Source organism: Solanum verrucosum, unplaced genomic scaffold, assembly GCF_900185275.1.
Source record: "Solanum verrucosum unplaced genomic scaffold, falcon-dt-bn FXZP01000278.1, whole genome shotgun sequence".
Taxonomy (NCBI): Eukaryota; Viridiplantae; Streptophyta; class Magnoliopsida; order Solanales; family Solanaceae; genus Solanum; species Solanum verrucosum.
The window spans coordinates 3653149-3724759 of record NW_026020332.1 but is presented as its reverse complement, the minus strand read 5'-3'; the positions used below and the strand labels follow the sequence as shown (position 1 = coordinate 3724759).

The window sequence follows — 71611 nt, the reverse complement described above, 5'->3', positions numbered from 1 at the left end:
AAACCTAATTGACCAGAACGTGGTCTCTCTTCAGACAGTCGTGCCCAATGTCAATAGCAATCCTTTACCAAATCATGGAGGCGCTACTATCAATATGATAAAGACAGATGATGACTGGTGTGTGGCGAAGACAATAGTTTCGATTGCTCCTGATGAACTGGAAAGGGCTGTAGCTTTGTTGATCATCAGACAGAAGAAAGAGTTTGTGATTCTGACACCCGAGAAGGCTGTAGCCTTGGTACCACGGAAAACTCTTACCCAACCAAAGTTTGTGATTTAAACGGCTGCCACCCAAGGTATGACCAGATCCGGCAGGTGCTACACACCTGAAGAATTAGCTCAAGGGGGGCAGAAGAAGGATCAGACTAAAGGCCGATTAGTGAAGCTGAAGCTGAAGAGTTCTCAAAGAAGATGCAGCCGAAAGATTATTCAATTGTGAAGTATTTAGAGAAGACACCAGCTCAGATTTCTGTGTGGGTTTATTGATGAGTTCACAGTTGCATAGACAGGCTTTGATGAGAGCTTTGGATGACACTTATGTGCCTGTGGGTACTAACAGCGACAATCTAGCAGCCATGATACACCAGGTCATTCGGAGACATCGAATCAGCTTTTGTGACAAAGAGCTGCCCTTTGAAGGGAGGATGTACAACAAAGCTCTGCATGTCACCATCAAGTGCCGGGAAAAAGTTATAAATCCTGTTTTGATCAACGATGGGTCCGGTCTCAACATATGTCCACTTTCGACTCTCAAGCAGCTGAAATTCGACTTGGGAAAGGTTCAACAAATCCAGGTCAATGTGAGAGCTTTTGATGGAGTGCAAAGAGACACGATAGGGGCAGTAAATTTGGATGTTCAGATGGGCCTGCAGAATTCAATTTGGAGTTTCAGGTGTTGGACATCAATACCAGCTACAATTTACTTCTGGGAAGACCGTTAATCCACATGGCTGGGGCTGTGCCTTCTACCCTTCACCAATTGATGAAATTTGTTTCGAAGGATAGGAATTGGTTATTCATGGTGAGGGGAGTCATTCCGATGGGTATGCGCCGGTCGTTCACGAGGTTTTTCGAGGTTGTGATTTCTACACGGCGGAGCTGGTAAATGCCACCGGTGATGATTTGGCTCCACAACCTCCTATCCCTCCGTGTACAAGATGATTGCTACCGTCATGCTCCAGAATGGTTTCGAACCAGGTTTTGGATTGAGGAAGTACTTTCAAGGAATCGTCGAGCCTATCCAAATTCCCTCCAAAGGAGCAAAGTTTGGTTTGGGGTATGTCCCCATAGAGGCTGATGAAGCAGAGATGAAGACTAGGAGTGTTGATCAAGCATTGGCCAGGCCAATTCCTCATCTATACCAGTCATTTCCGGTACAAGAAAATGTCAAAGATGGTGGTCTCGGGGAAGGAATCTGGGGCTATTTGAGGAGATTGATACGGTCATCGAGGAAAAGGCTGGAACATCAAGCATCTGTGACGCAGAACCTGATGAGCAATTGCAGAACTGGACCGCCACACCACTCCTGATTTCCCGCACATCTGGGTAGAAAGGACATGTGTTTTTGTTTATTTTTAAAACGGTGGTAGTCCGGAAGAGGCCCGAGACCCACCCATTATGCAATTGTTATTTGTTTGAAACTTTTAAATTCTCTTGTGATGTTTTAAAAAAAAGGCAAAATGGCTCTCGGCCATGGCCAAAGTTTGTGCTTGTCTTTCAATCTAAATGAAAAGCTCTTTTATTGAAAATGTGTTTATTTATCTGTTTATATTTTACTTTCCTAGCTTTGTTTATTTATGATTTCAGTAATATTAATTTAAAACCTGCCAATGTCATGTCATGTCATGAATCGAGTGAACGAAATGAAGTAGGTGATGACAAATGTAAGAATACGAAGAAGAAAATGAGGTACCCGAACATGTTGCCGAAGAATTTCGACAATTCGTGAATCAACACAAGCCAAATCTTGAAGAAACTGAAACTATGAATCTCGGAGATGAGGAATGCGTTAAAGAAGTCAAAATCAGTGTCCATCTGACTGAATCCCAAAGAAGAGACCTGGTTCATTTGCTCAGGGAATACATTGATGTATTTGCCTGGTCTTATAGAGATATGTCAGGATTGAGTACGAATATGGTGTCCCATAAGTTGCCAATCAATCCAGATTTCAGTCCAGTAAAATAAAAGACTCGGAAGTTTAAACCTGAGTTGAGTTAAAGATCAAAAAGGAGATTACAAAGCAGATCGAGTCCCAAGTAGTGGAAGTGACGCAGTATCCGACTTGGTTAGCTAATGTTGTTCCAGTTGCCAAGAAAGGCGGAAAAATCAGAATTTGTGTTGACTACAGAGATCTCAACAAAGCTAGCCCGAAAGATAATTTTCCATTGCCAAACATTCACATCCTCATTGATAACTGTGCTAAGCATGAGATGTAATCGTTTGTGGATTGTTATGCGGGTTATCACCAGATCCTGATGGATGAAGAAGATGCAGAAAAGACAGCTTTCATCACGCCCTGGGGTGTATATCATTATCGAGGGATGCCTTTTGGTCTCAAGAATACTGGTGCTACTTACATGAGGGCTATGACGACCATCTTTCACGACATGATTCACAATGAGATCGAGGTGTATGTAGATGATGTCATAATCAAGTCCCGCGAGAGTTCGGATCACTTGACTCACTTAAGAAAATTGTTTGATCGTCTGCGTCGATACAATTTGAAGTTCAATCCCGCTAAATGTGCTTTTGGGGTGCCAGCTGGCAAGTTGTTGGGATTTATAATCAATAGAAGGGGCATTGAGCTTGACCCTTCCAAGATCAAGGCGATCCAAGAATTACCTCCTCCGAAGACCAAGAAAGAGGTGATGAGTTTCTTAGGAAAGTTGAACTACATCAGCCGGTTCATAGCTCAATCCACCGTGGTGTGTGAGCCCATCTTTAAGTTATTGAAAAAAGATGCCTCAACCAAGTGGACCTGAGAATGTCAAACTGCTTTCGATGCCATCAAGGACTATTTGTCCAATCCACCGGTGTTGGTTCCTCCACGAGAAAGGAGTCCATTATTGTTATATTTGTCGATCTCGGATAATGCATTGGGATGCGTGCTTGGTCAACATGATGAGACTAGGAAGAAGGAGCGAGCCATTTATTACTTGAGTAAAAAGTTCACTCCATATGAGGCTCGTTACACTCTTTTGGAGAGAACATGTTGTGTTTTAACTTGGATCGCTCAAAAGTTGAGACATTATTTGTTTTTTTATACCACGTACCTTATCTCCAGGATGGATCCGTTGAAGTATTTTCCAGAAAGCAATGTCGACCGGGAAGTTGGCTAAATGGCAAATGCTTTTGAGTGAGTTTGACATTGTGTATGTGACTCAGAAGGCGAAAAAGGCACAAACCTTGGCTGATAATCTATCAGAGAATTCGGTTGATGAAGAGTATGAACCGCTCAAGACTTATTTCCCGATGAAGAAATAGCATTTGTGGGTGAGGATATTTCTGGAGCGTACCCTGGTTGGAGAGTGTTCTTTGATGGAGCGGCGAATCATCAAGAGAAAGGAATCGGAGCGGTCTTAGTGTCAGAAACCGGTCAACATTATCATATGGCGGCTAAACTCCGATTTGAATACACGAACAACATGGCTGAATATGAAGCTTGCATCATCGGTCTGAAGATGACAATTGATATGAATGTTCATGAGTTGTTGGTTATTGGTGATTCAAATTTGCTGATTCATCAGGTTCAAGGGGAATGGGCCGTGAAAAACCCAAAGATCACACCGTATGTGCGGTATATACAGAAGTTGTGCAAGAGATTTCGCAAGATTGAGTTCATACATACTCTCAGGACACAGAATGAGTTGGCTGATGCTCTTGCCACCATCGCATCAATGATTAAGCATCAGGATACAAGTTATATTAATCCAGTGGATATAGAGGTGAAAGAACAGCATGTTCATTGTTCACACGTCGAAGCAGAACCTGATGGTTTGCCTTGGTATTTTGACATCAAGAAGAATTTAGAGGACGGGACTTATCCTGAGAATGCAACGTTCAACCAGAAGAATTCGATACGCCGTATGGCCCTCAGTTTCTTTGCAAGTGAGGAAATCATTTATATGAGCACTCCAGATTTAGGTCTTCTCAGATGTGTCGATGCTAGTGAAGCTGCAAAGCTTCTGAAACAAATACATGTTGGAACTTGTGGTACTCACATGAATGGACTCACTTTGGCAAGGAAGATCCTCCGAGCCGGATATTTTTGGATGATTATGGAACACGATTGTTGCAAGTTTGTGCAAAAATGTCATAAATGTCAGGTACATGGTGATTTGATTCGAGTTCCGCCTCACGAACTTAATGATATGAGTTCACCCTGGCCATTCGTAGCTTAGGGCATGGATATCATTGGTCCAATAGAGCCAGCTGCCTCTAACGGACACAGATTCATTTTGGTTGCCACTGACTACTTCACCAAGTGGGTGGAAGCAGCTTCGTACAAGTCGGTAACCAAGAAGGTTGTAGCTAATTTTGTTCGCAACAACTTGATATGTAGGTTTGGAGTACCAGAATCCATTATTACTGATAACGGAGCGAATCTTAACAGTCACTTGATGAGAGAGATATGTGAACAATTCAAGATTACTCACCGGAATTCCACCGCCTATCATTCCCAAATGAACGGAGCTGTAGAAGCCGCCAACAAGAACATAAAGAAGATTTTGAGGAAGATGATTGAAAATCGCAGAGGTTGGCACGAGATGTTGTCATATGCTTTGTTGGGTTACCGAACAACTGTCAGAACATCAGTTGGAGCTACTCCATATTTGCTAGTATATGGAACAGAGACAGTTATACCTGCAGAAGTTGAAATACCTTCATTGAGAATCATCCAAGAAGCTTAATTGAATGATGCTGAATGGGTTCGCAAGCGGATTGACCAGTTAACCTTGATCGATGAGAAGAGAATGGTTGCGGTTTGTCATGGTCGACTTTATCGACAGAGGATGATCTGTGCTTTCCACAAGAAAGTAAGATCCAGAACATTCGAAATTGGTCAGTTAGTCCTTAAACGCATTTTCCCTCATCAGGATGAGTACAAAGGGAAATTTGCACCAAATTGGCAAGGACTCTACATGGTTCGCAAAGTGTTACCTGGAGGTGCCCTAGTCCTGTCGGAGATGGATGACACTGAATGACCGAAACCGATCAACTCAGATGCTGTCAAGAGATACTATGTGTGAAGTTTTAGTTTGTATTTTCTGTCATTCCCTTGTAATTGTTCCATTTGCTTGTAATCGTTTCGTTCAAAATATTTCCTTTTGTAAGGAACTACGTTTGACCTGAATTCTCAAGAATGAGATACGTAGGCGGCTTATGTCGGCCTCGGTCACCCCCTTTTACCTCTTTTAATATTTCCTTGTATTTGAACTACGTTCGACTTGAATTCTCAAGAATGAGATACGTAGGCGGCCTATGTTGGCCTCGGTCGGTTTCTTTGTAAATTTCCTATTTTTGTTAGTTCTCGAGGGGAAACTACGTTTGACCTGATTCCTGCCTCAACGTGATACGTAGGCGCCACAAGGGTTCGGTCATATTTCTCGTAAGATTTCTATTTCTTTTTACAATAGAAACTGGGACAGAATTTTTGAGAGGGACTCAAAAAATTCTCGAGAAGAAGATCTTTCCAACAAAGTCAAGACTGAAGTTACTTTATGATTTGCAACTGGGACATAATTTTTGAGAAGATCTCAAAAATTCCGTGATGGCTCACCGACGGTTAAAGATAAGGCAAGACAGTTAACTAGGATAGAAATTTTTGAGGATGACCTCAAAAATTTCAATAATGTTAAGCGAGAGTTTAGAGAAACTTTGAATACTTCCCAACATGTGATCAGACAGATCTCAAAACACCAACTCTGAATGACGTTCATTAAACTTGACGTGACATGACACACTTGGCAGTGACTTTTTCCAAACATTACTTTAAAAACCTATTTTCCTTAAAAACTTTTCCTTTATGTTTCAATTATATTTGCATAAAAAAAATGTTTTGTCTTATCTATTAAGAAACGGGAGATCAGAGAAATCAACCGAAGATAGCAAGAAAAGAAGCAGACAATCGAAGAGATCGACACAGATCAATTCATTTTTTTTAAACTAACGTTTTTTCTGTGGACGCAGGTCTATAAGCTTTCCTCAAGATCGACATATTCCACCATTCAATGAATATGGAGAAGTCAAAGGGGCAAAGAGCTCCCCAAAATTGACAATTTTACTGTGGATGCATGAAATATTTTATGTTGTTTATATCAAAGATTTTGGAATATGAATAGCATTATTTCATTCAATTCCCAACAAGGCGAAGTCCATAATGAACGTGCAACTATGTTCAGAGATGGGACAAATGAAAATCACAAAGAGAGCAATATTATTATTTCCCAGCAATTAGAGATACCTGGAAAACATTTATCTGTGTTATATTATCAGATATGATAATATTCCTACCTTGAAGGTTATTTATATCGTATTGTCGAATGAGACGATACTACTACCCGAAGAGTCATTTATATCGTATTGTCAAATGAGATGATACCACTACTCCGATGGTCATTTTTATTTATATTGTCGAATGAGACGATACCACTACCCGGAGAGTCATTTATATCATATTGTCAAATGAGATGATACCACTACTCCGAGGGTCATGTTTATTGTATTGTCGATTTAGACGATACCGCCATCTAAAAGATACCCAGAAGATCACATATGTTGCTCGGTGAAACATTATCTTCATTTGGTATCAGGGAGGCATCATCAGAAGAAATCATGCATCGCGAGAAAAGGTTCATGCATAGCAAGAGAAAGAAATAATGTATCGCGGAAAAGTCATGCATCGCGAAGAAATCATGCATTGCAAAAGAAAGAAGTCCTGCATTAGAAAGAAGTCATACATTGCAAGAGAAAGAAATCATGCATCGCGAAGAAGTCATGCATTGCAAAAGAAAGAAGTCATGCATCGCGGAGAAGTTATGCATAACAAGAGAAAAAAATCATGCATCGCGAAGAAGTCATGCATTGCCAGAGGAGAAGTCATGCATAGCAAGAAAAGAGATTCATGTATTACAAGAGAAGAAAAGAGATTCATGTATTACAAGATAAAGAAACCATGCATTGCAAGAGAAAGAAGTCATGCATAGCAAGAGAAAGAAGTCATGCATCGCGGAGAAGCCATGCATATCAAGAGAAGACTCATGCATCGCGGAAAAATGATTCATGCATTGCAATAGAAGATTCATGCATCGCGAAAAGAGATTCACATCGCGGGAAAAAGATTCACTAAGATTCGCCTATCAAAAGAAAATTGACATAGGATGCATCATTTTTCTTTGCAACAACGACATCAAAAGAACTATCAACATATTACATCAGCCTATTTTTATTACTTTTGCATCAAAGGAAGGGTACATTGAAGATTATATTGCAAATATAAGACACAAATTTTATTTGTTTCACGTCAAACTCGATAGAGTTGACGTCAAATGTTCAAGGAGAACAATTAAGTGTCAATCTGGTAAAAGACACTGTCTCCAATTTGAATTGCATTTTTTATGCTACTGAGTTTTATCTCAATCTTTGTCGAGAGCATCCGAAATGATGAATTCCCCAAAACAAACCACAGATGTGGACGACATCAAAAAGGATGCAACACAACATGGAACTTTTCCTTAGCAGCGAACTGAGACATAGTCCAAAGAGGAGTGTCAAACTCTCAGGATGCGACCAGAGGAGCGACTTTCACCACAATCAAACCACACCCTTATCAGAAGGCATGTAGGTTTTATTTAGATTTGTCAGTTCCTATTTTGGCATCCGAAAATTTTTGGGTTCACCGGAAGCAATTTTCCAATCTGAGTGACAATGCACCAAGAGCTTTGGAAATTATATCCGTGTAAGTTCTTATTTATGGATGTGAAGCATGCCACATTCATGGCTAAGAGGTTGCAAGCCTCATTTTCATACTCGACTTACCTTGTCGCTTTTTCAGAACCAAATGTGATCTAACATAATGGATTTCTTTTTCAACCGATTGAGTCGAACTACAAGCAGTCTGATTCCCCAAGTTGAGGGATATGTAGGCAAGCTCAATGTCGAAAACTCGGCTGTATTCCAACATTCGCTCTTACATCCTATTCTCGAGCATCCCGATCTCTTCATAATCCGATACCAAGATGACTTCTAAATTCTTTCATAATCGTGCGTTAAATCAAACGTATTGAACTACAAATGCCCTGAATTCTCATATAGCCTGAGATATGTAGGAAACCTGATACCGGGGTCCGGCCGTAATTCTTAAAGTCCGTACCAAAATCTCTTGTCTAATAGATGAAGATGTGGTCGGTCAAAATTGGATTCGTCAATTTCATTTGCCTCGAATTTCTTTCATCAATCCAAGTCAAACGAGGGACAGTTGTTAACACCCAATTTTGACCCTCCACAATATAAATTAATCATTTCGAGCTTCTCCAATTTCAAACGATTTAAAATTATTAGTTTTATAAAATTTCTAAAAAAATAAAATAATAATGAAAATAAATAAATAATAATATAGTTTGCAAGATTTTTAAATAGTTTGACACTTTTCATAAATCTTAGATGATATATATGTTTTAAATAATTAAGTATATAATTAGTATATTTTATGATTATTCGAAAATTGTCTAAAAAAAAAAAAGATTTTATATTTTAAATATTAGGGATGGTTATAATTTTGAATTAATGAGTTTATGAAATTCAAAATACTTTCAAGCAATGTTTAAAGTAATTTTATCATTTTTTAAATAAATATGTATATTTTTGCAATCACGTTATTTTATAAATATTTGAAAATCATCACAAAAGATTTTACATTTTAGTTAAATATTTTATTAATTTACTTTAAGTTATGGTTATAATTTTGAGTTAATTAGTTTTGTAATTGAATTAATTAGTTTATAATTAAGTTAATTATTTTTTATTTCGTTAAGATTAAGAAGCTCATCAATTAATTCATTTTGTCTAAGTCTTAACCAATTCATCGATTAAATTCGATTCGATTACAATCTAGATTTAGTTGAACTTTATTTCCTAAACAATTTTCAGCCAATTAAAAGGCCAAATTTTGGGCCTCTGTTTTTTTTTTCTTTTTCAATTCGCAGCCTAGTACTCGAACTGGCCCAATTCCTTCAGCAAAAGAAACCCAGTACCAAAATCCTCATCAGCAACCCATTCCAATTTACATCAGCCCATTCCCTTACATTTCAGTACCAAAAAGATCTGATCCAACAATTCCATCAACATACATCAGCATATACATACACATACCAAACCGACCCAACTTCTTCTTCTCCCCTACGCAAGAACCAAAAGTCAAGAGCTGCAAATCCAAAAAACAGCAGGTGTCTGCCGCGCCCATACTCTTCGTCGTCCCCTTTCCCCCCTTTTCACAGAAATCAGCTTTTGCCCATCCCCTTTACTGTGGTTTCGAAAATAGCAGAGGGGATTGAAATTGTTGTTTGAATTCTAATGGATTTTCCCCTCCAAAATATTTTTTTCTTCTTCTATATATTCTCTCTTTCAATCAGTGTTTGGGGGGAGATTATTTTTTTGGCAAGAACTCAAGAGAAATACACCTTAAATATATATACGCTCTTCCCTTGTTTGTGAACTGGTAGTATTCATAGGAGTTTTCGGAAGTTCGAAGTCAGTGGTCAAGTTGTTACTCCTTGTTCACCCTTTCCCTGTTCGCTGCCCACAACAAGGTAAACAACTCTTGACCTTTTCCCTTCTTCTTTCCGATTCCGATGAGTGTTAAATCAAGAAATATTTGTAGTTGGGTTATGAGCTGATCTTATATAGTTTGAGCCTAAGTTTTTTCTTCTTCGTAGTCTTTCCGAAACTATTATGTGTATTTTGTATTCAAAATGATTTTATCGCCTGTTTGATCTGCTTTTCTTTGTTTATGGCTCTTCTCTAGTTTTTCTTAGCTGAGTTGTGCTCATTACGATTTCTGTTTGTTTATTCGTTAATCATCTTAATACTACTCCGTCCATACTTGTCGAAATAGAGTCCGTGTTTGCTTGTCATGTGTTTGGAGGATGCAAATAAACTAAGCGGTTATGTTTAGCTATTCTCGAAAATGAATTATCCGAGTTGCGAGTAGTAGTTTTGAATAGGATTGATTCATCATGCTTGGTCCATGCTCGTTCTTAGTTTCTTTTGTAGCGTCAATATTTATGCGATACTTGTTGGAGTCGTTCGAATGCATCTGATAGCAATTGTTTAGGTCTCTGTTTACAACTTGCCTTGTTCCAAGTTTTCTTGTGCTTAACATTACTTCAAAGGATTGTTTAAATGTTGTGTTTAAATTTCAAATGTGTCCTTAGTCTCTAATTTTTCAAAATTACTACAAAAGGAATCCTAATGCTTCATGTTTATTAAAATTTGTTCAACTAATGCATTTTTCTTTATGGGAACGGTGGAAATATATGTTTTTTGATAAAAGTTTGTGTTGAATATTATAAGAATATTATACTTGTCCTTTTCAAGATCATTGTGGCCATGGCTTAAGCATTTATCTAAAGTGATTTTGTTTATTGATGAAGTGTCGGTTGTAGTTAGAATTTGCGTGATAAGTCGCTCTTTTTTTAGTTTTCTTTGTCAATCTCTTGTAGTCTTTTTCTTCTTGAAGGCTATATTGGAATAAGTGTTAAAGTTCTTCATCTTTTTTTTAATTTTTATTTTTAAATTTGGATTGTTGGTCTAATATTCTATAAAGGACATAGTGCAAGAACATATTTTCCTTTACTTCCCCACTTGTCTCAAGAATGAGCATTAGCAGTAACGTACGACTACTTTTGCTAATTTTTTTATCCTCTTTAATTTATTGTCGCTCATGAGCAATCACTTCCATATCATTCAAGACAAGAATAGCTTTTCATGTGTCCTTTAATTTAAGATATGGATTAGTGTAGTATATGTATTATTGCTATATCTTTTAATATGCATGATAATGAATAACTTTGTCTTTTTTTTGTGTCCTTTTCTCTCTATCTTGCCATCTATAGGCATGCATAGCAGACACATTAATTCCTTAGGCTTAAGTGGCTATTGTGTTCTCCTATTATATATTTTTTATTTTATTATTCTTCAAATTTGTTGGTGTCCAGTATGCCTCTATGTGATTCCCTTTGGTAGGATTGTTTGTTAGTATACATCTTTCTTGAGTCAAAATATGCATTTTGCATTAAATTAGTGTGTTCTTAGCTTCTTGCATTTTTGTTAATTGGATTATATATTAACTCCTTTCCTTTACCTTATTGCATGTGAAATATGTCCGAGTCCTCCTAGGCTTCAATCCTCCCGTTGCATTTCGATGATTGGGCCATAGGGGCCCAGTTTTTCTTTTCTTTAAGTCAGCCGGGTCATCCGAATAGGGCAGTACAGGGGCTGGAAATTGAAAACAAGTCTCAGAAAGCTGAAAAAGGCTAAGATACAGGCTATATACATTGATATATATTGGTGTACACTCATATAACAGGTCAAAAAGTGTGAAAATACAGAGCTGAGGCGAAATACAGGTGTTTGGAAGCAAGAAATACATAAAAAAAAGGGCTGATATACATGCCGATATACACTGATATACATCAGTTGTATACCAAAAATGGGAATTGAATTAAAGCTTAAAAATATAGCAAATTGGCCCAAGAAGAGGCCCAATTTCATTATCTCTCTTACTCTTCTAATGATTTGATTATGTGTTGACTAATCTTGTTTAACTCTAACTTTAAATAACTTAATTAGATTCCCCGAAAGATGAGTTATTTTTGTTATGTTGGTTTACTTTTAATACCTTTTTTTTTTGTGTGTTCATTTATTTTACTAATAAAGATCTTATATCATTAATTGAATTAAAACTCTTTGTTATTAAAAAGAACGTTATTTAATGTTTTTTTTTAACAAACTTTTAGTTCATTTAAAATTGTTTCAAGTTAAGGTCTCTCCCAAATAAACTTTTAAAAAGCCTTTTCAATTAATTAAAATAAAATACTTACTTGGTCATTTTTTCAAAAAGGGTCAGTCAATTAATTTAAAACGATGTTCATGCTTTAATTTATTAAATTGGTTTAAATTGTTATTTCAAAATGAATTAAATAAATTCTAATTAATCTAGTTTTATTAATATTCTAATCATTTGTATTTCAAGTCAAATGTCTCATTTTTTGGGTCCCTTCTCTAAAAAATAAAATAAAATAAAAATAAAAAATGTGTCATTTATTTAGTTATTTTCTCAAAGTTAATCAAATATATTGTAAGTTATTATTTTTACGCTAAATCATAATTTTCCTAAAAATTAGTCAAAACATGTTTTGGTCAAGTCACAGGTCAACCGTAAGTTAGCGGGCACTTCGAATGCTTAAACCCTTCTCGAAGTGTAAATTGAACCCCGAACCCTCTTTAGTATTTTCAAATGATTTTTTCTGTTTAAATCTTTGAAAATTATAAGTTTTCTTAATTTCTTTAAAAAATTAAGTGGCGACTCTTTCTAAGTATTTCTCAAATTGTTTTATACTTAGAACATTTCAAAAAGTGATTTTTCTAAATACAGTAAAACTACGACACGACATGACCTTCTGAAGGAATTTGATGTATTGAATTACAAAAATGCTACATCTCCTCTTGATTGTACTGAGAAGTTGACAGCCACAGATGGCAAACTCTTATCTGATCCCACTCAATATAGAAAGTTGATTGGCAAGTTGAACTTTCTAACTAATACTAGAATGGACATAGCTTATAGTGTGCAACACTTGAGCCGATTCATGCAATCCCCCAGAGAACCACATTTGAAAGCAGCCTACCATGTACTCAGATATTTGAAACAGGATCCTACATTGGGGATTTTCATCTCAAACAAGCCTGATTTTGTCATCAGTGCTTATTGTGATTATGATTGGGCTGCTTGCCCTGACTCCAGGAAGTCTGTTAATGGATATTTGGAGCTTATGGGTGATAGCCCTATTAGTTGGAAGTCTAAGAAACAAGCCACAGTGTCCCTATCGTCTGCTGAAGCTGAATATAGAGCTGTGAGACAAGTTATGGGAGAATTAGTGTGGCTTGAGAGATTGCTTGGTGAACTGACAGTCCAATGCTCCTTGCCTATACATATACATTGTGACAGTCAAGCAGCAGTCCATATTGCCAAGAATCCAGTTTTCCATGAGAGAACAAAACACATAGAGATTGATTGCCATTTTGTTAGGAGTAAGGAGTAAGCTTCAACAAGGCTTGATCACACTCCATCATATCTCCACTGATTCACAGTTGGCAAACATTTTCACCAAAGCACTCACTGGGGTCAAACATACTACTCTATTGCACAAGTTGTCTGTAATTACCTCACCTCCAACTTGAGGGGGGGTGTTGAGAATGTAAAGTATACAGTAAAGTTAGTTAGCAATGTACAGTAAAGTTAGTTATGAACAGTAGAGTTAGTTAAAAGGATCAGTTAGTTAGAATTAGTTAGGGGCCAAGTTGTTGATTAGTTAATTCATACAATATTAGTTGCTTAGCGATTGTGTATATATACAGATACATTGTAATACTCACTTCTTCAATTCACATTCAATGAAAGATAGTTTTCACGTTACTCTTCTAGATTCTTTTTCTTCCTTCTCTCATCTTCTCTCATGTGAGTTGGAGCTCTATCAATGGAGGAGCTTGATTGATCAGTAACAAGTTGTGATGATTTCATCACATATATATAATTTGTTTTTATTTGGCAAATATTTTTGGAAAATAACCCAAATTTCCAAATACTAGAAAAAACTAGTATTTGGGTCAAATCTCATTATTTGGGACCTTTTAAAAATTTAAACTCTACACCAAACTTTTATCTTTTACAAAAATACCCTCTATAGTGGTTGTTTGTGTTATATTACATAATTTTTTACGTGAACACTAAAGTAATGATGAAATGTTCAACAAATATGAAAGTGATGATATGGTTGTTGATGAAAATGATGAACTATCGGCTCAGGGTAACAAAGTCATGTGCATTGTCTACTTCATGTTGTATGGAACGATGCTTGTTGCACTCACTCCAAACTACCACATTGCTCCATTGTCATGAATACTACTTGGTATTTGTTGCAACGAAGATTCAATTAACTTGTAATACAAACTTATGGTAGTTTTGATAGTTTTAAAAACTTATGGTTATGAATCATATTTTTCTAAAAAAGTGAAATATGTTTCCCAAATACTATGGCCAAACACATGGTGTAATTTAGCCCAAATTTTCACTCAATTAATATTTGCCAAAAATATTTGAAAATCTATGGTCAAACGCTAGCTAAGTTTCAGCGCTTGATTCATCTTAATTTCATTATGTGAAAGCGGTATCTGAAATCATAAATATTTGAATTTCAAAATATCAAGAAATATAATAGATTCACATATTTTGCATGAATTTTAAACAACTTTTGATTTGGGGAAAGCTAGAAGCCGTTGTGGAGTAAGGAAAATAAATTTGGCAACAAAATTTTTCCTTTCTTCTTGTGATATTTCATTATTGGTTATGCATTTTACTATTGTGTTTCCACGTACTTTAATAAATAACTAATTTTCTATCACGGATTTTAATGAAAAATTGTGGAATGAGTTTTTGTTACGTTTTTATATATATAGCCGTTGAATTTTTTAACTTGTTCAACTACGTTCAGTTGATTTGCATGGTCATCATATAATGTGTTGATATAACGTCACTCCTAGGTAAATGAGAGAATCCCTATTGTAGATTTAAAAGTGGCTTTAGATATAACAAAGTTTTGATATGGTCATAATGAGTGGCGACGTATTATTACTAGCTAGAATAATTCAAGAGAATACGTCCAGTAAATTATGATCATGATTGATCAAAAGATAATTACAATAAATCAAGTACTCATGATCCGTAAAATATAAATTGGTGAGAGTATAATTATTGTAGCAAGAAAAAAATGGATGATTAGAAAAGTTATAACTCTAGCTCTCCTCAATCTTATAATATAATTGAGAAAATGCAATTGTGTCACACTCACTCTAACAAGCTAATTTGGGGAGTCATTTTTCACTAATAATGAACAAGTTGTGGCAAATCAGAACAATTCTATATAAATCATTCATCATAAATACATCAAACATAATTGTTCCAAGATACTCCTCTAACCGTCCCATATTATGTAAAAATGTTAGTACTATTTTGTGAACCAAACTAGCTATTTTTTCTTTGATAATTTTTTCCAAACTTCATTTTAATGTTTTGAATCATTCACTGTATTAGCTTGTAATGATTTTCGTATATATAGTATAGCCAGCTATCATAAAGTTATAAATTTATTTGTTTTAGCTGATATAGAAGAGAAGAGTGTACGCAAAATTCAGAAGAGAAGTGGGAGGAAAGTCATAGTTTCATTTATAACGTGAGCAATACAAATTAAAATACAAAGTTACAAACACAAATCTATTTAAGAAACACTCCAAAATACATGAACAAAATAAGACTTTTAACAATTAAGATTTCCCTATTTTAAACTCTGATTTACGGAATGACAAGGATCCACGTGTTTCTATCTTACGAGTATTGTTCTTTCACTTGGCTAAATTAGCTTCTAGGTCTCTGTCAAGTTTACAAAATGAATTTTTAGGCCTCCTTTCCATTTTTTGTTCCAAACTTCATACAATCCAAAATAAATCTTATCAGTATTGTTCCCCTTAATTCCCTTTTGTTTTCGTAATAGCTTTTGATATCATCTTTTTACCGTTAATATCAGTTGTCAAATTCACCTTTCTCCATTGAGTATTATCTCCCCATTTAGCCATAAGATAAATTGGTGAATCACTCCAACCGAACGCATCAATCATCAATGACATTGTAAATTCAATGTTGTATGATGTTTTCTTCGCTATATTAATAATTTAATATTGTCAATGCAACCAGTTACCTCCATCCAATTTACTTGCGTAAGTTCTGCACCATCCTTTCTGTAATTCAAATATATTTAATAAAAACGTTAGGAAGCTGAAAATTCAAATTATAAGGTAGTATGTAGCAACACATTTAATTTCTATTGCTCAGTTTTAGTGCGCCAATAATTTGTATATACAACAAGAGATTAATATAATTAAATTGATCTCAAGATGATTTATGTACTCCAATATTGTCTTTTTCTTTATGCAAAATGTAGTCCTTATAGAAAATTTTATGTTCAACTTCTTTATGAAATCCAAATATATCTCAAAGTTCAGCTATAACTTACAAATACGTAACATATAATGATATAATATATAGTTGGCAAAAATAAAATAAAAAAGTTGTGCTCCTACTCGTATTTGGGTAACTTTCAATAACGATTATCATTTCCCCAAACAATATTAAGAGATTTCGGATAAACTATATAACCCTGCAAACAACGAAAAATAACATAAACTCAACGGATATAGCATAAGTAATAATGCAAGAAGGAAAGTAATGGGAGAAACAAGAATTGCAATATTGGAAGAAATTAATGCATGAAATTTCTTGCACCTTTTCTGTTTTAGAGAATGTGTGATTTCCTTGATAGTGAAAAGATTTTCAAGCCATTTTGCTATATGAGTCAAAAAATTACAAAGAATTATATGGAGATTTGAGTATGCCTAATAATAATTTTGGCTTCAATAATCAGATATATATAGAGATAAAAATGGAATAAAGTCACACGTAGTAAGAGGCATTTAACATAGAATATCATGAACCAACGAAATGGAATAACACATCAATCTTATGTTCTAAAAAATATGTTTATTGTTGGCACGCATTTTTGTAGAAGTTTTTTTTTTAAGGAAACGTTTTAATTATTCTTTATGAGCTCACTCGGTGCAAATCTGAACAAAAAAAAGTGTCACTGGAAGAGTTAGTAGTCCGGATACGAATTCAATAACTTTTACTCAATTAGTGTATCTCTATTAAAAAATAATCGTTCAAATATTAAATTTAGAATTTTGTTACTATTAATTAAAATCATCATTTTAAAATTCATAATCTATAAAATTGAAATTATTGTTCCGTACATAAATTAGACCAATTAATTTCAAATGCGGGAAATATCGGACCGATAAGAAAGTTAAAAATATGCTCCTTACTATAATTAATTGTCAAAATTGAATGTATGAATCTAGAGATTGAGGCCCCAAATTGATAAATCTTGAATAATATGTCAACAACAAAGTTGCTTTGTACTAGCGTGTGCATTCAGTTTTTCGATTTGGTTATATACTATTCGGTTTGGGTTTTTGGTTTTTGGTTTTGAAGAAGTGTAATCCAATCCAAACCAAAATAAATTTGATTTGGTTTGATTTTTCTTTTTTTGGTTTGGGTTTTTACGATTCGGTTAATCGGTTATGTCAATAATTAGAAACATAACAAAGTTATATTTGCAATTTGAAAAAAATAATATAATATATATATACACTTTTTAATATAAATCACAAGTAAAACGTAAAACACAATACTTAAAAGTATATCAATTATAGATGTCCAAACATAAAAGGTAACAAAAAAGGGACAAAAGTGGTTAACTTCAACTAAATTCTCTCTTTCTCTCTATATATATATAATTCGGTTTTTTCAGTTTTTATTTTTCTAAATCCGAAACCAAACAAAGTAAATTATAAATCCAAAACCAAACCAAAAATCCAATAAACCAATCCAAATTAAAATTCGATTTGATTTTTCGATTTAATCCAAATAGTGCACACCCCTAACTACGAGTTTGTACTATAAATATTCTCACACGGTGAGAAAATTACAGTACTATATATTAGTTCACATCTTCCACGTTTAGACCTTTTATTCATTACTTTTTAAAAAGAAAAAAAAGTTTGATATATCTTTCAACTTTGTCATTTAGAGCTAATATATTCCTCGTTATGAAAGTGGTTCATATATATTCCTACTGTTATACAAATGGCTCACATATATCATTTTTCTCTAACGGAAGTGAAAATTAATTTATTTTTTTAATTATTTTAAAATATATATATATATAATTCATATGGGTATATGTAATCCTTCTCACACATATTTTTTTGACTTTTTTTTTATTTCAATGACTAATTTAAATTTATTATTTTAATGGTCAAATTTATTTGTATTTCACTAATTTTCTCGTAGAATTTATTATAGATGGCAAGATTATTATTTTTTCAAATACAAAAACTATATTACTATATAGCCGAAAAAATAGTTTTAAATTATAATTAACCACAGAAAAAAATCAGTTTTAATTTTTTCTTTACATGAAAGAATGAAAGAAAAAAATAAAGTAAAAAAAAGTAACTCAAAGAAGTCAAAAAACAATTTATGTATGAAAAAGATTAAAATATATCTTGAATTTTGCTAGAAGGATCATATATACTCTTACATGAATTTTTATAAAATTAAAAGTCAAAAATATAAATTTAAAACTAATTTTTCACTTCCGTTAAATGAAGGGTATATGTGAGCTCATTTGTAATGATAGGGGTATATGTAAGCCTTTTGTGTAACGGTAAAAGTATATATAAGTCACTTTTATAACGAGGGGCATATCAGCTTCAAATAACAAAATTGAGAGGTATATCATATATTTTTTTATCAACGTAACTATCACTTGATTCTAGTCAGCCCAAATTACCTTTAAGAATTAAAAATTACATAGTTTAATTTGACTTTTCTACATAATCTTGTAATGGTTTTCAAAATTCACTTTTTTTTTGTTGCTTTAATTAAGTTTACTATGCAACCTTTCACATGAAAGATTATGTATAATTAATATAAGATATTTGGAGATAAGGAGGAAAATAATCAATTTATGCCTAAACCGACAGAAAACATAATAAGTGATTGTTCAATGAATACAAGATCAGTACAGTAGGTCTAGCTTTGTCTTAATTTCATTATTTGAAAATCATAAATATTTGAATTTCGAAATACCAAGAACTTCAATTGACTTAAATCATAATTTTGTAAAGAGTAATGGTCAAATCAAATATCAATCGAAATAAGTTCGAGTGTTGAAAAATCGATACTTAGAGAAGTTATAACTCTAGCTCTCCTTAAGCTTATAGTATAATTGAGAAAATGCAATTGTGTCACACTCTAACAAGCTAATTTGGGGAGTCATATTTCACTAATAATTAAGGGGTGTATAAAATCGAACCGAAAATCGAATCAAACTGTAAATTGAGTCAAATCCAAAAAGATATGACTAGTGATTTGGTTTGACTTGGTTTGATATTGGGAAAACAACTCGACTATACTTGGGTTGGTTTGGTTTTCACTAAAAAAAGCCAAATCGAGACCAAACCAACCCGACATTATATTCATAATTTTTAAAATTTATTTTATATATAAAAGTATTTACTTTGATGTAATTTCTAAATATTACTTATATGTTTTCATAATTTTTATCTTTTAACATATTTTTTTCAAGTTTTTTGAGACTTAGATTTTGAATGGTCCAATAAAGGTTATAGTCCATAGATATTAGCAACGCTAGTAAAGCTCAATCTGAAATTAAATCAATACTAATGCTGACAAAATATATTAATTCAACACTAAAAATGACAACAATGTTGAATATTTGTTCTTTAGTTTTACATTGGTTTAGACATTTAAAATACATAATCTAATTTTATTTTTTCTTTAATATTTAATCATGTAATTAATACTTATCAGACTTATTTTAGCATTATTTAGTACTTTTAAATTATGATCATTTTCATTATGACTTATCAATTTGCAATATTTATTTATATGAGTTCATTATAATTTTTTAGTGAATATTTTAGTGTCATCACTCATCTCATATTTTGTGTTATTTATTTAAGAAACAACTTAGATAATTGTATTTTGGTTGGACTTATAAAGAAATATTTTGAGAACAAGTTAATTATATGTTGTATGAATACTTTACTGAAAAAATCCAAAAACCTGAAAAAAAACTGAAGTTTATTAGTTTGGTTTGATTTAAAAATTAAAAAAATTGACACAAATGATTTGGTTTGGTATTTGAAAAACCCGAACCAACCCGAGGTTGTAAAACTCGAAAAAAAAACCCCAATTTTATTAGTTTAATTTGGTTTATAAATTTAAAAACTTTACACAAATGGTTTGGTTTGATATTTGAAAAACGCAAACCAACCCGGTCATATACACCCCTACCCCTGCTAATAGTAAACAAGTTGTGGCAACTCAGAAGAATTCTATATAAATCAGTCATCGTAACTACATCAAACATAATTGTTCCACAATACTCCTCTAACCGTCCCATATTATGTGAAAATGTGTTGTACTATGTTGTGAACCAAACTATCTTTTCTTTAATTATAATTTTTTCCAAACTTCATTTTAATGTTTTGAATCATTCACTGTATTAGCTTGTAATGATTTTCGTATATATAGTATATCCAGCTATCATAAAGTTATAAATTTATTTGTTTTAGCTGATACAGAAGAGAAAAGTGTATGCAAAGTTCAGGAGAGAAGTGGAAGGAAAATCATAGTTTCATTCATAACGTGAGCAATACAAATTAAAATACAAAGTTACAAACCCAAATTTATTTACGAAAACACTCCAAAATACATGAACAAAAATAAGACTTGTAACAATTGAGCATTCCCTATTCTATATTCTGATTTACGGGATCGACGTGTTTCTATCTTACAAGTATTGTTCTTTTACTTGGCTAAACTACCTTCTAGGTCTCTGTTAAGTTTACACAATGAATTTTGAGACCTCCTTTCCACTTTTTGTTCCAAACTTCATACAATCCAAAATAAATTTTATCAGTATTGTTTCCCTTCCCTTTTGTTATCATAATAGCCTTTGATATCATCTTCTTACCATTAATCGCAGTTGTCAAATTCACCTTTTTACATTGAGTGTTATCTCCCCATTTACCCATAAGATAAACTGGCGAACCACTCCAACCGAACGCATCAGTCATCAATGACATTGTAAATTCAATGTTGTATGATGTTTTCTTCCCTATATTAATATTGTCAATGCAACCCGTTACCTCCAACCAATTTACTTGTATAAGTTCTGCACCATCCTTTCTGTAATTCAAATATATTTAATGAAAACGTTAGCATGCTTAAATTCCAAATTATAAGGTAGTATGTAGTATAACACATTTAATTTCTATATCTTAGAGTTGGTGCGCCCATAATTTGTTTTGAAAGTCTCTTTCAGCCATTTTAGCGCCTATTTTAATTTAACGCTTTTGTACATACAACAAGAGATTAGTATAATTAAATTGACCTCAAGATGGTTTATGTACTTCTTATAGAAAATTTTATGTTCAACTTCTTTATAAAATCAAAATATATCTCAAAGTTCAATTATAGCTTACAAGTTACAAGTATGTAAAATATTATAGTCGGCAAAAATAAAAAAATAAAAAGCAGTATTCTTACTCGTATTTGGGTAACTTCCAATAACGCTTATCATTTCCCCAAACAATATTAAGAGATTTCGGATAAACTATATAACCCTACAAGCAACGAAAATAATATTATTAAATAAATACATAACATATCATAAACTCGATAGATCGAGCATAAGTAGTAACGATATTGGAAGAAATTAATGCATGAAATTTCATGCACCTTTTCTGTTTTAGAGAATGTGTGATTGCCTTGATAGTGAAGAGATTTTGAAGCCATTTTTTGCTATATAAGAAAAAAAATTTACAAAGAATATGTAGATTTGAATGCCTTATAATAATGTGGGCTACAATAATCAGATATATATATATAGAAATGGAATCAAGTTAAGATCAATATCACCAACCAAATGGAATAACACAGTCTTATATTCTAATATATGTTGATACGCATTTTTGTAAAAGTTCTTTTTTAAGGAAACGTTTTAAGTATTCCTTCTGGGCTTACTCCGTACAAATTTGAACCAATCAGAGTGATAAAGTGTAGGGGCGAAGCTAGTAACTCGGATAATTATATTTGTGTTGAAAACATTTATTGGATATATACAAAATATTAAATTTTAAATCCAGTTATTATTATTTAAAATCATCTTTTTAAAATTCAAAACTTATAAAATTAAAATTGCAACTCTACAAATAAATCAGATCAATTAATTTCGAACGTGGAAAATGATCTCACAGACAAAAAACGTTAAGAAAATATACTCCACTTAATAATTAGTTGTCAAAATTGAATGCAATGAAGGTAGAGATTGATTCCAAATTGATAAAGCTCGAATAATTATATGTCAACTACAAAACTGGCTTTATACTACTCATAAGTATTCTCACACAATAATTAGAATATTACAGTAGTAATTTATTATAATATCGTTTTCATTGCTTATTTATTATTAGCTCACATATTCTACTTTAATTAAAGCCTTCTTTGAATGAAATATACATCACTTGATTCTAGTCAGCATATATTTATTCCAAAGTAAGTGTGATTGTTCAATGAATACTTGTCTTAATTATATTATGTGCATGAAAGCTGTATTTGAAAATCATAAATATTTAAATCATATTCTTGTAAAGAGTGATGATCAAACCAAATATCAGTCGATGAAATTATGAGATCTGTTTTAGCTATGACTTTTAGTTTTGAATTCATATTATTTAGTTATAATTTTATTATTTTTAATGTCGTTAATATTTGTTTATATCTTGTATCTACTTTGAGTAAAAAATTAACGATTGATGACGAAAAATACTTTAATTATGGGCATCTTAATGGACCTCTTCACATTAAATTTGCACAAACAAAAAGTAATTAACAAGTTAAGGACCTCTTCACATTAAATTTGAGCAAACAAAAAATAATTAACAACTTAAAAAATATAAAAATTACATTAAAATTTAATTAAATTTTTAAATTTTATCTATATAACATTAATTAAAATTAAAAAATAATAAACATTGGGCTTGTGCTAGCACGGGCAGATGTGTCTAGTATAAATAGAAATGGAATCAAAGTTAAGATCAATATCACCAACCAAATGGAATAACACATAGTCTTATATTCTAATATAAGTTGATAGGCATTTTTGTAAAAGTTTTTTTTTTAAGGAAACGTTTAAATTATTCCTTCTGGGCTTACTCCGTACAAATCTGAACTAATCATAGTGATAAAGTATCAGGGGCGAAGCTAGTAACTCGGATATTGATTTGATCTAACTCAATAGTTTTAATTTGCTCAATTGTTATATTTGTGTTGAAAACACTTATGGATATATATACAGTATTAAATTTAAAATCCAGTTATTATTATTTAAAATCACCTTTTTAAAATTCAGAACTTATAAAATTGAAATTGTAACTCTACGAATAAATCATACTAATTAATTTCGAACGTGGAAAATGATTGCACAGACTAAAAAAGTTAAGAAAATATACTCCACTTAATAATTAGTTGTCAAAATTGAATGCAATGAAGGTAGAGGTTGATTCCAAATTGATAAAGCTCGAATAATTATATGTCAACTACAAAACTGGCTTTATACTACTCATAAATATTCTCACACGGTAATTAGAATATTACAGTAGTAGTTTATTATAATATCGTTTTCATTGCTTATTTATTATTAGTTCACATATTCTACTTAATTAAAACCTTCTTTGAATGAAATATATATCACTTGATTCTAGTCAGCATATATTTATTCCAAAGTAAGTGTGATTGTTCAATGAATACTTGTCTTAATTTTATTATGTGCATGAAAGCTGTATTTGAAAATCATAAATATTTAAATCACATTCTTGTAAAGAGTGATGATCAAACCAAATATCAGTCGATGAAATAACTTCGAAATGTTGGAAAAACATAATGAATTGTACATATAGCAATTGTATGATAAGTAAATCAAATAGATACACAAGTAATCTCGATTAAATTAATTGTATGATAATAAAATGAATTTTGGGGTAATTGAAATATATAGAAGATCAATTATGCTTTCCCCGACAATGAGTATGTCATGGTTATTGTGGGATGTTGTGATGAAAATTAAATAATCAGATCGACTGAAACAAAATTCACAAGTGATTATACGTTTTTATTATTAGTGGAAAAGCAGTATTATGGAAGTCATCCAAGTAGATGTGTATCCCTCACTTTACAATGGACTTATGTACTCAGAGCTTTAGACAAAGTCCATGAAGAATCTTAAGAGATATGATGTCACGATCCAGATCGTTGTGAGTGACACACACTAACAATAACAACCTAGTGGGAGAACCATGTATGAACCCAACATCGTTCAAAAACCAAGTTTATCATAAAAAGAGTAAAACAATTCATCAACTAAAGGATTGAGTCCTCATAAACTCAACTAAATAGTTTTAAAATGTTTAATGCGGAAAAACCTCTAAAAACTGAAACTCATCATAACCAAAATTCTAAAATAGTCAAACTGGGGATGCAACCCCGGAATCAATCAATAAACTAAAGACTAGTGTCTATCTCCGAAAAGATGGACACGAAAAATGTAGCTCACCCTTGTATTCAGGACATCTCTCAACTGAGGTCTTGGATTAGCTAGTAGAAGATGTGATGTACTCAACAAAAAAAAGAACAAGTACAACATCACTACTAGGGGTGTACAAAATCGAACCAAACCGCAAATCAAGTCAACTCGAAAAAAAAACCTGACTAGTGGTTTGGTTTGACTTGGTTTGGTATTGGGAAAAAAAATCCGACTATATTTGGGTTGGTTTGGTTTAAACTAAAAAAAACCAACCCGACATTATATATGTAATTTTAAAATTTTATTTTATACATAAAAATATTTACTTTGATATAATTTTAAAATATTTCTTATACTATTTCATAGTTTTTATCTTTTAATATATTATTTCAAGTTTAAAACTTAGAATTCAGAATGGTCCAATAAAGATTATAGTTCATAGATGTTGATAATTATAATAAAGCTTAAATCGAAATCAAATTAATACTAATGCAAAAAGAAAATCAATTCAACACTAAGAATGACAATAATGTTGAATATTTGTTCTTTAGTTTTACATTGGTTTAGACAATTAAAATACATAATCTAATTTTAATTTTCCTTAAATATTTAGTAATGTAACTAATATTTATTAAACTTATTTTAGCATGCTTTAGTACTTTTAAATTATGATCATTTTCATTATGACTTAGCAATATTTATTTTATATGATGATTTCATTATTTTTTTTTATTGAATATTTTTGTGTCATCAGTACTAATCTCATATTTTGTGTTATTTTTTAAAGAAACACCTTAGATAATTGTATTTTGGTTGGACTAAAGAAATATTTGGAGCACAAGCTAATTATATGTTTGTATGCAAACTTTACCGAAAAAATCCAAAAATCTGAAAAAATCCGAGATTTATTAATTTGGTTTGATTTATAAATTTAAAAATTCGACACAATGATTTAGTTTGGTATTTGAAAAACCCGAACCAACCCGAGTAATAATTATACTTCTTACACTTGGATAAGTGAATTTTAAAATGTCATTAAGCTCATATATAGACCTTAGTAACATAAATACACATCTTTTGCATGACTTTTAATTAACTTTTGATATGGGAAAAACTAGAAGCTAGCCGTCGTGAAGACTTATTGTTTGGAAAGTCAATCATATTTCTTCAAATATGATTTTCTCGTGTTTTTTTAAATATCAATTTTGTTTTTAGAATTTTGAAAATTTTCATATCCAAATTCATATTCAAAATATAGTATTTTAATCCTCATACTCCCTACTACTTATCCATAAAATACGACAAAGGGAAAGGGTGTGAAGTCCCGAAGGAGAAAATATGAGAGGAAAATCAAAATTTCATTTATGATACGAACAATATTAAATACAAATACAAATTTAATTAAAAGAACACATGACTCTAAAATACATGAATAAGATTTTTAACTTAAGTTTCTCCTATTTTAAATTATGATTTATGAATGATAATAATCGATGTATTTCTATCATATAATTTTCTTGTAATACTGTTTTTTCACTCGACTAAATTAGTTTTTAGATCTCTGTCAAATTTACAGAATGAATTTTGAGACCTCCTTTCCACTTTTTGTTCCAAACTTCATACAATCCAAAATATATCTTATAAGTATTGTTCCCTTTTCCTTTTGTTATCGTAATAGTTTTTGATATCATTTTTTTGCCATTAATCTCAGTTGTCAAATTCACCTTTCTCCATTGAGTGTTATCTCCCCATTTGGCCATAAGATAAACTGGTGAATCTCTCCAACCGAACGCATCAGTCATGAAAGACATTGTAAATCCAATCTCGTAAGATATTTTCTTCGCTATATTAATATTGTCAATGCAACCAGTTACTTCCAACCAATTTACTTGGATAAGTTCTGCATCATCCTTTCTGTAATTCAAATATATTTAATAAAAACGTTAGCGTGCTGAAATACCAAATTATGACATGTAGTTTTACAATCTAATTAATGTACATATTTAATTTCTATATATAATTTAGATTTTAATTTGTTCTGAAAGTCTCTTTGCGCTATTTTATTGCCTACTTCACATTTTTGCATATATATACCATAAGAGATTAGTATAATTAAATTTATCTCAACATGATTTATGCACTCTTATATTGTCTTCATTATGCAAAATGTACTCCATACAGAAAAGTTTATGTTCAACTTCTTTATGAAATCAAAATATATCTCAAAGTTCAGCTATAAGTTACAAGTACGTAACATTAAATAATTGGCAAACATTTTTAAAAAAAGAAAGAAAAAAAAGTTGTATTCTTACTCGTAGTTAGGTAACTTCCAATAACTCTTATCATTTCCCCAAACAATATTAAGAGATTTTGGATAAACTACATAACCCTGCAAGCAACAAAAATAACACTATATTAAATAAATAACATAAACACGGTGGATCGAGCATAAAGGAAAGTAATAATGGGAGAAACAAGAATTGCAATATTGGAAGAAATTAATGAATGAAATTTCCTGTACCTTTTCTGTTTTAGAGAATGTATGATTGCCTTGATAATGAAGAGATTTTGAAGCCATTTAATTTGCTATATAAGTTGAATTATTAAAAAATGTAGAGATTTGAGTGCCTTATAATAATTTGGGCTACAAAAATCAGATATATATATAGATATAGAAATGGAATCAAATCAAACGTATATTAAGAGACATTTAGCATAGAATATCAACCAATCAAATGGAATAAAATATCATGTCTTATATTCTAATATACGTTGGCATGCATTTTTCTGCAAGTTTTTTTTTTTAAGGAAACGTTTTATTCCTTATGGGCTTACTTAGTGCGAATAAATCAAGAGTGTCACGCGCGGAATTAGTGATCATGGTCGATTAAATTCAATGGTTTTTATTCAATCAATATATTCGTATTTAAAATCGTTATTAAATATATATTAAGTTTAAAACTTAATTATATTTAATAGAAAGTCGTTATTTTAAAATTTTAAAATTTATAAAATTAAAATTGTGACTTTGCCTATATAAATCAAATCAGACCAATTATTTCAAACACGGAAAATAACCAAACCGACAACGAAAAAAGTTGAGAATATACTCCTCACTATAGTGAGTTGTCAAAATTGAATGCATGAAGATAGAGATTGAGCCCAAGTTGATTAAGGTTGAATAATATAATATATTACCCACAAAAAAATTGGCATTGTATTATTCTCACACGGTGAATATTATTAGTTCACATATTCCACTTTTAGACGTTTTCTTCATTGCCTTTATTTTTTTTTAAAAATGAACTTTGGCATGCATTTTTCTACAAGTTGTTTTAAGGAAATGTTTTACTCCTTATGGGATTTGGCTTACCTTACTCAGTGGAGTAGCCTGGATACGGGTTCGACTGAACTTAATAATTTTATTCAAGTAGTATATTTATATTTAAAATAATCATCAAATATATGTATAATAAATTTAGAACTCAATTATTATTAATGAAAGTCGTTATTTTAGAATATAGAATTCATCGAATTAAAATTGTGACTCTACTCAAATTTACCAGTTATTTTAAAAGCGGGAAATGATAGGACCGACAAAACAACGTTAAAAATATACTTCATACTATAATGAGTTGTCAAAATTGAATGCATGAAGCTAGAGATTGAGGCCAATTGAATAATATAATATGCCCACAACAAATTTGGCATTGTATATTATTCTCACACGGTGAATATTATATACAGTACTATATATGGTTTCCATTGCTTAATTAGTTCACATATTCTACTTTTACAACTTTTTTTCATTTCTTTTTATTTAATCAACTATCACTTGATTCTAGTCAGCCCAAATTACCTCGATTTAATTGTAGTTAAATTTGACTTCTCTACTTAATCTTATAATGGCTTTTAAAATTCACTTTTTTTGCTTTAATTAAGCTTTGACATGGAAGATATTAATTAATATAAGATATTTGGTGATAATCAATTTATACCTAAACCGACAAAAAGCATAATAAGTGAGGGGCCTAATTAAGTTGGACAAAACATGGTCAAAATTCCTATTATTAAATTAATTAGTTGGATTCATGATAATGTTTTAAATGACGAAAGAAGTGATTGTGTATTTCCTTTAATATTTGCTTATTGGCATATATTTATTCCAAAGCAAGTGTGATAGTTCAATGAATACAACAACAGTAGAGTAGGTCTAGTTTTATCTTAAATTCATTATGTGAAATCAGTATTTGAAAATCATAAATATTTGAATTTTAAAGTAGTAAGAACTCCAGTTGATTTAATTAAGGGAAAAGGCATAGATTTTCCTCTGAACTTGTCCCGAAAAGTCAGTTACACACTTAAACTATCATGGTAACCAATTACACACATTAACTATTCAAAAGTGAATTTATTACCACCATGAGACATGTAACACCACTCTCACATTATGTGGTGTATTACACTCGCTGCCACATCAGCACTACGTCAGCGACATGTCATAAATTATAATTTTTTATTTTCTTTTCTTTATTAATTAAATTTTCTTTTGTTCACTATATTTTACTCTAACTAATCCCTAATTAATTGTTTTAATTCTCTAATAATTATATCTTCTTCATCACTAATTCCACCCATTTTCAATTCTCATTTCATCGGAAAATCATATCCGGCCTCACATTCACTATTGATTTTGTTCTTCACCACCCCTATATCACCTTCAATTCTTTTTCTTCTTTGTCACACCCAACACCAAATATCACCACCACCATTATCAATATCGATTTTTTTCTTCTTCACCACCTTCAATTATCTCTTTTAATGTTTGTCACCCGCCACCCATCACCACCAAACCCATAAAGTTGTTATTACCACCAAATCCAAAAATTGATTAACAATCAAAATTTCTTTAACAAAGTAAAAAAAAATGAAAAAGATAGAAACAATCAATCAAAATTTTTCTAGATAAAATACAATTATTCACTAACAAATCTATGGGAATTAACCTAATTGCGAATAAACAAAAATTGTGCTTTAAGATTGTGATAAAAAAAATAAAGAAGTGTGATGAAAATAAAGAATGAAGACGAAGAGGACAATGGGTGGGGTTTGAAGAAGAAGAGGTGTGGGGGTTGGGGGTGGAAAAGAGGATTATAACCTTTTTTTTTAACTTTAATTTCAAACTGACGCGCCTATTTTTTATTTTTGTTTTATTTTTTTGCCACGTCAGTTTTAGGGGGTAAGAAAATTCACTTTTGAATAGTATAGGTGTGTAATAGGTCACTATGATAGTTTAAGCATGTAACTGACTTTTCGGGATAAGTTCAAGAGGAAATTTATGTCTTATCCCTTTAATTAAATTAAATTAAATTCTTGTAAAGAATGATGGTCAAACCAAGTATATATCAATTGAAATAAGTTTAAATGTTGGGAAAACATAATGAATTGTATACTACATGGTATAGTAATTGGCCAAAAAGTAAAGTAAATAAATAAAGTAATCCGATCAAATTTATTTGAGGATAATCATGAAATGAAGCATGATGCGTAATTGAAAATTGAAATATACAAGATTATTCTTAATTTGCATGACAACGTTTCTGATACTATTGAGGGGTATAGTGTTGCAAATTGAATCACCAGATCAACTAAAACAAACTTCATAAGTGAATGTACGTTTTTATCGATCATTGATGGAAGAGCAATATCATAGAAGATGTTCAAGCAAACGTGCATATATCACCCACTCTACAATCAGAGGCGTATCCAGGAGGGGGTCACCGGGTTCACGTGAACCCATGCTCCCCTCCTGAATTCATATATAGCAGTGTTATATTTTTAAAAATATATGTAAATATAGATGTGTGAACCCACACTTGAAGTATCATATAATGTTGTACGATGATGATTGGGTGCACCTCTGAGGCTAGAAATTTGAATCTTTCATTTATCTTGTTTTATTTTCTTTCTAAAATTGGGTAACATCTCTCTAAGTGGTTTGGATAGATAAAAAATAATGTTGGACCTATAATTTTAAAATATGAATGATTTTCAATGATAAGAACCTAAATGTTAAACTGATCAAATTTATTTCTTAGTCCATCTTTTCGTAATAGTGCACCCATTATCTCAAAATCCTGGATACGCCTCTGTCTACAATGGAGTTTGTATTCATAACCTTTAGACAAATCTGATGAAGAATCTGACTTCAAAATTTCTTAGAAGTCCAAATCATTGTCCTCTCTAGACATACATTGTGATAGCCAACGAGCAATAGGAGGGGCTAAGACTTGGGAACATTATGAATAATGGAAAATCTCATCACATACGTGAATCGTGATACAACAAAGATATAATTGTTAGATAACTATTTTACTGAAATTATCGCAATTGACTAAATCACTATAATAAGAGATATTTTCGTGTCAATAATTACCACAATATTTTATATGTATAATATATAAAGTTAAAAGATAATGTGAACGCTTAAAAAAATATTTAATTAGAGAGAGCATTTGAAAAATCAACGAAGAATAAAATGAGATTATGATCAAGAATAAATTAATATGACGGTAATTCTGATATGTCTAAAAGACTAGAAATCTCAAGATTTAAGTTCAAGAATTCAAATAAAGTTATAATTGGCTGTTCGAATATTATAACTACCTTTTCAGGACAAGGCCACATGTAATTGATGTATTTTCACTTCTTGCTATGAGTTACATGAAACTAGTTAAATTGAACCCATGTTATTTATATATAGTTTTTTTAAAATAAAAAAAGGGGATAAAACTTGAAAGAAAATAAAAGAAGAAACGTAATATTCAACTTTAAGCCATGATAGGTGTTTTTCAATTTATATATACAAGTATAAAAGAAACATATGACTGGGAATTACAGTTTATTCATGATGCGAGCAATACAAATACAAAACACAAATTTATTTAAGAAAACACACTTCTAAATTTTGATTTACGGAATAACAACAATCAACGTATTTCAATTTTACAACCTTTTTGTAGTATTGCTAGCTTTTTCACTCAGTAAATTAGTTTCTAGATCTCTGTCAAGTTTATAGAATGAATTTTGAGACCTCCTTTCCACTTTTTGTTCCAAACTTCATACAATCCAAAATAAATTTTATCAACATTGTTCCCCTTCCCTTTTGTTATCATAATAGTTTTTGATATCATCTTTTTGCCATTAATCTCAGTTGTCAAATTGACCTTTCTCCATTGAGTATTATCTCCCCATTTAGCCATAAGATAAACTGGTGAATCGCTCCAACCAAATGCATCAGTCATCAGTGACACTGTAAATCCAACGTCGTATGACGTTTTCTTCGCTATATTAATATTGTCAATGCAGCCAGTTACCTCCAACCAATTTACTTGTATAAGTTCTGCACCATCTTTTCTGTAATTCAAATATATTTAATGACAATGTCAGCCAATTTACAATTGTAAGGTAGTATATATATAGTAAATTTCTATAACTTAGATTTGGTACACCAATTAATTCTTACTCATATTTAGGTAACTTCCAAAAGCGTTGATCATTTCCCCAAACAATATTAAGAGCTTTCGGATAAATTATATAACCCTGCAAACAACAAAATAAACGCTTTAAAAAAAAAACATAAACTCGAGCATAACTAAGTATAATGGGAGAAACAAGAATTGCAATATATATATATATTGGAAGAGATTAATGCATGAAATTTGCTGCACCTTTTCTGTTTTAGAGAAAGTGTGATTGCCTTGATAGTGAAGAGATTTTGAAGCCATTTAATATTTGCTATATAAGTTAAATTATAAAGAATGTGGAGATTTGTGTGCCTTATAATATTTTGGGCTACAAATATATAGATATAGAAAAATTTTCATGCATGCATGCACTAGCCTAAAGGAGGATATGGAATCAAGTCATGACACGTAAGACCTTACGCATTTAAGCTAAAGAATATATGCACATGCATCATGTCCCTAAGATGATTGGACAAGGAAAAAAATATACTCCAAAGTCGACATATATCCCAACTATAATTAGTTGTCAAAAGTTGAATGCATGAAGATAGAGATTGATTCCAAATTGATAAATCTCGAATAAATAATCTCATGACGCGGTAAGAATATTAGTGTACTATATTATATCGTTTTCTTTGCTTAAATATTAGTAATTAATTGGTTCATATATTCCACTTTTAAAACTTTTTTTCATTCCTCTTTTTATTAACTGTCACAAAGTTTTAAACGGAAGGGCCTAAGTTTGACCAAAAAGGGTCAAAATTCCTCCTATTAAATTAGTTGCATTAAAGAAATGTTTAAATAACGCAAAAAAGGAATATAGATCTCCTTTTATATTCCAAAGCAAAGCAAGTATGATTGTTCAATGAATACAAGAACAGTCTAGTCTTGTCTCAATTTCATTATGTCAACGCATTATTTAAAAATATTAAATATTTGAATTTTAAAGTCGCAAGAATTTTAATTAATTCATATTATATTTTTGTAAATAATAATGGTCAAATTAAGTCTCAATTGAATTATAGTAGAGTGTTGGGAGGTTTGACGTACCTAAATAATAGATTGTACATTGTTTAATATTATTTGTCCAATAAGTAAATTAAGTCGATAAACAAATAATTTTGACTAAATTCACTAGATGACAATGAACCGAATTTTAGGGTATTTAAAACATCTAAGATTATTATGTTTTGCACAATAATGAGTATTTCGTAGTTAGTGAGGGGGTGTAGTGATGCAAATTAAACCACTGGATCAAGTGTCTAGTGTGTGTAATTTGCTCAGCCATATATATTTGAATTCACTAAAATTCTGAAATTAATTTGTATAACTGCCACAATTGCAAAATAGTTTTCTCGTTCTATCCTAGAATTTTTTAGGATAAACTACTTTATTAGGTATACATCATTATCATATATACTAATTTTACATCTACTTTTAAACAATTATATATATTACCACTTTTAATATTTTATACCATATATTATTGAAGATACAATCAATACTCATATCCCTTAAAACTAGGATTGATTGCATTTAAACTTCAAAATAAGTGCTTTAATTAAAAATAAATATCTTTGTCTCGGAGAGTATGGGTTAGGGTAAGACTCAAACTCTAACTTTTCCTGTTCCTCTTCCCTTGAAGAGTCAAAATTTATTGAGAAGAAACATTCTATTAAAATGGATGTTCTACAGCTTGTCAACTCACATATCAAATTCTTAGCCTTTGATTTTCTCACTCTCAAATCAATTCCCCACGAATCCACCATTTTTTCTCGCAAGGGGAGACATCTCTAGCGCGCAAAGAGAATGGGTATCGTTGTAAGTAGATATTTCAAGCCCAACAGATTTATCAAATTCGACATTGACGATAGTATCGGTTGCATACCTTGTATACTATAAATCAACCAAGAAACTTCGCGTCACGTTGCCCGTCGAATTTAGGCACAGTGAGCAACACCGATGAATCAAAAGGTGAAGCAAACACTGCCGCAATGAGATGTCCTGACCAGCCACAAACGTAATTGGAATGTTTCAATAAGCGGAGATTTACACATGTATTTGACATATTATTGATGTATCTGATACATTATTGAGATACGATTATATGTATCTAGTTTTTTATCAGTGTATCTTATTAAGTGTGTATGTATCTAATGAATATATTGGAGATTTTCATATTAATGAAAATTTATGCATGTATTTGACACAATTTGTTATGTCATGTATCCGAGTCTTGTCATATGTATATGGTCTTCTATCATGTATCTTAATATTATCATATGTATTTGTTATGTTATTACAAGGTATCTAACTATTTTCATATTTATCTGAGATACGTGTTTTTAGATATTACGTATGAAATTGATACTTGATACATCAAATTATACATATAAAAGATACATAAAATAATATTAGATCATACAAATAGATACATGAAATTAATATTAAATCATATAAATAGATACATGAAATTAATACTAGAAACTTCTATGATACATATAAAGACATAAATACACAATCAAAGTTGTCTCGTATTTGCATAAAGACACCTTAACTTTCAAAGTGTCCTATCACCCCACAAAACTATTTAATATCGTTGTAAATGGGCCATTTTGACCCATTTCCTCGTCTGGATTGTTACCACGCACATGAGGCGTGTCATTCCGTGTTTTCACTGCCATGGACCAATTTAAAAGTGCCACGTGTCATTTTCTTTCTTTATTATTAATTATTTAATCAATTTATGTCATCTTCCCCACTTTTAAACCCAAAATAGCCATTGATAGCCCTAATTTTTTGATTTCATGGTTTTTTTCCATAGCAAGATCAACGTTGGTTCTCTCTGTTTGATGACTTCATCATCTTCCCCAGGAAAATAAGGTAGGAATTCGTTTTATCTTTTAATTTCCAGTATAAAACGTTAATTTGAAGTTTTTATGGTTTAATTTCTTCTGAATTTTTGTTCACCAACAACAAAACATGATCGGGAAACAAAACCCGACCCTCAATTTGTAAATGCAATAAGGAATTACTACCAAAATCTTGAAATGATTGTGAAGTAGACAATAAATTAGAAGAAGACGACAATAAAGACAATCTTGAAACAACTAAAACAGGTCGAAAAACAGAGGAACTAAAAGGAATTTGATAAGAAAGATGGAAAAGAAGAATAAAAAAACTAAAACATAAAACAAAAGACCTTACAGAGAAGAAATAAATTTAGAAGAAGAAAAGGAAAAGGAAAGTAGAGAAATAAGAAAAGAAAAGGAAAAACGACTTTCTTCAAAGAACAGGGTCGGGTCGGGTTGAATTCTATCATAGGGAGTGAGCAACACACGCAACTACATAGACGAGGGAATGGGTCAAAATGACTCATTTACAAAGATATTAAATAGTTTTGTGGAGTAATAAGACACTTTGAAAGTTAAGGAGTCTTTATGCAAATACGGGACAACTTTGATGGTGTATTTATGTCTTTTCTCATGATACATATGAATCTACTTGTATGATACGCATGTATGTAAGTGTTTAGTTGGTTGGATACATTATATATTGATAATAGATACATCAAATTAATGAATTTATTATTTTAAGAGTAATAAAATAAACTAATCAAATTACGTGGCCAAGTTATATACATGTATTTGTCTTTTATTAATAATATAATAAAATTAAATTAATTAAACATAGATATAATCCTTGATTTTCGCATTATATTAAGGGATTTAATTAATTTAAATTTTCAGAATTGATTGTCCATGTATTTTGAACATTCTCAATAACTCCTCTAATTAAGGAAATATGTTACAAATAATTAATTTAAATAAATAAAATATGTATCTCGATTTTAAAATTCAGCAGATACATGTATCTTGTAAATTCAGAGTCATGTATCCTAAGCACGAAATATGGTTGAGAAAGTAATATTTGAAACTATCAGAAATCTTAGTAATTAGGATCTAAACTAGTGGGATTTATGTAGTTTGCCCAATTTATTATCCAACTATCTTGATAATAATGAGGGGTAAATTAATTACTTAGAGGACACACAAGAATTTTTATTTTTTTTAATCATACAAGAAAATTATAATCCTTTAATTATATTTTTTTTCTTCAAATTTCTCTTAAATATTTCAAATTATAATTACGTTAATTTACAATATTTTTGGTATAATTTCCTAATTAACAACATTGTATTCATAATTAATATCATTGTATTCAAAGTTGCTAATATATTTAACATTATTAAGTGTTGATTATAAAAACACATATTATATTATTGCTACTAATAATATAAAGGCAATTATATTATTTCCCGTAAAATTATTTATTTGTTGCGATGAGTATTTTAAACTTCTTCCAGTGAAACTAGTTAAATTGAATATATGTAATATAGTAATTAGGAGGGGGGAAAAGAGGAAAAACTTAGAAACAAATAAAAGAACAAACGTAAATCAACTTGATTAAAGTTATACTTGAGTTCAACATACGAGTTTCATTCATGATATGACAATAATCGACTAATTATTTTCGTCTTACAATTTTCTTGTAGTACAGCTAAATCAATATCTAGCTAAATCTCTATCAAGTTTACGGAATGAATTTTGAGACCTCCTTTCCACTTTTTGTTCCAAACTTCATACAATTCAAAATAAATCTTATCAGTATTGTTCCCCTTTTCTTTTGTTATTGTAATAGTACTAATTATATTGTTACACTTGGATAAGTGAATTTTAAAATGTCACTAAGCTCATAGACTAATAGACCTTAATAACATGTATTCACATCTTTTTAAAATGTCAATTTTGTTTTAAAATTTTGAAAAAAATTTATATCCAGATTCATATTCAAAATATAGTGTTTTAATACGACAAAGGGGAAGTGAGTGAAGTCCCGAAGGAGAGAATATGAGAGGAAAATCATAATTTCATTCATGATAAGAACAACATTAAATACAAACACAAATTCAAATTATTTAAAAAAAAAAAAACACATGACTCTAAAATACATGAACAAAAATAAGATTTTTAACTTAAGCTTCTCCTATTTTAAACTACGATTTAAGAATGATAATCATCGACATGTTTCTATCTTATAGCATTCTTGTAATACTACTCTTTTACTTGGCTAATTAATTGGTTAAAGGTCTCTGTCAAATTTACATAATGAATTTTGAGACCTCCTTTCCATTTTTTGTTCCAAACTTCATACAATCCAAAATAAATCTTATCAACATTGTTCCCTTTTCCTTTTGTTATCGTAATAGTTTTTGATACCATCTTTTTGCCATTAATCTCACTTGTCAAATTCACCTTTGTCCATTTAGTATTATCTCCCCATTTAGCCATAAGATAAATGGGCGAATCGCTCCAACCAAATGCATCAGTCATCAGTGACACTGTAAATCCAACATCGTATGACATTTTCTTCGCTACATTAATATTGTCAATACAGCCAGTTATCTCCAGCCAATTTACTTGTATAAGTTCTACACCATCTTTTCTGTAATTCAAATATATTAAATGACAATGTCAGCCAAATATACAATTGTAAGGTAGTATATATGTAGTAACACACATTTAATTTCTATAACTTAGATTTGGTACACCAATTAATTATTACTCGTATTTGGGTAACTTCCAAAAGCGTTTATCATTTCCCCAAACAATATTAAGAGCTTTCGGATAAATTATATAACCCTGCAAACAACGAAATAAAAACTATTAAAAAACTATATAAAAAAAAAAAAACATAAACTCGAGCATAACTAAGTATAATGGGAGAAACAAGAATTGCAATATATATACTCCCTCTGTTCATTATTAATTGTCATATTGCGCTTTTCGAAAGTCAATTTGACTAATTTTCAAAGTTAAATTAGATTACATTAATTTGATATTCTAAACAAAAAATTTAGATATTCAAAAACTATGAAAAATACTATAAATTTTAATTTTTTACATATCAATATGATAAAAAATATAACGTAAAATGTTAGTCAGAGTTATTATCGTTTGAATATAAAAAAGGAAATTATGACAATTAAAAATGGACGGAAATAGCATATTAGAAGAAATTAATGCATGAAATTTGTTGCACCTTTTCTGTTTTAGAGAAAGTGTGATTGCCTTGATAGTGAAGAGATTTTGAAGCCATTTAATATTTGCTATATAAGTTGAATTATAAAGAATGTGAAGATTTGAGTGCCTTATAATATTTTGGGCTACAAAAATCAGATATATATAGAGATAGAAAATTTTTCATGCATGCATGCAATAACCTAAAGAAGGAAATGGAATCAAGTCATGACACGTAAGACCTTACGCATTTAAGCTAAAGAATATATGCACATGCATCATGTCCCTAAGATGATTGGACAAGGAAAAAAAATATACCCCAAAGTCGACATCTTAACTATAATTAGTTGTCAAAAGTTGAATGCATGAAGATAGAGATTGATTCCAAATTGATAAATCTCGAATAAATATTCTCATGATGCGGTAAGAATATTAGAGTACTATATTATATCGTTTTCATTGCTAAAATATTACTCCCTCCGTCCCATTTTATATGTCACCTTTTTACTTTGCACTTGTATTAAGAAATGATGTAACTTTACCCTTCTACCCTTATTTAATGTTTTCTTAAGTCAATTTTATAATAAATGATGAGTACATTTTTAAGATTAATTAACTACTCTATCAAGGGTATAATAGGTAAAATATGGTAATTTATGCATAATTTTTATAAAATGACAAGTATTGTGGTCCAGCTATTTATAGAAAGGAATGACATATAAAATGAGACGGAGGGGTAGTAATTCATATATTGCACTTTTAAAACTTCTTTTCATTCCCCTTTTTATCAACTGTCACAAAGTTATAAAGGAAGGGCCTAAGTTTGACCAAAAAGGGTCAAAATTCCTCCCATTAAATTAGTTGCATTAAAGCAATGTTTAAATAACGAAAAAAATGAATGTGGATTTCCCTTTATATTCCAAAGCAAAGCAAGTATATATGATTGTTCAATGAATACAAGAACAGTGGAGTAGTCTAGCTAGTTTTGTCTCAATTTCATTATGTCAATGCACTATTTAAAAATATTAAATATTTGAATTTTAAAGTCGCAAGAATTTTAATTAATTCATATTATATATTTTTGTAAAAATTAATGGTCAAATTAAGTCTCAATTGAATTATATTAGAGTGTTGGGAGGTTTGACATACCTAATTAATGAATTGTATATTGTATATATAATATTACTTGGCCAATAAGTAAATTAAGTCGGAAAACAAATAGTTTTGACAAAATTCACTAGATGACAATGAAATGGATTTTAGGGTATTTAAAACATCTAAGATGATTATGTTTTGCATAACAATGAGTATTTCATAGTTATTGAGGGATGTAGTGATGCAAATTGAACCACTGAATCAAGTGTCTAGTGTGTAATTTGTTCCGCCATATACATTTGAATTCACTAAAATTCTGAAATTAATGAGGGGTAAATTACTTAGAGGACACTCAAGAAAATTATAATCCTTTAATTATATTTTTTTTCTTAAATATTTTAAATTATTGATTACGTCAATTGACAATATTTTTGGTATAATTTTCATAATTAACAATATTGTATTCATAATTAATATCATTGTATTCAAAGTTGCTAAAGTCTTTAACAACATTAAGTGTTGGTTATAAATACACATATTATATTATTGCTACTAATAATATAAAGACAATTATATTATTAGCGTAAAATTATTTATTTGTTGCGATGAGTATTTTAAACTTTTTCCAGCGAAACTAGTTAAATTGAATATATGTAATATAGTTATTAGGAGGGGGGAAAAGAGGAAAAACTTGAAACAAATAAAAGAACAAACGTAAATCAACTTAATTAAAGTTATAATTGAGTTCAACATACGAGTTTCATTCATGATAGGACAATTATCGACTAATTATTTTTGTCTTACAATTTTCTTGTAGTATAGCTAAATCAATATCTAGCTAAATCTCTTCAAGTTTACGGAATGAATTTTGAGACCTCATTTCCATTTTTTGTTCCAAACTTCATACAACTCAAAATAAATTTTATCGATATTGTTTCCCATTCCTTTTGTTATCGTAATAGTTTTTTATATCATTCTTTTGTTATTTATCTCACTTGTCAAATTCACCTTTCTCCATGGAGTGTTATCTCCAGGGGTGGACCTACAAAGGGTCAAGTGGGTTCATATGAACCCACTTCGTTGAAAAATAACATCGTATATATATATATATATATATATATATATATATATATATATATATATTTGATCAATTTTTAAAATTTTATATGTATATATTAACTTTTGAACCCACTAACACAAGTGTGACACTTGGCAGAGTGGTGAAAAGGGTTCAATTTTCCCAGCCAACCCAAGGTCGAATCCTCGCCTGTTGCCACATTTTAGTTTTATTTTTTATATCTTGAACCCACTTCGTGAAAATCTTGGATCCGCCATTAGTTATTTCCCATTTCGCCGTAAGATAAATTGGCGAATCGCTCCAACCGAACGCATCTGTCATTAGTGACACGGTAAATCCAACATCAAATGATGTTTTCTTGGCTACATTAATATTGTCAATGCAACCAGTCACCTTCAGCCAATTTATTTGTATAAGTTCTGCCCCATTTTTTCTGCAATGCAAATAAATTTAATAACAATGTCAGCCGCTTTACTTGTAAGGTAGTAGCACACATTTAATTTCTACAACTTAGATTTTGTACACCAATTAATTCTTACTCGTATTTGGGTAACTTCCAAAAGCATCTATCGTTTTCCCAAACAATATTAAGAGCTTTCGGATAAACTATATAACCCTGCAAGCAATGAAAATAACACTATTAAATTTTTTAAGAGAAAAACATAAACTCGAACATAAGTATAATGCCAGAAGGAAAGTTACGTAAAAGGCCAAAAGGAATAATGTCACATGATAGATGACCTAAGGCCATAGCTAAGACCTAAGTTATCGTTAAACAAAAATGCATATCTGAAACTTTAATCATGTTGCGTATCTGGTAAATAGCACTGTCCAAATAAGATATTTCGTGAAAATTTTATATTTTTTTAAGGAAATATTTTAGTTATTCATTATTGGATTACTCAATGCAAATATGAACTAATTAGAGTGTATGGGCGGAGCTAGTAGCTAGTTGGATACGAGTTCAACCGAAATCAATAGCTTTTACTCTAAATCTCAAATAATATGTACTAAAACAAACTCATTAATCAAATAGCTTTTCGGTTTTTGGGGTTTTTTCGATAAAGTATTCATACAAACATATAATTTACTTGTACTTCAAATATTTCTTTAGTCCTACCAAAATACAACTATCTAAGGTGTTTCTTAAAAAGAAACACAAAATATGATATGATGAATGACACTAAAATATCCAACAAAAATAATAATAATGAAATCACGTAAAACAAATATTGCAAATTAACAAGTCATAAGTAAAATGATCATAATTTAAAAGTACTAAATCATGCTAAAACAAGTTCAATAAGTATTAGTTACATGACTAAATATTAAAGGAAATTAAAATTAGATTATGTATTTTAATTGTCTAAACCAATGCAAAACTAAAGAACAAATATTCAATATTATTGTCATTTTTAGTGTTGAATTGATTTTCTTTTTGCATTAGTATTAATTTAATTTTGATTTAAGCTTTATTATAATTACCAACATATGTGGACTATAATCTTTATTGAACCATTCATAATTCTAAGTTTCAAACTTGAAATAATATATTAAAAAGATAAAAACTATGAAAAAGTATAAGAAATATTTAAAAAATATATCAAAGTAAATATTTTTATGTATAAAATAAAATTTTAAAATTATATATATAATGTCGGGTTGATTTGGTCTCGGGTTGATTTTCTTTAGTTAAAACCAAACCAACTCAAATATAGTCGAGTTTTTTTTTCCAATACCAAACCAAGTCAAACCAAACCACTAGTCGAGTTTCTTTTTCGGTTTGACTCGGTTTGCGGTTTGGTTCGATTTTCGGTTCGCCCCTACCTCGAGTTAATTAATATGTAGTCCAAATTTGACTTTTCTACTTAATCCAATACGTAATGGTTTTTTTTAAAATTCACTTTTTTGCTTTAACTATGTTTACTTATTTATATTTATGGAATCCGACTTGGTCACATGAGGCAAATAATCAATTTTATAACTAAGCCGACAGAGAGCATAATATAGCGAAGGGCCCAAGTTAAATTTGACCAAATTAAAGGGCCAAAATTCCTCTTATTAAATTAGTTGAATTAAAGGTAATGTTTTTTTAATAATGAAAAAAAAAAGAATATGGAGTTGCTTTACAATATTAGATATTGTTCAATGAACACAAGAACAATATTTAGATTAGTGGTTTAAAGATGATATATAATTCTAGAGATCAAAACGTGTTCATGAAAGCAAAAGTTGATGCACTTTGTTATTTGACATAGAACACCAAATACTTCATGATGCCTTCCTTCATATTTACTGTTAGTTCTTATAATATATTATTCATATCATTGCTACTTCGATTTATTAATCATTTGCGTTATTTGTGCTTTGATTATATATTTATTGTTTTCTTTTCTAAATGTTATGTAATGTTTTTCTTATCAATCAACATATCTACTTTATTTCCTTCTTTTTTTTAAAAACTACTTTAAAATATTTTATTTGAGCCAAGAGAGTCTATCAAACATAAATTAAGATTTAAAATCAAATAAATTATGTAAAGAACTAATATAAAAATGATAAATTTGGACGCTAGAAGGAGGGCTTGAACCTCCGACCTTGTGGTTAACAGCCACACGCTCTAACCAACTGAGCTATTCCAGCTTGTTTGATAAGGAATTGTTTTGCTCATTAAAATAACCAATTTATGCTGACTAGGCACAAAGAATAATAGGAAATCTATTCGAACTTGAGGTCTAAAATAAGTCATAAATATTTGTATAATTAAAAATAAATGATAAATGAGAGAGTATAGCATTTCGATTTAACATAACCAAACAAATCTATTAATCTATTAATGAATACTATTACAAACTGCAAATTCTGTAAACATAGTTCCTATAGTATCTGCCCAAATTGCAGATGTTGCAATCACTGAAAAAAATACCAAAAATCTTGGCCTATTAAAAACTTAACAATGTACCCTTTAGCCAGCTGGTTCGTCACTCTATTTTGCTCCCTAAATATGAGTAAATGCTGGAAACCCATATTTTTCTTATATACACATAGGGTGTGCTTAGGAAACCATATTATAAAGAATGTTTTCTAATATCGTTATATTTGGTTGGTCAAAATATTAAAAATAAGAATAATTACTTCCCTAGTGACATTCACATCACATTGGTAGTCTGCTCCCTACACTCTTAACACATGACCCCATCCCTTATATCCTACATCCTCACCACACCATCCTTCATAGTATTTGAATATACTGGTGTACAAATATTTTTTGTCTACTTACTGAACACTTAAAACTAAGTAAGAAAACCAGGTACTACTTGTTAGGTCACATAAAATGGGTATAAATCTAAGACTATACCTCGAGAATGTACAATCTTGCAGAAACGAAGGGAATTTTTTGAGATATACGAAATACATGTGTTAATATGTTAGCGCTTGTACATGTTAGACACATGATAAATGGAGTCCTGATACTATAGATATATAATGAAGAACGCTGTCCATGAACTGGGAAAGAGCATAAACGAGCTCGAAATGTACTGCTCATTGTGGAGGTTATATCCTCATATTGCCAATTTATAGCTCTAGTTCTTGATCGATTGATGCAGCTTCCAGGTCTTCAAGACTGACTGGTTGGTGCAGCTGCATTGATGAAACACAAGTTTAATATAGACTACATCGCTAGGTACTCAAAGCAGCATAAATAAGCATGTAACAATGATAAAGAGTCCATATAAATGCATCCAGACCATTTTAATTGCAGCTCCTACATTGATTTCCTCTATATCCTCATTTTACAACAGTAGCGTTCATAAGCATTTATCAGAGGAAAGACAACTAAAGAGAACCAAAATTAGCCAAATATTTGGTCGCAGATTTGAGACTACTGGTGCTTATTTGATACTGTTACAACTCAAGTTACCAACACAACAATGATATGTATTATAATCGCTGAAGAACACAAAATACAATTGAGAAATGGAAACAACAAGCTAATAACAACTAACGTCCTTAAATCTAAACTGAGAAGGTTAACCGAAGGGGAAGAAGATCAGAAAACATAGAGATAGATAGAAGGGGATGAGAAGCTCGACTAAGAATGGAGATGAGAGAATCAGACTCTTTACTCAACAATTTGCATAATCCTTGAATCACATACCACTACCCTTTTTGATGGAACTGTTCCCATGCCCACTTCTCAACCCGGATCCAAAATTAACCTGACCCTATTGCTTGTTCTAGGCCCAATAGCTCTTGTCAGCCCAATAACTACTTTTGCGACCCTGGTATCCACATTGGGCTGGACTTGGTTCATACAAGATACTCCTCCCAACAAAACCAAGTAAGATGGATTAAAAAAGTAGTCAAACTTTGGAGAGGTAAAATAGCTGACTCGATGATGCATGTTTGGTCATAAAAGCCACAATCTGAAAAACATTTTAGGCAGCCAGGGTGTCATGTCAAAGCAGGTACCATAGTCGGTAGAAACTGTTGTTGTCTAAGGAGCAGCTTTCATATGAACACTTGCTTTAGCAACTTAACAGAAAATCAAACAGATAAATAGCAGGAAAGGCATCTCCAGATAACTAGGATCAAGAAGAAACATACTGCTGTTGCAACAGAAAATAGGTGGAAGGCACGCAAGGAAGCATCATTTTCTGAGGGAAGAGAATCATGGTTCCACAATGTTATGTTTTGGAACTTTGCCTTCATCTCCCAGCAACTTAAATCTTCCTCGGACCTTTTTCTTTTCTCAACAGGCATTTTCTTTCCCAAGACAAACCCTGAAGAAGCAAGAAAAATGGTTTCAAATAACACAAAGTTAAGTAGATTAAGAGGTCCCAATATAAATTTGAACTACAATAATCGTACAACTTTAGGTGGCAGATAAGTGATGTAAGTAATTTTACTCTATGAAGTTCAAGAAACAAAAAACAGAAAAAGACAATACAACTGGAAACAGCAATACATGTGATGATACATATTTAGACTTACGTATCTCAGAATTGAGCTATCAAAATCGGGATGGAGAGACTAGTACTTCCAGTCCAATACAAAAGCTGTAAGACAATAGACTATCATTCCAAAAACATTTATCTTTATTTGTCTGGACATTTTCCTTCCAGACAATTGTTCCAAGATGACATAAGTGTCTAATGAAACCAAAAGCTTAACCAAAATTTCTGTGAAATCATCAAAAGTTGGAAGCCAAACTACAATCCATGTAAACAAGCTAGGATAAACTCTTGAAAGATGAAACAAGCAAACAGTTCACCAGTCTAGTTGTTCCCCTTCGCCTTGCCCCTCCCTCAACCCCACACGCCAAAAGAAAAATTAGAAAATCACGCGATTATAATCCTAGTTGCAGGTGTGAGAATTCAATCACATGCCATTTATACAGGATTTCACTGTGATTACATGGTATTAGACTCTGCCACCTCAACAACTAGCTTTTGGCATGTGATTCTCATAAAGTTCATAACAATCGGTGTTTGAGCCATCCAGTTATGAAGCCTCCAAAATCAATCATGCTGGATGGGAAATAATATCAACATAACAATGTTTCCTCAGTCCTACAGCATATAAAGCACAGTTGTATGTGCAGCCACTCACCAAGAGCACAATGTAGTCATTGATGGTTATTATCCAAGCAGCAAGTATTGAGACTTTGATCCATCACTTGGGATCTGAGTATTTAGCTTTGAATTATGGTTCCCTTTGCTTAATTTCTGACCATACTGTATGCACAATATTATTTTACTCCTCCATTTCAATTTATTTATCCTACTTTCCTTTTGTGTTGTACTAGGTTACCTATTACCCATTTACCCTTACCAATATCCCCTTTGTATTCATTATGTATATATGAATAGAGATGGACCAGCGGCTTATTGAGCCTTTTATCACTTCGTACCACTTGTTTCCTCTTCTTCAGAGGTCTCGTTTCCTTCTTCTACAACAGATATTATATCTACTCAATCTAAATCTGTTGTTTTGTTGGGATCGTCTACTTCATCCTTTTCAATTCCTCCTTTGCCTTCTTTTTCTCATTCTCTTCCTCTCCACACTGTTGGGCCAAGCATTCTGCTAGGTTCTTCTATAGGCCAGATTGGCCTACCTCCGCTCCCACCTTGCAGTGGAACAATAGAACCAACAGTTCCATCTCCCTTCCACTCTGCCGCGGCTTTGACCGTACCTAGTATCACTAATTTGGTGACTATCAAACTTAATTCCGTTGAAGATTATCTCACTTGACGCAGTCAAAAAACTTATTTACATTCTCAAATTTCGTGTCAAGTCAAAACCAAAAACAAATTAAATCAGAGGAAGTAATAGACAAGCCCGTCCAACACCATTATTAAAAGAAAATAAATTAGTTTACCAGAATAGCCATGAGGAACTACAACAGTAGTACCCTGAAGCTTCCTTCCTCTAAAATGAGCTTCCTCCACACTTAACCCATCAACAATTACACCTTCATTTCATTCACAAATTCAAGTAGAGTGATTAAATAAATAAAAGCAAAGTTCTTTCAAAAACTACGTTTTTAATACCCAAAACCAAAAATTGAAGTAGAGTATGAACTTGACTTGCATAAATAGAATAATTATACCGGTGGATTTGGGTTTAAAGAACTGTGAAACATCAGAAGGACCATTGAACTTGATACAGCACGGCAGCTGGTGCACTTTTCCGGTGAGTTCCACCACCTTCTCCGGCAAAAGATTGCCGGTTAGATCAATTGTGCCTGAAATTCCGTTGTTACTTCTCGCCATTGCTCGGTTGAACTGGTAACAAGTATCAAAAGAACCCTAAAGGGTGTACCAAAGCTTAAGCCTTTATTCAGAGCTGTTCCTGTGTTCATAATATGGCAAATTTGGAAAAGAAGGAATAAAATTACACATGGAGGGAAAATGTCGAAATTCTCTATGATTGCTAAAATTAACAGGAATCTACATCTGTTGGCAGCATACAGATATCCCTGGCTAGATAAAATTCCTATGTTTTGGCCGTTAATTGTAAAAGCATTTGATAATTACATTCCTCTAATCTCTAGCAAAAATGTTAATTGGAAGCTCCCCGAGGAAGGTAAATTTAAATGCAACAGTGATAGTGTTTACAAGGATACTATGGACTTCATTGTCTCTGCATTTTGTATTATTTCATGTATGCAGAAGTGAACAAGGTATTGGTAGGATCTGCACTTGAGGCAGAAGTGAAACCTTTGGGTAGAATATTGCATGACCAATAATTTGCTTCCAGATTCACTTATTGGTAAGAAGATCATAGATGGGATTTGGGAAATTCCTTGGGCTATTGTAGTTGATATAAGGAGAATCCAAGGGATGGTGAGAGAGCATACAGAGGAGGTGTTGCACGCACAGGTACACAGAGAAGGGAATATGTTAGCTGATTTTTTGACTGAACCATATCTTCATTGCAGGTATTAACAACAAACAATTTCATACTGTTACCACAGAGGGCCAAGGCGATTATCCAAACATGAGAGTTACAAGGTGTCAAAATAGATTTCAAAGTCATGACACAATACACTATCCAAGCTTCACTGAAAACACAGGTAGCGCAAACGACCTATGAAGAACAAAGCATTTCTGCTGAAGCAATTCTCTTGAAATGTAGGCTTACCTGATGCTCTAGATCCTTATGCAGTGCTTTTCTGAGCTCGAGGATAAAGAAACAAAGGGTGAGGAGGGGACTTTTCAAGCCTTAAATGCTTCCATTCAGCGACTTTTGTGTTGAAGAAGTGAGTCGCTCAAATTCAAAAATTTGTGTTTGTGTTGAAGATAGAGATCGGAAGTGAGGTTGCTGCTAGGGTGATGGATGAACACCGATTCCTCACTTTCCTTTTTTTTTCTGGATTTCTTTTGTCTACATGGGCTTCGGTGGGGCACTTTTGGACCCAACCACTCTGCAGTTAAGCAAATTTATACTATTTAATTGCTAATCATGACTATAGTTTGTTATAATTATCACTCGCGATTAACATTAACCATTGATTACATGGGTTGACTTCGAGTTTGTATAATTAGTCACGTTTGTATATGTATAATTCGCAACTAACAATTCTTTGTATGATTTGTATTTGTATACGATGGTTTGTATTTGTATATGACAATGATTTCCTTTGGTTTTTCAGTTTTGTCATCATATACCTTCAATCTTTTTGTGTATAACTTTTTAAAGTTTGTATAAACGTGTAGTTTTCAGATTTTGTATAATATAATTTATATAATGTAATTTGTATAATTGTTTAAAGTTCATATGTTTATGTTTGCTATAACTTATTTTAGAACACAAATTTCAAAAAAAAAAATTCTTTCTTAAACTTTATGCCATAGCAAACTAATTCATAAATTTAGACGGAAGAAATATTGTTTATAGCCCACTTCAATTTGAAACAGAAAAGCAATGTTAGGGTGTGGTTTGTACGATAGAAAATGTTTTATTACACATAAGTGATTTTCTTACCTTTTTTTTTTTTCGTTTGGTAAGCAGAGCTATCATCCCAAGAGCAGTGGTGAAGCCATGCTATATATACTAGACATTGAATCTCTCTTTAACATTTTTTGTGCTTTATTTTTTTATTTTTTAAGTTTCGTTTGTGAAAATCTCATCTCTTGTCCAAAAGTATCTTATATATAATCTAAACAAATACGAAAAAGTAATAGAGTGTTGTAAAAGGAACTAGCTAATTCTTCATAACAGAATCTTGCAGCAAATAACCCTTTAATGCCTACTACTCCATAATTAATTGATAACATTAGCTACTATTTGGATACAACAGAACCAAACACATGTACTTGCAACAGATACAACTTCTAAATGCAATAATTCACTTGAAGTAACTAGACAGTATTGTTTAACTCTCAGGATCAGATAAATACACAGGGCTATCCAAATCACCCATTTCTGCTGAGGCAAATGACTCAGAACTATCTGCACTTGACAGGGAAGAAGGTGATCCATCAGAGTCCGACATCCCTTCATCATGCATAATGATGTGTTCATCATCAATCTCAGATGTATCTGATCCAGAACCACCTAGGAGAAGCTTGTTTATGGCTCCTTTAGCAGTTTCGGTGAACCATTCGTCCTCGGGTAGGGCACTGATAAGAAAGACACTTTCATTAATGAGGCTCACACATAAAGAAGATGAAAAGTAGCAAGATAGGTGAATGAGGTATATATACCTTTGTGGATCTATGCCCCTGGCAGAAAACGTCCTGACTGCACGTGCAATTATGTCTGATGATATTTGATGCACGTGCCTTGATGGATAACCCGCGAATCGTGCAATTTCAACAGTGAAGTGCATGTCAAGAATTAACTGTCAAACAAAAAGTTGATATCAAGATGCAAAGAGGGTTTTATCATAACTCAAATATAGAACATCAAAATATTTGCTTAACAAGAGAGCATTTCACGTTGAATATCGCAAATGAATGTTAGTATGACTTAGTCCGGTCAAAGACTAAGGTATCTTTTTGGAATTTCATCAAGTTAACGGCTAATGAGAAAATACCTTAAGCTCTTAAACTCTAAAACCAATTAACATCTTATGCCGATTGGGCTGAGGAAGTAATAAGATACCTTCATTTTCTTTCTTATGACAAGGAACAAGATACCCTTATTTTCAAACACCCAGATACCCGGAGAGTTACTTTTAGAAAGAGGTAGCACACAAACGGCCGTCCTATGCCCAACTATGTATCCTTTTAAATTGTCCATCCAGGAATTTCTAAACAGTTTTGACCTTTAATCTGCAATAGAGCTATACAATATATTCTGTTGCAGATGGGAGGAGAATTTTTACGCATGCCAAAGGACTCAATGCAGATCGTGAACTCCTCTAAGAATGACAAGACAAGGGGTAAGGAGATACACAACATGGAGGTGGAAAGTTTTGAAGGTGATGAGTCGATGGAATTGCCGGGAGAGCAGATGGAGTTTTTGCACGAACCCAGGCCCTTAGCAATTGATGACAGTATATCTGAGGAGGGTTTTGAGTCTCAAGCAACGCTGAGATTTCACATAAATTTAGTCAAATTAAGCCAAATATTTGGGGTGTGTACAGAGGGATATGAAAGAGAATTCTTCTCATTAATAAGTAGAATGGGGCAAAAAACCATAGGGGAGGAACAATGCAACAGAGACAATAATAGCAACACAACCAACCAATCAGTGCCTAAAGAGTTGAGGAATCTCATTTTCAATATGAAATTCAAAGAGGAGGAGCCTAGGAGTAGAGGGAGGAGATTATCAATTGTGGAACAATGATGGTAAAAATAATTTCTTGGAATGTAAGGAGGTTAAACAACAAAGGGAAGAGGGATTTAGTCAGAAACTTGATTAATCAATGGGGGGCAAATGTCTATATTCTTTTGGAGACTAAACTAACGGACAATATTAGTAGTTTAATTCACAGCATTTGGAACAACAGATGGTTGAGTGAACTTCATGTAGAGGCACAAGGGTCTAGTGGAGGTATTTTAATTATGTGGGATAAAAGAATATGAGAGGGGGTTCTGGTGGAAGCAGGATCACAATGCATTTCTTGTAAATTTTCAAACCAGAATCAAGAATTTTCCTGGTTTCTGACAGCAGTTTATGCTAAGTGCAAGAAAATAGAGAGGAGAGAACTGTGGAGTAAGCTGGGTGCTATGAGAAGTCTGTGTGAAGGTCCTTGGGTAGTAGGGGGGAACTTCAATATTATTAGATACCCGGCAAAAAGATCCAATTGCCCTAGGATTAATGGTGCTATGACTGAATTTTCTGAATGCATTGATGAATTGGAATTAATAGACCCTCTTTTATTTGGAGGGTCTTACACCTGGAGAAGAGGGGAAGGACACCAAACAGCTTCCAGAATTGATAGATTTCTCTATAGCTCACAATGGGAGGAGCAGTTCACTTTTATCAAGCAATCCACAATGCCAAAGTTGGGATCTGACCACAACCCAATCCTACTGACATGTGGGAATCTGAATTTCAAGAAGTCCTACTTCAAATTCGAAAATTGGTGGATGAGAGTAGAAGGATTCAAGGAAGAGGTGAAATTATGGTGGCAATCTTTTGTAATAACTGGAACCCAAAGTTTTGTTTTGGCAGAAAAGCTGAAACTTTTGAAAGGAAAGATGAAGGAATGGAGTAAGAATAATAGAAATAATTGTAAAGCACAAAAGGAGGAGATTATGGAGGAGCTAGCCAAATGGGAAGCTGTACAGGAACAAAGGGTGCTCACAGAGGAGGAGATCCAACAAAAAAACAAATTTGGCTATCACTTATGAGCAAGTAGCTAAGAATGAAGAAATAAGATGGAGGCAAAGATCAAGAATCCAGTGGCTAAAGCAGGGGGATAAAAATACTAAGTTTTTTCACAGAGTAACTACTTCTCATAAAAGGTATAGTTCCATTGAGTCTCTACTGGTGGATGGATGCAATACTAATGACCTCTCTGTCATTAAAGAGACCATCAAAAGCTTCTACCAAAATTTGTACACAGAACCAGAGGAGTGAAGGCCTGAGCTACAATTACAAGGGATCACAACCATTAGTGTGGAGGAGCAGATAGAACTAGAGGGTCCTTTTGAGGAGGACGAGATCTTAGGCTGCTTAAAGCTTTGTGCCATGGAGAAAGCACCTGGACCTGATGGTTTCCCCATGTCCTTTTACTTGTCTTTCTGGGAGATCCTAAAAGAGAATATTATAAAGGCTATACAAGAATTCCATGCTAGACAGATTACTAAGAAGAGCTTTAATGCTACTTTTGTAGCACTCATCCCCAAGAAAGCCAGTGCTGCTGAACTAAAAGACTTCAGACCAATAAGTCTGATTACTGGAGTTTACAAGGTGATAGCAAAACTACTGGCAGAAAGGCTGAAAAGAGTGATTGATAAGCTTGTCAACAAAAACCAAATGGCATTTATTAAAGGAAGACAAATAATGGATGCAGCTCTCATTGCAAGTGAGTGTGTTGACTCCAGATTGAAAGGAAACATTCCAAGGGTAATGTGCAAGCTGGACATTGAAAAAGCATACGATCATGTAAATTGGGGTTTCCTACAAAACACCTTGAGACAAATGGGTTTTGGAGAAAGATGGGTGGGATGGATAAAATTTTGCATAAGCACTGTGAGATTCTCCATTCTTGTAAATGGAGAACCGGTGGGTTTTTTCTCTTCAGGAAGGGGAATCAGGCAGGGTGATCCTCTTTCACCCTTTTTATTTATCCTCGTAATGGAGGGATTTGATAGTTTGATAAGGATTGCTACTCAAAACAGGTGGATTAGAGGTTTCCAGATTAGTGGAAACAATGGTGATATTAAAGAGATTTGCCATCTACTTTATACAGATGACACCGTGATTTTCTGTGAGCCACAGGAGGAGCAATTTAGATTCATCAAACTAATTTTGTTGTTTTTTGAAGCTTGTACAGGTTTGAAAGTTAACTGGGGAAAGAGCAGTATATATCCTATTGAGGATGTGACAAACATCCAAAGCCTAGCTGACATTTTGGGCTGCGGAGTGGGAAAATTGCCCACAACTTATTTGGGTATGCCTCTAGGTAATACACACAAAGATTTGAAGATATGGGGCAGCATAGTCGAGAAGACTGAAAAAAGACTAGCCAGATGGAAGGCTCAATACATTTCTTTTGGTGGTAGACACATTCTTATCAACTTTGTTCTAGATTCTATCCCAACATATGTTATGTCTCTTTTCACTATACCGGCAAAAGTGGCTAAGAAATTGGACAAACTTAGGAGAGATTTCCTTTGGCATGGTTGCATAGAGAACAAAGGATACAATTTGGTCAAGTGGGCGACAGTTTTGCATAGAAAAGATAAAGGTGGCTTGGGCATCATAGATTTGAGGAAGCATAACAACAGTCTTTTGATGAAATGGTTGTGGAGATACACTGAAGAGAGGCAAGCTTTGTGGAAAGATTTGATTAAATGTAAATATGGGGAGGATGGATTCTGGTGTAGTAACATAAGCACGGATGCTTATGGAGCGGGGGTTTGGAGAGCTATTAGAAACTTATGGCCCAAGTTAGAAGCAAATTTACATATCAAGGTGGGGGATGGAAAGAGAACTAGATTCTGGTGGGATGTATGGATCAAACAAACCCCCCTAAAAGACATGTTTCGTCATCTATTTATTTTGTGCACCAATTCTGAGGCAATGATCAGTGATTGTTGGACAGTACAAGGTTGGAATCTCTATTTCAGAAGACTTCTAAATGATTGGGAAATAGAGAGAGTAGCCAAACTGTTGGAGGAAATGGGGGATTTTGCAGGCACCAATACTGCCAATGATGTTGTTAGATGGTCACATAGCAAGGATGGGATCTTCACAGTTGGAAGGGCATATAAAAAGGAGTGCACCTCGCAAAGTAGCAGATACCGAAGCTCATCGAAAAATATCTAGAGGACTGTAGCACCAACAAAAGTTAAATGTTTTACTTGGTTGGTCATTAGAAAGGCATGCTTGACACATGAAGTCTTGAGGAAGAAAAGAAAGATCATACTTCCGTGGTGCTCTTTATGTGGGAAGACAGGGGAAACTAACAGTCACCTATTCTTACACTGTACTTTCACAGCACAAATATGGTCCATGTTTCTCAACTTTTCAGAAGTGAAATGGACTATGCTCGAACATACACCTGATTTACTTAGTTGTTGGATCAGGAGAGGAGGTAGCAAGAGACAGAAGACCTGGTGGAATTTGATACCACATTGCATTTGGTGGACAGTGTGGAAGGAGAGGAATAGTATGAATTTTGAAGATATATCCAATTCCATTCACAAGGTTAAATGGAATTTGCATTGTATCTCTATATTTTTTGTGTAAAGAGATAGGATTAGAGGATTCAGATCAACTTTTAGAATTCTTAGGATCCTTGTAAGTATTATGCTTTTTGTTCTTTTCTGATTTTCTAAAGGTCCCCAGCATATCCTTAATGCTGAAGAATACAATGTTTATCAATTCTCAAAAAAAAAAAATTAAACAAAGCTATAACAGCTCCTAAACACTATCCCAAATTGAATGAAAATCCGGGTAGCATGCAAAACAGGTGATAAGGTGAAAAAGTAAAATGAAATTGTGCTAATACTCTATTATATTCAAGTAGTACAACTAAAGACAGGGTAGTAGATATAACAAAATACCTGCTGCAAACCCAGCGGCTGCAGAGGAGCTGAATCATCCTCTAGAACACTCCAAAATTCTTGTTCATCAGACAACCACATTACCACAGTCTCTGTCAGTCTGGCAAGCAAAACCTTCTGTATCTTCTCTCTTCCTAGAAGAACATCTCCTGCCACAGTTGCTAATTGCTGCAGCTTACCAAATAATGCCTACAGGTTTGAAGATTTATCACCTTTTAGTTACATGAAAGGGTTGGATAAAGGAATATTACACATTCAGTCACCCAATTCACAAAAAGGAAAACTTAATTAATCTTGGACCCTTTTTTGTGAATGGGGAAAAGAAGAGAACAAACTAAGACAGGTAAAAGAATTAACTAGGGTGTGCTATTCATAGCACCAATAAGTAAGGATCGTTTTGGAAACTAGGACACAAGGATTACAGTACCTGAAATGGCAATGAAGGTAGCGGATCAGTGTCCCAAATTGTATCTTGTCCGACACCACTCAAATAAATCTGAGCATCTAATCGTGCATCACCATCTCTTGAGTATATGAAATTAACAACATATTGTCGACAGAAATTATCTCTGAGTTTGTCTAGTGAATGCTGAAGTTGACGCCTCCAGTCCTTGAGTTCTACGGTATTGTTTGCGGCAGGCATCATATTTTCAGACCCCGCTTCCTTGCTTTCATTAAGAACATTCCAAATTCTAGATACAACCATAGGCAATAGTTCCTCAGCAATGGTAAATGCAGTTCCCAATAGTGCAAGCTGCTGAGAGTCTGTTTCAGCTCTAAAAGGAACAGGTTCTTTCAGCTCAGTGAGATTATCATCCTCGGAAAGACCAGGTAGGGCTTTAATCAATGAATCCACATACTTGTCAAAAAGATGTGAAATTCTGGTCAATATGTTAGCTCCAAAGTGTAGAATGACTAACTGGGTGAGCTTCTCCACTATTTCCTGCAGAGGAGGCCAAAGTTGGATCAAACTGTTATTAAGCCATCATTACAAGAAACAGACATCTGATGCAGTGGTATTGTTCTTGTCTCTTTTTTTTTTCTACATGTTGCAGTTCATAGCAATCTCAAACATCTATGGGTGCTCCTACTTGAGCAACGACAACTACTTGAGACATCTATTTAAGTGGCACCGCATTGAAGGTTGTCCTAAAATTGCAGCTAGCAGAATCCAGCAGAAAGAGAACAGTGCATTTATGTAATATACACACGCAGACACACATATTCATATACTGCACTATTGTAAATGGTAGTTATGCCACCATGCTGAATATGCAGCAATAAGTGTGTTACATACAAGACAGCTTCTTTTTCTCCTTCTTCATTGGCAAAGCAGAAAAGGTCCTTTGACGGAGTGGCACTTTCATGTTTTTATACTATTTTCTGCTCAAGAAATATTTCTTTTCTTGGACCAAGGAGGCACACTTTAACCCCCAAGGTTCTTTCTATTTCTGCTAATGAATCTGGTAGTTGAATATACAAGTGTGTGCGCATGTGTGTGGAGGATGCAGAGCAAGAGAGAAGAGAATAAAGTATCTAGATATAATCTTCCAGTCTCTCAACAGATTCAGTTGTGTCTAGAAAGGCCAATCATAGAGGTCTATCAAAAACAACATTATAGGTTACAAATTGGTTAGAGTTCTTGCCGAATTACCAATTTTCAAAAAAAATAAATGGTTAGAGTTCTTGCAAGAATACTTGCACACCTATAAGCCAAGTTATGTAAAAGAACTTGCATAACAACTATAACAAGGTGAGGGAGGTCTTTATCGAGGGGAATTTATTATAAAAAAAAAGAAAAGGGGGGATTTAAATCTGCACTGTGCACTTCATGAATCAAAGTCATTTGAAGTTTGAGGGATACAGTAATAACACTTGAGCAATCAGATAACCAAACATTAATAAATAAGGATTAAGACCTTACTTTGACTATATATATGAATCTCATTCCACTTTCAACAAGCAAAGTATCAGATGTAGTTGCAAATGTAGATAAAGGAGATGCAAACCGAGGTGACAATGGTTTCCCTTCATCACTTGAAGCAAAATCAAGAACCGCTTTCCTGGCTCGTATATAGTTCAACTCGAGGACTTCTTCCATATATGGGTGCAAAAGCACCAAGAGTAATTTTGACAGTTTAAGGCCCTGTTTCTCCAAGGCATTACAGTGGTTAAGACTGGCTTGAACACAAACACTTGCTGCATGTAAAGCAGGAGCTCCATCAGAAGGCGGTGCGTGTTCTTTAACCAACCGCACAAAGTATTCAATTTCCCTTTCTGCCCACTGGATAATTCTGTTGCTATAAACAGGATTGTCACCAAACATTGCACCAGATTCCTTAGTAGTCAAAGAAATGGTAGAGAATACAAGGTTAGACAGTGTGGCTGAGTAAGTCTCGGGATAACAGGGACAAAGGGGAAGGAAAGCCTCAATACTTTTCCGAAGACGAGATCTGTACGAATTAACAAGTAGCTGATGTGCCAAAGAACCTTTTCCAAGCTTGAGCAAAGCAGACAAGGCTTTCTTAAGTTCAACAATGCCAATTGAAGGTCGTTCAGTGATCTCAACCAGCTGATTCTCGAGCATCTTTTTTCTTTTAGACAAAGCAGATTTAAAAGATGATGGTTCAGTAGATGAAGTGTCTCCTGAACTTTTCAGCTCAGGATGACTTCTTTCTTTAGCATCTATTGCCTCTATTACCTCCTCAATCTTGTGCTCAGCCAGAAGAACGTCAATATTCTCCAAAAATAACATGTTTTCATCTTCCATGTCATTCATGAAAGTATCACCATAATCAGAGCTTTGAGAACTTTCATTAGCTTCTTGGACATCACCACTAGTTCGGCTCCATTCATCCAATTCTCTGCATACACCATTCATGAGATCTTGAACAAGAATACCCTGTGCGGATATATGCTTTCTAAGCTCATTGAGCTCGTGTTCTGTTTCCACAACTTCCTCAGACAATCTACAATGACAATAACAGATTAGAAGTTGACCTTTGCACATAGAGGGGTCACGTACCATTACATGAGTTCATTTAAGGTTGTGTGATAAGAGTGTATATAAGTATCCAATGTGTCTATGATTTGGCCAATAATCCAGTATACTTTAAAGAATTTGCACAAAGGACCCATATCCAAGTTGCACCCGTTTGGCATGGGTACATCAAGGCGAATGAAGGACACTTAACATAGATCAGGAGATTAAACTGAAGGTGATAGGTACAAAAAACTACATAAAGCAGCCTGATGCAAAAAGTAGGCAGTAATGACAAAAAGAACATCTGGATATGCAAAGTTCAAAAAGACTAGATGCAAGTAATCGGTCTAGCTAAATTTATGGAGATTATTAACACCATCTACCTTTTTATCTAGAGATAGTAAGTTGAACAGTCAATAAACTTTCTTTCAATGTGTTTTTTCATCTCTCATGTTTTTGTCGATAAGGAACTATGTCTTGTAGCCTTCTCCAATAAAAAAGCTCTCATATAATAATTAGGAATATAAGAAGAGCAATGTGATGATGATTATTCTCCTATTTCACAAAAAGATGCAAGAGCAAGTCGTCCCTTTATCACATGCTATCTCTGCTTTCAGTTCCTCTACCTGATTATGCACGTAAAGCGTTCAGTATTGATGTTAGGACTTCTGATCAAATAGATAATGGAACCATTATATTTTAATAAATCTGACTGCTATTCTGTTAAATTAACTCTTATTATCCTTCTTTGAATGTTTTTTTAAAAAATATAACAAACAAAAAGCAATCAGATAATATAGAAGGGTACCCAAAAAAGGAAGCATAAAACAGGGGATAAATTGCACTTTTCCAGATAAATATTAGATATCTTATAATGCTGTGCTTATAAACCAACTGTTTAAAGGATGTGTCTCTCCAAACCTTTCTACTTCTTACCATTTCCCCACAACCGAAGCCGCACCCCCCCTCCCACCACAACCATATAGATGGAAAGACACGTTGGGTTCCGTCTACAGTTCTGAGGAAGGATTCTCAGTATCAGAGACTAGAACATCAAGAGGCAACTCATAAAAAGTGGACACAGTTGGGTTGAATTTTGGTTCTTCTAGAAATAGGACATGTGTCCATTTGCTATCGACATGAACTCAACATCAGACTTTAGTATGAGTCCAAATACATAGACTACCAGATAGTTCTCATGGTCTCCTAGCTGTGAAGGGATGCCACCTTCTGTACAAATTATATCACATCTCTTTGAGGTAGTAGAACCTGTATTTGTCAATGATACACATTTTCTCATTTAAGTTTTGCCATTGTGCCCTTAGAAATTTAAGTTTTTAACAGACTGGTAACAACAGTTTCCATAGAAAAAGCAGGAAAAATGTTTATGAAAATGTAGCATTGAACAAAATTCTCTTCCACTTTCTTTTGGTCTAGTAAAAGAGTTTCATCAGCCAATACCTCAAGAAGGCCAGGCACTTTGTTCGAGTATTACCACACAGGTTCTCCACCGCATCCTTCAAATCCAAAAGCTCAAAACAGATTTTCCTAATTCCCTGCACAACTCAGAACAATAAACTGGGGAACTCATAAGAAAGACAAAAACTGGCAAAATCAGCAAGCACTCCAAAAATAGTGGGAAAGATGAAGACTACTTTTATCTGTGATATATTGAAAAATTAACCAAAAAGAAACGGAACAAGCACTTAAAAGAAATTGGGTATGCATTTTTGGGAAATAAAAAAAGGTAATAGTTTGGCACATAACAAGCACTTACAGATGTTCGTACTTCCAATTGTTTCCTATCTATTCATGGTATACAGAATTCCTAATATCGACATAACAGAAATCAAGTTCGATTATTGCAGCCAACATATCTCCACAAAAAGTTAAGGGATGTTATCAAAGATAAATAGGGAAGAACTCTTATTGAATTGGTTGAAGATAAATACAAGAGAAGCTCAAATACAGGAACCTTAGTCTACCTACAATAAAATAAGCAATTATTTTGTATGTCCAATAATATATTCTTTATGGATATGGTTAGTGTTAGCATCAGGACATGTTGTCAAGGAAATTCTGCCCACCAAGGCTGGAGTATATAGGCTCACACCAAGTATTGTAGTGGGATTTGGACATGAGATTTCTAGGTTGTTACTCCCATGACACAACCTCTAGGTCATCCCCTTATGAACAAAAAGGGGCATCCATTAGCTTTCTTCCTAAAATCTTTTATTTGGGAAAAAACTAATTTTACCTTGCACTTGTTAACAAAGCAGGTTTTTAAAACTCCCTTGCCTTCTTTTCCAACTCCTCTTATTTGATCATAATTCCTCACGTCTACTCACCACATCGCCAACCATTCTCCCTATTTTATCCTTTACCCTAAGGCTGGTTGCAACATTCTGGTATGATCCACTACATTTGCTGATTTTAACTCTCAACTACAGTTTGGAATTATTCTGGTCAAGACCAAGAACAGACAGTATTCTGAATTCAAAGTCCTCGTAAATATACTCATTTCTAGATAACGTCCTCATAAATGTACTCAAATTGTCAAGATTCATGTCAAACTATATCAGTGAGATTACACTAAGTATTATCCACTAGGAAGATGATTTGAAGAAATTTACTGAATCAACATTAATAAAATGAAAGAAGGCACTACTGGCACATTAATACATCAGTAAACTAGTACATAGATGTGGAAATTTTACTAGTCTAAAGCAAAAAAATCCCCTGTTATATGGAAGAGCATCTTCGATGCATAGAGAAGCTATACATAATTAACTAACATCCAAAAATGCTTAACAGCCCCATCACACATGATTAATTCAACTACTCTATGTAGCTCATAAATACTATTATCCATCCACATATAGATGAAACAGATAGCTTCCCTACTTCCAATAATCAGATCCAAGAACAAGTCATGCAGAACAGAAAAAACAACAATTGTAGCAAGTTTTAAGCCCAGTTCTCCCTCAAAAATCACACGCATCGTCACCAACAAAAATTCATGAACAAAAGAAACTAGCTCTTGTTCCTGCATGATATGTGTTTCCTAGCATATAACCAAGTTTAAGGCAGACACACTTCAGGAAGACCTATGCCAAATACTTTCACCAAAGCACTAACATTTTACTCCCAGCACTTGAAATAATAACTTAGGAAACCAGTTGCATTTGAACTCCCAAAATAAGGAACATCCACTTAACTATTCACAACATGGAAGAACTAAAGCTTAGTGTCTCTTCCGCATGTAAAACTAGGTTTGTTTCTTTTACTGTAAAAAGGGATACCTCAAGAAACCAAACTAAATAAAAATTCCCAAAAAAAAAAAATCCCACCTAGAAAAACTCACAAATTTAGCTCAGAAAACAGATCAAACTTCAAGTAATGAACAAACACACTTCCACATTTCATCTAGTACCAAAAATTTTACTTCCAGCACTTGAAGCTAAAACCCAGCAAACGAAATTGAACTACAACTCCAAAAATAAAGAACATCCAGATGAAAAGTTCCAAACTTGATTCCAAAAATTGATCAAACCCCAACAACAAATAAGAGCAGTTGAATTTGCTATCACGCTATTTTCTGAGTTAATGAAACAAAATGTGGGTGAAAAGAACGTAGAGAAAATGCAAAAGATAGTACCTTTTCAGTCTTGGACTGGTAAATTGAGTCTATCTTGGACTGAGGAGTAACACTTTCAATACATGGGAAATCATCTTCTTCTTCACTGCTTTCCATCCTCATTTTGGCCTTCCAACCAGTAGACTTTCCGCTTTTGCAGCTATGAAAATGGGAAAAATGAAGAGACACAGTTCAGTGGACTTCGCCTTGTAATTGGACAGTTCGAAAAAAAAAATTGCCTTTAAATTAAATGATTTATCCAATTTAATTAATCAAAATAAATTAATTTATGTGTTCACTTATTAAAAATTTGATTACTAAATATAGATACAATGGTACTTACCTCGTTTTATTTTAGGGAAAATTACACGATTAAGCAAATATATACTAGTTAATTAGTTAACATAGATCTAGTTTGCATTAATTATAATTCAAAACTTACTTCTAGCTATAATTACACTCCTCTCTCTCGCATCTCTCATCTCTTCCTCTCTCTCGCCTCTCCCTGTCAATCTCTCTCTCGATTTTCTTCTCTCAATCTCTTTTTCACTTTATACAAACACAAATGTATAATTTGGTTTGTATTTGTATAAAGCGAGAGAGACTGGATATACAAATGCATATCTCTCCACCCTATACACTTATAATTATACAAATACAAAAGTTTCTCTACCCAATTCTCTTTTGCCTTTCTCTCTCTCGCTTTATACAAACACAAATTATGCAAATACAAATGTATAATTTGTGTTTGTATAAAGCGAGAGAGAGAGAGATTGGATATACAAATACAAATGGTTTAACTCAATTCAATTGTATACGAATTCAAAATGTATGCAGATATACAAATACAATCATTGATAAATATACATAGTAGTTACATATATACAAATACAATTCACCTCTCTCCACTCTCTGCCTTTTTGCTCACCTCTCTCCTCCCTATAACATGTAGGTGTGAATCATAATTAGCAAACTATAGTTATGAAGCATAATTAAACTATTTTTGAGTGGTTATATGCAAAGATTCTCCTTCTTTTTAAGGGACGTAAAATCTAGATTGGTGACATATAAATAGGAATGGATGGAGTAGTATAAAATACACAAATCTCATATATTTGGAGCTAATTACATCTTATCTCAAAAGTTTCCCCAATTACAAAAATCTCTGGATTTTTCAATGCTCTCAAATACATTATTTGTTATGCGATACAATGCACATGATACATTACTTAACATGAGGGATGTATTCGAGAGCGGATATGAATGTATTCGAGAGGATATGGATATATCCGAGAGGGCATGGATGAATTCGAGAAGGGATAGGGATGTATGTGAAAGGGAAATTTTTGTAATATTTTTTAACTGATAGGAAGTTTCAGAGATTATGATATCTTAAATTGTGTATCTATGTTTTTTTTTTCCTAACTTGTATTATCATTCATTTTCCAAAAAAAAAAAAGATTGACAAAGAAAAATAAAAAAGTCAAAATGTTCCTTGAGAATTCATGACAACGAATATAATTAATATGAATTTGAATAAAGAGAAAGAAAACAAAAGGGAAATATCATTGATTTCTATACGAAAAATTACTATTACTATTTGTAATTGAAAATGACTTTGGAAAACACGTTCAGATAAAAATTGTACTATAAAATATGTATATAACAGCATAAATTTTGTACTAACAAACTAGAAATGAACTTTAGTCCAAAACTATAAATAAATAAAAATAGGTGTTTTTATAAAATATAAAAGTTTGATGTAATAACAAAAAGTCCTGTACACTTAGGTGCAATTTATTCTATTTATCCAATAAAGTTTTGGTAACGTAAACAGTAAAAAGAGAGAACTTCACATGAAGCGCAAGTTTGATCACAACAACGACAACAACAGTCTAAGTACATTTCATTGATAATATCAAGTACAATATATGATAATGTTTTTAACGTTGTCAAGATTGACAGAGTATTTGTGAAGAAATACATAACAGATAAGAAAAACACTTCTAAAGATAGATAAGATTGTGGAACAATTGCAGATTACAAATGTTGCAGATAACTTAAGAGGGGAAGAATATGAAACTTAAAATGTTATTATTCCCCAAGTCTTCAGAAACTCGAATCCTATTTAGTGTTTAGTTGAAGAATTAGCAATCACATTGAGGCGTCGAGGAAAGCATCAGAGACATCAAGTTCCACGTTCAGGTTTTTGGGTGAAGGCATTCCTGCAACCACTTCTTCTTCAATGCCACACTCGTTTGTTCCTCTTCTGATCTTGAAGTAGCCATCCTGCCATGAAGACACATATACATTTGAGAAGAACATCATAAGGATGTACACGCTGCTTAATTAGCACATGTTCAAGAAGTAGGAAAGATGCAATCACCCAAGAATGCACATGTACAAAAGTATTAGCGACAGATGTTGAACATTATGAATCAAGTGTGTAAAATCCTATTAAGAAAGGGTAAACCAATGGTTCAACAACTTCTAATATTCTCGTAGAAGGAGGAACTATCTTTGATCAAGTAAAATGTTTAAAGAAAAAGGGTTGGATCAAGACATACGTCACCCCAGCCTCTGTTCCATTGATTGGCAAGGAGCTGCAAAGCCAAAAAAGATGATCAAATTTAGAAAGGACGAAATGATTTGAAGATCATAATGGCACAATTAGAAGATGTCAACAAACCCAATAGTCCTCTCCATCCTCAGAGGTTCCCCATCCAATGAGCTTAACAGCATGGCCTCCCATTTCCTCACCATTTGTGTGTTTGTAAACTCCAGACTTGTAGTGAGCGAAATCCTGTGCTCGAGAAACAGTTTGTCATTCAGTACAGGGAGGTCACAGGTAAAAATAGGAGAAGATAACAGAAAGAGTAAAGAAACTAATCCAAGCGGCAAATTTCAATTTCACCAGAAAAGAGGATGCATTCACAAGGACACCATGCTGAGGGTAAATGCAAGAACAAAATAAGCGGTCTACTACTTAAGTATGCACCAATTGACAAACAGTACAATTATGCACAAATGGCACAAATATTTCCAGACTGAGAAATTAGTGCGTCTAAACAATGACCTTTAGATGCATTTAAGCAGATCATTGGACTTTCTAACTGGTACTTCATTACTGTCATGGACATAATTATCCTGGAACATAAACCTCTACAGATCACTAATTGGCACAATATTTCCACAAACATAGTAGATGGTAACACTAGAATTCAGAAGGGTAGAGTTGGTGATCAACAATTATTTTGAACTCTGTCGAACAGATTACCAACAATTATTTGACAGTTAACCATCAAAAGAAAGTAATTCCAATTATATTTTGCTAATTAATTCAGCCAAGCATTATTATTGTCCTCACATATGATTTGTAAGGGAATCATATTTTAAAAATTAGAAAAGGGTATTTTGTAATATTTAACTAAAGTTTCTCAAAGTTCATTAGAGTTAGCGTGAAATAAGCCGTCCAAGGTTAACAATATCACGGGGTAGATAGAGAACTGCTGTTCGATTGTTGTGTCGGATTAAGGCATAGTTGTTATTGTTGTTGTTTATCAGGTTCATGCAACATTCAACTTCATATCATATACTATAAATTGTACCCAAAAATTCAGGATCAGAACTTTACTCTCTTCCTCAATCATTCTTACCTCGTAAACAGTAAAAGAAACCTCAACTGGTCCATTCTTGTAAACTTCTGTCATGATACTGTACGGATCGGAGTTGATCAGGTATGCATTGACGCCAAAATGCTTGGATTTATTCCAGAGTAGATTCTCTTTAACACACTTCCTCTTGCACTGTGGAGTGCGATATGTAGGTTCACATCCAGGGTGGGAACATCCCTTATTATCAAAGTAAGGGTCACACTGACAGGAAAAATTTTATTAGTCGAGCATAATGATCCACAATCTTTTTTCAGATCGGTATAAGAATCCCACAATATCTGAAAGATGTGATCCCTCTGAAGTACAATAAGTGTATAACAAAACAGTATACCTCTTCAGTGACCACACCCTTGCGAACAAAGTATTTCTAAGCTTCTAATGGATATCCACCATCACAACCATCCCCACATAAATAGCCACAGCATGCTACGATATCATTTGCTGACAGAGAGATATTCTGCCTCACACATAAAAATTGAATCATTAGCAACCATAACTAGAATAAACTTGGAAGTTTCTGCATGAAGGAATGAATTTACCAAGCCATAATGAATACAGAAACGATCAGACAACGACTCAGCAGCACCAAAAGCCCAACAAGAACCACAATGTCCCTGAAATACAAACGATCAGATTGTTAGAATACCAGGAAAGAGCAATTTGCAAATTCAGGAGGAAAGACAAATGAGTGAAATTAGAACCAAGACAAATCACCTGATCTGCGTCGCAAAACAGTACCGGTGCATGACATCAAAAGATGGAAAGCATTAGCACCATTCTATAGAACTACAGCACTAAACCAAGGACAAAAGAGAAGAAACTAACCAAGAATTCTCCCAATAGTGCTACACTGAGGCCAAGCCACTCGTGCATCAAACTCTTGGGGTAACTTCAAAAGTTCTGGATGAGTTAAAATAGGGATACCCTTCAAATCACCCTTTCTTGTGGGCTTAACTCCAAGAAGGCGCTTAAATTGGGAAACCTGTGAATGAAGGGTACATGCACTCATAAAAGGAGAGCTGAAGGATGTGGCATTGCACAAAGAAAGTGCACCTAAGTTTGTCCAAAACAAATATACAGCTTTATGGAAATCTCACCGTGAAATTCAAGAATTGAGGGTTCAGTGCAGCTCTCCATCCAGCTTTTTCATTTTCATTAACCTGTTTAACGATTGAGTCCTGTACGACCATTCAAAAAGAATCTGTGACCTTTAGTTTGATCAGAGTACAATGACATATCTTCTCTATGATGAAGGAAATCATACCTGAAGGATTGCAGATTCCGCTTTAGCTTGGGATATTGGATTTTCTGCAACAACCTGCTTGCCGTTCAAAAAAGAAATTATGTATTCAACAATGGACTATAGGAAGATTAAATAACTTCGGGTATAGGCTTCAGCATATGGTACTTTAACCAACCAAGACTAAGCTTTCGCAATAATTGGACCTAAAACATCCACAATTCAGACTGTCAACTTCTAAATGCTCTTAAATTGAATCCCTAACATCCTAGCCGCTGTAATGTCGAAAGCAACATTGAGAATATGAAAGAGATTAAGAACTCGACCATGTAATTTTGGCTCAAGCAGCAACGCTTCTCCTCCACCATTTCCCCTTTTCTATTTCTTAGCAAAATGGGGGAAGTCTGGAGGTGAAGTCTTCAATTTCCCACTTACAAACTCAACATAGCAGCAAAATGCTGTTTCGCATTTCTAGTTTTCTTTAATTTCCAGTCATAACATGCCATGAATTTTCTCATTAATTTGACCCATATACTTTTTTCTTTCTTCTACTCGTGAAACACACACAACCATTGTTGCAAAATCTACACTTGTACTGCAAGTGTATATTGTTTTGCATGCATTTAGCTGCAAGAGAACTAGGACTGGAAAGAAAACTATATTTACTTCGACCTAAGTTGATAAATTGATTTGGTACATCATATTAAAAAGTTAGTTGTAAATATAAAAACAAATGTTTTCATTTTCTGCGTTTGGCAATAGACAATAGATGCAACTATATGTGCTAAGTCTGAATGTTTACGCCTGTCCCTTACCACTCACAAATTATTCATCAGCATCCAAATATAAATAAGTTAAGAGCAAGATAGCATCAAGTTCAGGCTCTGGTACCATTTGACAATTCCCACTCAACATTTTATAATCAAGGAACTTAAAGTGTGAATATGAACCAGCACAGAATAAACAGTGGCCTTGCAGAAGCTCATGGCAAACTAGGATTTGTCTCCGCATGGTTTAATTAGACAATTACTTTCTTAGGAGTTAGGACCTGGGCAATTGATTCAAATTGAACAATTACTTGCTAAGAAACATCTTTCTACCTTTATGTAATCTTAGAAATATGAAAATATCTACTGTGGTAGATTATCATCTATTGGCGCTTCATTCATATACACCTTTAAAGTTTATGGTATGTGAAAAACCATATACACAAAATACCATTACACCATCCATCCCCCTCCCCCTTTCCACACTGTGGGAATTAAAAGCAACCAAAAGCAAAAAAAATGGTTATGTGCTTCATATTTTTGGGGTTCTGCAATGGTGGTTTAAAAATGAAGGAACTCCAGAAAATATATATTTATATTTATAGATACAGGAAAAAGATGAATGAATTATTGGCCCTCTTTCTTGACGTATTAAAAATAAGATTATATTATTGCTCCCTTCTAAGATATTTTGAATTAAATAATTGGATTAATTAATGTTCAGTCCCTAGGTCTGGAAAATGTTTAGTTGAGGAACACGTGTAATTTTTTTATTGGATATAAGAGTGTACTAATTTTGTCATTTTAAAGGTAAGGCCTAAGTGATCCACAAGCCACTCAAATGTATCTCGCATATTTCACTTAAACACTTCAATTAAGGTTTGTGCCTATTGTTATCTTATTTATTCAAAAGTCATTTCTATTAAACACAAAATGTTGACATGACTAAAAAAGTGTGTTCCACCCTCCTTAAACGCGTTAAACAATTGATTTTTTATTTTTTATTTATTTTCCAACTTATACTGCTAATATTTTTTAAAATTAATTAACAAAAAGAAATGAAAAAAGAAGAAGAAAAGTCGTCTTCTTCCCCCCACCCCCTCTTTTCATAATCTCCTTCACCCACACCCCTTCCACCTCTCTCATTCTTTCTCTCACTCTCTCCAACTCTTTTTGATTTTTTCCTTCTTTTATTTTTTAGTTATTACATAGACCTAAGTTTCATATTTTCCGGCATAACTCCATTTTTTTAATGAAGATAACATTTTTTTCCGGTAAAAGTTAACTATTTTTCATATAATTGTAATAAATGATTAGTAATGGAAAGAAAATGAATGGAATGAGTGAATACTTTTGATGTTATTCGGTTGAAAGGGGAATTAATTTTTAGCTTGGGTGCGCAACCATGTCATACTACTTGGGGCAAAGAGGCAAGGCTTACTCATTGTGATCACGATACCGTCGGGGAACATGATAGTACATGATTTGACGAAGAGGACTGGTGGCGTGGGTGTGTAGGTGGCTTTTTTTAGAAAAATCGTTTATAATTTTTTAGTTAGTTTTTTTTTAAAATAGACTAAAATAGTTATTTTTTAGAATTTCATTTTTAAAAAACATTTTTAGATTTAAATTACACATGTCATTATTTAATTCATCATTTTTATCTCTTATCATCTGTTTGTAAAAAAAATATTAAAATAAAAATCCCTCAAGTTATTTTTAATTTGAAATGAACTATCCACTTGTTTGTTTACCATTATTTGGAAGAATTGGCCGTAATTTCAATTCTTGTTTTTTTATGAAATAAATAAATATGAAAGATAACGTAATGGGTCTTATGGATATATACGTATATCTTTCCAACTTGAATAGAAAAATATAATATTATTAAAAGAATTTAGTAATAATATGTTGGAAAGGTACTAGATTAGTTTAGTTTACATTGAGAAATAAAAGTTCTTACTAATACAATATTTAGATTTTAATATAATAACTTAATATATATTATATACTTATATCTATTCATGAGTTAATATCTTAAAATGTCACTCAACTTTAGAATTTTATCTAGCAAAGTCACTAATATTTATTTTGTATCAATAAAATCACTCAATTTAGGTCTTTATATCAATAAAATCACTCAATCAATTTCTTATTAAAAACAATTTACACCACAAATAAATTAATTTTTTATATTATGTTCATGATTAAACTACTAAATACATGACTCAAAGTTACATAATTATATTCATATGTTATAATCTTAATAAACATCTTATCTTTTCTATTTATACGAGTGACTTTAGGCCAAAGTTTTAATAGAAAATTATGTAACTTAAAGTGGCGTGTGGACAACTAGTATGGTATTGGATTTGATGGGATGGCATGGCAGGCATGCCCACTGTTTTCAGCTCCTAGCTAAGTCCCCAAACTTATTTATTACTTCATCCGTTTTAACTTATCCGTCTTATTATTTTTTAATTCATTTTGAAAAGAATAATTTTTTAAGATTGCACAATAACACTCTGACAAGAAAAGGGGTGTGTTAACGCATAAGTCGTAACTGCTACTTTTTCTTTCTTGCTCCTTATTTCAAACTCAAGAAAAATCCTAATAAATACGAGAAAAAAACACTCAAGCGCCCAATCATCTCTTCCCTTATAAAAGAAAAAAGGGCCCTTGGTCAATCCTCAATCGACAGCTACTCCGTCCTAGCGAAGTAAAGTCTCTGCCCCTATCGCTTGATTGAGTGTCTCTTCCCTACTTTTGACTCAAGAATAAGAGCACAAGTTATCCCTAGTAGTATACTACAATATCTCTATATCAGGGGGCTTGGGCTCAAAAGTTGGTCTTACTCAACAAACACCTTTCTTAGTAAAGTTGTAGTAACTCTTTAATGCTAACTTATCATGTGACATGTTTATGATTACAAAATTAAATAATATTTTATCATATTACATGTCTTTGATTTAAGACCACAATATTTTTTAAAAAAAAAAATATTTTTTAAAATTCCGTGTCAAACTGAAACTAATTAAATAGCAATTTACATTGAGGCATCAAGGAAAGCATCATCAAGTTCTACATTCAAATTTCTTGCTGAAGGCAATCCTGCAACCACACTAAGTTCAATGCCACACTCATTTGTTCCTCTTTCTGATCTTGAAGTATCCATCATGTCATCACGGAGAGATAGAGCTTGGCTTAAGTCATCTGCGATCCCTTAAAGTTGTCCGCATAATTCATTTAGACACCTCAATTGAAATTCTTACCTATTAGACACTTTAATATTAACAAATATTTATCTATTGAACATAAAATGACAACTAGCATTAAAAATATTGTGCGTGTAATTTACACACATTATCTTGACAAAATCACAAATAAAATTAGGACACGCGGCATATGGCCCATAATTTTAATTTTGAAAAATAAAAAATAATTTTCAGCCTTTAATAATATAGAAAATTAAATTGACAAAAAAAAATTCTCCCCCACTCCCACCTAGCCCCCCACCCCATCTAACCCATTGCCCTTTCTCCTTCGTCTTCTTCTCTGTCACTCCGCCATCGCCATTCACCATCGATTTCTCCGGCGATAACGAAAAAAAATATCTCCCCCACCCCTTCCTGAATACACCCACCAAATCCTTTCCTCTTTCTTTTTCTTCCCGTGTTACTCAAAATAAGAATAATCGACATCGATAAATTATTTCAAAATTGAAAACGAAGAGAAATCAGAATTATAGCAAAAAAAATTATAACATTTTTAATAAATTTAATGAATGGTGATGGTTGCTCGATCGGAGTTATTGAAAATAAAGATGCACAAATATTGGTCGACTTTTTAACTCCAATGATCGATTTTTTTTCTTCTTCTTGCAAATTCAACAGGAAGTTTGTTTGCAAATTTAGCAGGCAGTTTGTTTACCAAAAATGAAGAAAAAAAAATGCCAAAACAAAAGACAAGAGAAATTTGAAGTCTTGAAAATGATGGGTAGAAGAAGAAGAAGAAGACTTGTACATGGGTGTGAGGTTGGTTTTTTTTTTTTTTATGAATTAAAAGATTAATGTTTAATTAAATTAATTTTTCATTTATTTAGTCAATGCATGCAAGTGTCAAGAAAGTAGGTACAAATTTACTTTAAAAAAATATGTATTCACACACTCATCACCAGTGAGATATACTTATTTTGCCACATCAGCGCTTTGTGTTTAATAGGTACATGCCTTGAACAATTTAGGTGTTCAATAGGTACAAGTCTTAGTTCAGGTGTCCAAGTGAATTATGCGGACAACTTTAAGGGGTCGTGGATGACTTAAGCCGATAGAGCTTTAACTTACATGCATCGACTATGTATGATTTGTAGTAAATAATAAATAGTTTGAGATAATTATTTTTAGAAATTATGACAAATTATTGGAGATAGATGGAGTAATATATAATTCTCGAGGAAATTATCTAAAAACAAAATTATAGTACTCTCTCTATACATATTTACTTATTCATTCTCAACTCACTTGACGCATCTTGTAAAGAATAATAAATAGAATGATAATTTTATTAATATTTTCTTTTAATCATGATAAACTCAATGTTTTTAAAATGCATTGAGAAAGTGACAAATTTTCTCATGATTTTTCAAATTGATCAAGTAAAAATGACAATTATTTTTAGTATAGTAAACAAATGAAAGTATAAGAAGAATAAATTTCTAATTTGTCAACTATATTTATTGAATAAATATATAAACGAATAAACTGACAATCATGAAAAGAA

At 32.6% G+C, this 71611-nt stretch overlaps 7 protein-coding genes, 1 non-coding gene and 1 pseudogene across 9 annotated transcripts; 1 reads left to right on the top strand and 8 right to left on the bottom strand.

The window, feature by feature from the left end:
• Positions 1–3608: 3608 nt before the first annotated feature.
• Positions 3609–4400, top strand: LOC125836404 (uncharacterized). Its single transcript, XM_049515575.1, has one exon. It carries the CDS (start codon positions 3609–3611, stop codon positions 4398–4400), a length of 792 nt encoding a protein of 263 aa, XP_049371532.1.
• A 16405-nt stretch (positions 4401–20805) lies between these two features.
• On the bottom strand, positions 20806–21775 carry LOC125836402 (protein PHLOEM PROTEIN 2-LIKE A9-like). Its single transcript, XM_049515572.1, has 3 exons — positions 21719–21775; positions 21527–21603; positions 20806–21166 (listed from the first exon to the last, which is right to left on the bottom strand). The coding sequence occupies exons 1-3, from the start codon at positions 21773–21775 to the stop codon at positions 20806–20808; spliced, it is 495 nt and encodes a 164-aa protein (XP_049371529.1).
• A 4338-nt stretch (positions 21776–26113) lies between these two features.
• Positions 26114–32393, bottom strand: LOC125836246 (protein PHLOEM PROTEIN 2-LIKE A9-like). The gene is made up of 4 exons (XM_049515411.1): positions 32376–32393; positions 27082–27164; positions 26873–26949; positions 26114–26474 (listed from the first exon to the last, which is right to left on the bottom strand). The coding sequence occupies exons 2-4, from the start codon at positions 27136–27138 to the stop codon at positions 26114–26116; spliced, it is 495 nt and encodes a 164-aa protein (XP_049371368.1). The 5' UTR covers positions 27139–27164; positions 32376–32393.
• On the bottom strand, positions 31616–32347 carry LOC125836401 (protein PHLOEM PROTEIN 2-LIKE A9-like). The gene is made up of 3 exons (XM_049515571.1): positions 32291–32347; positions 32086–32162; positions 31616–31976 (listed from the first exon to the last, which is right to left on the bottom strand). The coding sequence occupies exons 1-3, from the start codon at positions 32345–32347 to the stop codon at positions 31616–31618; spliced, it is 495 nt and encodes a 164-aa protein (XP_049371528.1).
• A 4269-nt stretch (positions 32394–36662) lies between the features above and the next one.
• On the bottom strand, positions 36663–38260 carry LOC125836249 (protein PHLOEM PROTEIN 2-LIKE A9-like). The gene is made up of 4 exons (XM_049515413.1): positions 38189–38260; positions 37712–37788; positions 37269–37591; positions 36663–36700 (listed from the first exon to the last, which is right to left on the bottom strand). Exons 1-4 carry the CDS (start codon positions 38243–38245, stop codon positions 36663–36665), a joined length of 495 nt encoding a protein of 164 aa, XP_049371370.1. The 5' UTR covers positions 38246–38260.
• A 4648-nt stretch (positions 38261–42908) lies between these two features.
• Positions 42909–42982, bottom strand: TRNAN-GUU (transfer RNA asparagine (anticodon GUU)). The gene has a single exon. It is a non-coding gene; the product is annotated as a tRNA-Asn (tRNA).
• Positions 42983–43714: 732 nt separating this feature from the next.
• Positions 43715–47194, bottom strand: LOC125836273 (uncharacterized). The gene is made up of 4 exons (XM_049515445.1): positions 46953–47194; positions 46722–46814; positions 44948–45123; positions 43715–43981 (listed from the first exon to the last, which is right to left on the bottom strand). Exons 1-4 carry the CDS (start codon positions 47113–47115, stop codon positions 43916–43918), a joined length of 498 nt encoding a protein of 165 aa, XP_049371402.1. The 5' UTR covers positions 47116–47194; the 3' UTR covers positions 43715–43915.
• Positions 47195–49045: 1851 nt separating this feature from the next.
• Positions 49046–61345, bottom strand: LOC125836216 (exocyst complex component EXO84C). Its single transcript, XM_049515333.1, has 7 exons — positions 61173–61345; positions 58976–59070; positions 56456–57500; positions 54959–55474; positions 54532–54720; positions 49552–49688; positions 49046–49467 (listed from the first exon to the last, which is right to left on the bottom strand). Exons 1-7 carry the CDS (start codon positions 61272–61274, stop codon positions 49221–49223), a joined length of 2331 nt encoding a protein of 776 aa, XP_049371290.1. The 5' UTR covers positions 61275–61345; the 3' UTR covers positions 49046–49220.
• A 1698-nt stretch (positions 61346–63043) lies between these two features.
• LOC125836398 (cathepsin B-like protease 3) lies at positions 63044–70533 on the bottom strand (annotated as a pseudogene). Its single transcript, XR_007443454.1, has 13 exons — positions 70359–70533; positions 69883–70054; positions 66244–66271; positions 66090–66185; positions 65923–66003; positions 65651–65807; positions 65540–65544; positions 65365–65439; positions 65157–65282; positions 64808–65026; positions 63841–63954; positions 63719–63754; positions 63044–63440 (listed from the first exon to the last, which is right to left on the bottom strand). The product of XR_007443454.1 is annotated as a cathepsin B-like protease 3 (transcript).
• Between the last annotated feature and the right edge of the window lie 1078 nt (positions 70534–71611).

What these genes read in the sequence shown, in the direction of transcription:
- LOC125836404 (XM_049515575.1), top strand. Translation starts at nt 3,609, where the DNA reads ATGGCGGCTAAACTCCGATTTGAATACACGAACAACATGGCTGAATAT.
- LOC125836402 (XM_049515572.1), bottom strand. Translation starts at nt 21,775, where the DNA reads ATGGCTTCAAAATCTCTTCACTATCAAGGCAATCACACATTCTCTAAA. An exon ending in CATTCTCTAAAACAGAAAAG is followed by an intron (nt 21,604 to 21,718) that starts GTGCATGAAATT and finishes CGTTGCTTGTAG; the next exon opens with GGTTATATAGTTTATCCGAA. An exon ending in TGGAAGTTACCCAAATACGA is followed by an intron (nt 21,167 to 21,526) that starts GTAAGAATACTG and finishes TTTGAATTACAG; the next exon opens with AAAGGATGGTGCAGAACTTA.
- LOC125836246 (XM_049515411.1), bottom strand. Translation starts at nt 27,138, where the DNA reads ATGGCTTCAAAATCTCTTCATTATCAAGGCAATCATACATTCTCTAAA. An exon ending in CATTCTCTAAAACAGAAAAG is followed by an intron (nt 26,950 to 27,081) that starts GTACAGGAAATT and finishes TGTTGCTTGCAG; the next exon opens with GGTTATGTAGTTTATCCAAA. An exon ending in TGGAAGTTACCTAACTACGA is followed by an intron (nt 26,475 to 26,872) that starts GTAAGAATACAA and finishes TTTGAATTACAG; the next exon opens with AAAGGATGATGCAGAACTTA.
- LOC125836401 (XM_049515571.1), bottom strand. Translation starts at nt 32,347, where the DNA reads ATGGCTTCAAAATCTCTTCACTATCAAGGCAATCACACTTTCTCTAAA. An exon ending in CTTTCTCTAAAACAGAAAAG is followed by an intron (nt 32,163 to 32,290) that starts GTGCAGCAAATT and finishes TGTTGTTTGCAG; the next exon opens with GGTTATATAATTTATCCGAA. An exon ending in TGGAAGTTACCTAAATATGA is followed by an intron (nt 31,977 to 32,085) that starts GTAAGAATTAAT and finishes TTTGAATTACAG; the next exon opens with AAAAGATGGTGCAGAACTTA.
- LOC125836249 (XM_049515413.1), bottom strand. Translation starts at nt 38,245, where the DNA reads ATGGCTTCAAAATCTCTTCACTATCAAGGCAATCACACTTTCTCTAAA. An exon ending in CTTTCTCTAAAACAGAAAAG is followed by an intron (nt 37,789 to 38,188) that starts GTGCAACAAATT and finishes CGTTGTTTGCAG; the next exon opens with GGTTATATAATTTATCCGAA. An exon ending in TGGAAGTTACCCAAATACGA is followed by an intron (nt 37,592 to 37,711) that starts GTAATAATTAAT and finishes TTTGAATTACAG; the next exon opens with AAAAGATGGTGTAGAACTTA.
- LOC125836273 (XM_049515445.1), bottom strand. Translation starts at nt 47,115, where the DNA reads ATGGCGAGAAGTAACAACGGAATTTCAGGCACAATTGATCTAACCGGC. An exon ending in CTTTAAACCCAAATCCACCG is followed by an intron (nt 46,815 to 46,952) that starts GTATAATTATTC and finishes AATGAAATGAAG; the next exon opens with GTGTAATTGTTGATGGGTTA. An exon ending in AGTTCCTCATGGCTATTCTG is followed by an intron (nt 45,124 to 46,721) that starts GTAAACTAATTT and finishes TTGCTTCTTCAG; the next exon opens with GGTTTGTCTTGGGAAAGAAA.
- LOC125836216 (XM_049515333.1), bottom strand. Translation starts at nt 61,274, where the DNA reads ATGAGGATGGAAAGCAGTGAAGAAGAAGATGATTTCCCATGTATTGAA. An exon ending in AAGTGCCTGGCCTTCTTGAG is followed by an intron (nt 57,501 to 58,975) that starts GTATTGGCTGAT and finishes TTGTCATTGTAG; the next exon opens with ATTGTCTGAGGAAGTTGTGG. An exon ending in AGGGGCATAGATCCACAAAG is followed by an intron (nt 49,468 to 49,551) that starts GTATATATACCT and finishes CTTTCTTATCAG; the next exon opens with TGCCCTACCCGAGGACGAAT.